At 48.5% G+C, this 71159-nt stretch overlaps 1 protein-coding gene across 2 annotated transcripts; it reads right to left on the reverse strand.

The window, feature by feature from the left end:
* Positions 1 to 8896: 8896 nt before the first annotated feature.
* Positions 8897 to 24111, reverse strand: CLDN18 (claudin 18). 2 transcript variants are annotated; one of them, XM_050328084.1, is made up of 5 exons: positions 23892 to 24111; positions 12102 to 12266; positions 10086 to 10191; positions 9656 to 9766; positions 8897 to 9065 (listed from the first exon to the last, which is right to left on the reverse strand). In XM_050328084.1, the coding sequence occupies exons 1-5, from the start codon at positions 24109 to 24111 to the stop codon at positions 8897 to 8899; spliced, it is 771 nt and encodes a 256-aa protein (XP_050184041.1). The 2 variants fall into 2 exon arrangements, with proteins under 2 accessions (XP_050184041.1, XP_050184040.1); XM_050328083.1 differs by lacking the exon at positions 23892 to 24111 and adding an exon at positions 16186 to 16405.
* Between the last annotated feature and the right edge of the window lie 47048 nt (positions 24112 to 71159).

The following is a 71159-nucleotide window of genomic DNA, read 5'->3' on the forward strand; positions in this document are numbered from 1 at the left end:
CAGAGTTTTGCTCCTTGTTCCCCTCCCAGAACCTCTGCCGGGGTTGAGGGAGTCCCCACGGGGGGTTTGGAGCAAAGGGAATGAAGGTCTAAAATAAAAGCTCAGAGAAACTGCAGAAATGTGGAGAAAGCAGCTCCGTGGGGGTGTGAGGTGGAGGCAGAGAGGGAGAGGAGCTCATGGGCAGCTGAGGAAGAGCAGTCAGGTGTTTGGTCCAGGAGCAAGAGGAAGCCAGAGGAAGGTCTGGAGCTCAAGCAGAGCAACACCAAACACTGGCAAGGTACAGGAGGGAGTTACTGGAGACCCCAGCAGCTGAGGGGTGTGATGGAGCTGCCTGTGTCCATGGGCAATGTAGGGTTTCTCCACAGGCTGCATCCTAGCCCGGAGCATCCCAGGGAGCATCCTGGAGATGCTGCAGGAATGGGGGACACCAGAGTGACCCAGCCCCTCTCTCTGTGCCCAGCTCAGAAGTGATACTGAGGGAAACCCACCCTGTGCCCCCCAGCTCCAAGCAGGAGCCCGTGCTCTCCACAGCCATTCTGGGGAATTTCATGGATTCTGGGGCCCATCTGGACTTGCTGGAGGAAACAGCTGGTTCAGGTACTACCTGTTCTTGTAGGGTGGGTCAGTGAGGTGGTGGGCACGGCCCTGACAATGCCTTAAAATCTATAAATGTCTGAGTTTAACAAGATTACAACTTAGAAATTAGGAAGCTTCAGGGGGAAATGTGGAAAAGGACAAGAACACCTTTGATGATACAAATTTTAGTACAGCACTTTTAGCACTTCTTGTCCATCACCTTTGTACAAGGTTTCTGAAAATGCTGTTTAACATTTTTTATCAGGAATTCCAAGGGATAAAGATTGTAGCAGGTAAAGAACATTTTATCCATAGAAAATACAGAATAACACTCAGAATGTAGAAAATACTCAGAATAAAGACATAACAGGCATACTACTGGATATAACCAAGGCAAAACTACTTGGAAATAGCTCGACTCACAAGTTCAACTCCTTGAAGCTGTTCCAAGGAGGGCAGAGAAGATGATGAAGAGGAGGATGGGGATGAAGGGGTGGTTGTTTTAGGACCACCAACTCAAAGTGGGGAGGTGTGGTGAGGGTGGGGTTGTGGGGCTGGGTTGTAAGCAGTGAACAAATGGTCAGGTATTATAATTAGATGTAATTATAACAATTGTAAAGGCCTATGCTACACCTTTGTGCATCTGAGGCCCCTTAATTAAAGAGCTGTTTTCTACCCTTCTGTACGCAAAATTGACTGATTTTAGGCAATACTGGTGAGCACCATCAGTGTCCCTCGCTCCTAGGGCTGCAGTGGGACAAGTCTTTCCTTGCTGTGCCCACTGATGGCTTTATCCGTGGGCATCCTGAGTGCTTAACCATGCCAGGGGATCTTCCCAGGGCACAGTAAAGCCCCCTGAGCAGGAGGAAGCAGATGAGACCCCAGCTGGGTGTCTTGCCCATCTGTGCCATCCCCATGGCCCAGGGCTCTCGCTTAACCCGCTTTTCCCTGCACAGGGGCAGCACATCCATGATGGGAGAACACCTGGATACAGGGGCACAGAGACCACCCAGTGGGGTGAAACTCTTCCCCGCTGTGAGCTTGGCATGGCTCAAAGCATCCCAGCCCACAGGGAACTCCAGGGATGCTGGGCCAAAGGGCCACAGGGAAGGGTTTAGAGTTAATTTCCATGAAAATAATAAAACCACCAGTTGTGCAGAGCCTTCTCCCCAGATCCTGCCCATCAGCAGGGGCACAGTTTGGGCACAGGGAGTTCAAACCCGAAGCCCTTGGTCCCTCATCCAGCTGCAGACATCTGCCCTTTCCCTAATGTTTGGCCATTCCTCCTCTTTTTTGGGGAGGAAAAAAATCAGTATTCATGCCATTGGGAACAAAACAGTGAGTCTTTTTGCCAGAGAATTGACTGGAGAAAAGGTCTCTGGAACAAATCTAGAGATAATTGGAGTAATGCAATGACATAATGATTGAATTACTAAAGAAGGACTTAAACATAACCTCAATTTATGGGGAAGCTGATGTAATTAAAGTGGTGGCAGTGTCAGAACCAAATTGCTTTTTTTTAATTTTTTTTTTTAATATTTTCACAGGGAAAAAAAATCAACAAAGATTTCACCCAAGGAAGGTCTAGCACAAATACTGGGAATATATTTTTCCTTCTTTTTTTAATTCTTCCCCCCCCTTATTTTTTCCTTATTTCCTTATTATTATTTTATAACTTATTTCCTTATTGTTATTTTATACCTTATTTCCTTCTTTCCAATGAACAGGAAATTCCAGGCCTTCACCTGGCAAAGTGAGAATAAAAGTGAAGCAGGAGGATTTGGGGAGAGCTCGGAAATAGAGAAAGGGTCATCTGTGAGATGTCCTGGAGATCGCGCTGGAGGACCCGGCTGAATCCCTGAGGATGCTCCAGAAATCCGGGAAGGGGACACATGGAGGGGAGAGGGGAGTGTCAATGCTCTGCCAGCAGCCACTGGATGGTGCCACAAGATCAGAAACGGCCAGCAGCTGCTCCACGGAATCCCAGAATCCCAGGATATGCTAAGCTGGGAGGGACCCACAAGGACCATCCAGTCCAACCCTCAGCCCTGCACAGGAACATCCCCAAGAGTCACCCCCTGTGCTCCAGAGGATCATCCAAACCCTCCTGGAGCTCTGGTAGCCTTGGGGCTGTGCCCACTGCCCTGGGGAGCCTGTTCAGTGCCAACCACCCTCTGAGGGAAGAACCTTTTCCTGAGATCCAACCTGACCCTGCCCTGACACAGCTCCAGCCATTCCCTGGGTGCTGTTCCTGGTCCCCACAGAGCAGAGCTCAGGGCCAGAGTCTGACAGTGCCATGAGCTTTTGAAGCCTCAGTAGCTCTCCCTGAACTTTGCATCCCAAAGGCTGGGGCCCAATATCCCCTCTGGACACAGCCTGGCATTTGTGTGTGGCTTTTTTTGCTCTTCAGCAGCCCAGGGAACAGAGCTAGGGAGGAGACCAAGCAGCTTTCCTTCTCCTTGTGTCTCTCTTTGCTCTGGACGGTGATGGAAAAAGTCCCATTTTCTGCTGCAGGAGGAACCTGGTCTGAATGCCATGAACGAGCCCCAGCTCCTGTCTCCTTCCTCCTTTCCTGCTTGAACTGGGGGAAATTCCAACCCAAAGATGACTTTTTGCAGTGTGAACGTGACCCCATCAGCCTGACTCTGCCGATCAGTGAAAATCAAGTTCATTTTCCTAGTTCTCTCTGTATTTCCCACATTTCTAGCAATGCACTTATGAGCTTGTTCCCTTTAAATTATGACATCTTGGACAATGTAACAGGAAAACTGGCACTTCTCAATTTCCCCCCTTTTTTTTTCCAACCCGCTCCTGAATCAGACTTCTACCCATCCCTATTTCCAGCATTTCCGGGCGGGTTTTACTATTAGGAAGCAGGATTAACTTAATTTCTCTGAACAAGAAAAACACCTTCCACAAAACTGTCAACAAAGATGCTGAAAGCACCTTTTCACCTGGAAAAAATTCCAGGTGCAGGGAGCAAAAAGCATTTACTCTTGGGAGAGGAGTGGCAGCATTGGTTTTCCCAGTAGTTTTTATGCCTGAGGTGCTTCAGAGCTTCTTGCTCTCAACACCAAGGCCAGAATGTTCTGGAAAAGTGGGAAAAACTTTCCCCTAAGTTTGGGTGTGGAAGGGATGGAGTTACACGCCGGGGTAGAAGACACAGGGCAGGGCAGAGTGGTATTTTTTAACTCCCAGAGGCTTTTCCTCAAAGTCATAAAATTCCAGGATGGCTTGGGTTGGGAGGGACCTTAAATCTCATCCAGTTCCAACCCCCTGCCATGGGCAGCAACACCTTCCACTCTCCCAGGCAGCTCCAGACCCCTCCAACCTGACCTAAAACAACCCCTGAAGTTTTTAAAGCAAGGGATGATGCAGCCCTCCCATGCTGGTGTGCTATGGAGGAGCAGGGCCTGTCCAAAATCCATGTTTTCCCCATTTTCCCTGTCCTTCAGTCCAGCAGCCCAGCCCTTACCCCTCTGCCCTGCCTGGTGTCCCCCATCCAGCTGTATAACTCCATCCCTTCCATCTCAAACTTCTCTCCCTAAATTCCCCCAGGTTTTCATTTTCTCCTTGTGTTTTAGCCTTGTCCTCAGCTCAGCACTGAGGGTTTTCCAGGGTCTCCACCAACTGCTGACACTTCATTTCTCCTACCAGAAGTGACTCCCTTGGCTTTATCCTCTCTGGGAACAGTAAAACAAGTCCAGAACCAGCAAGCTGAAGAAGAAGCCAATTTAATGAAGGAGAAATCACCCAGAGCAGTGAATTTTTTTTTTTTTTTTTTGGGGGGGGGGGAGTGGAGAAAGGGCCCCTTTGCAGTGCCATGACAAATTGAAAGGTTGGTTTTACTATCCCAGCTGATTCCTGAAGAACCAGCTTCCAAGTGCTGTAACAGAGCCAAAAACATTTAGGACACCCCTGGAGCATGATCCTTTTCCCATGGGACAAAACACTAAAATCACTACTCAGGCCTCTGTTAAGAATTTAATGCCATTGGAGTCCGGAGCTCTTCAAAATAATAAATTTTGTTTTTTTGTTTTTCTCAATGACTTTTTCTTCCTGGGACTCCAGTTCTTGGTAACACTTTTATAAAGTGTGAATATAGTAAATATTCAACCCACAGCACTAAAAAGCTCTGAATGCAGCACAACTCTCCTAAATAATACCAAGCTGGGGGAAAAAATTAAAAAAATAAATAAATAAAGGAAAAGAAAAACCCTATCAAATTTATTCAGCTGGAATATCTCACCCAGAGAGCTATTCTCCCAGAATATTTGGGGCAAGCACAGTGTCATAAATCTTAGTGCTATTAATCCATGGACTCATCCATCTCTGTTCAGCTCCATAAAAGCAATAACCTTGTCACTGTAGGAAGGAAGATTTGGCTTTTAATTGCATATAGATTTCAGGAGAGTTCTTATCTCTTAGTCCAATTTGGAGCTTCAGATACGTGTCTTTGCTTCCCTTGCTCCAAATCCATGCAGATCTGCTCTCACACCCTTGGAAACGGTGCAGAAGCTCAGAAAGAACCTACAGAGGGCTCTGCTGGCAGACAATGCACTCAGGCTTTGCAGCCCTGGCTTTGTTAGACAAGCCTGTGTTTAATCAGCTCCTCTAATGTGTGTTTTTCAGAGGATGATCAAATTTATGGAGACAAAAGAAACACATGAATCACTCATCATGATTTCCCTGACTTGGCTCTACAGGTGTTACCAAAACCATGCTTTGCCCTGAAGTTTGTTATCAAGAAAGATAAAATAACGGGTGGGAGGGGATTGCGTGCCCTCCCTCACCAGTGACAGCAGCAGGAGGCAAAGCTGGGTTTGCTCACAGGGCAGGAGATCTGCAGTCTCTGGCTTCTCTTTCAGCTTTTACTCAGCCAAAAGAATTCCAGAGGCACAAAGCTCATGGTTTGGTCAAACCAGCAAGCCCAGTTCAGCCCAGCCAATGCTGAACTGCTCCTTCCAGCCTGCAGCCATGGGGATGGCTTTGGTGTCCTCCACAACGTGCTGCTCCTTCCATTCCCTGATCACCTGGGCATGGATTCCAGAGCCCAAATCCAGACCTTTTGGGGTGAAAGGTTCCCCTGGAGTGCCCACTGTGGTGGGAGATGTTGTGTTTGGGGTGAGGGGCAGCCCATGGGCCAAGTGTCCCTTTCCCTGTGCACCTTGGGCTGTGCATGTGGTACAGGGGGTTTTGTCCTTTGCATGTGGACACTGGGACAAGCCAGCACTGGGACACGATGAGCTGCCACCATTGGGTCCTCCTGGGGGTGGCTCTGGATCTCCCTTTGTTCTCCAAGTTCAAGGAATAATTAGGGTATCCTCTTTTTTTTTTTTTTTTTTTTTTTTCAGCCTGCAGAGGAAAGCCTGGAAATGGGAACTTTGTCCTCAGTAAAGTCCCAAGATTTCCCCTTGGGCTATTTGGGTCCATGTCCCAAGACGTGGAATCACATGACCACGGAATGATTTGGGTTGGAAGGGGCTTTAAAGCCCATCCAGTCCCAACCCCTGCCATGGGCAGGGACACCTTCCACTAGCCCAGGTTGCTCCCATCCAACCTGGCCTTGGACACTTCCAGGGCTGGGGCAGCTTCTCTGGGCAGCCTGTGCCAAGGTGCCCACATGAGATAAGGCCCTTCACAGACACAGACACAGCAGGAGTGTCACAGCAGAAGTGGTCACACCACAGACAGGCTCAGCAAGAAATGATTCCCCCCTTGGAATGGGATTTTTTTCCCAGGGACATTTGCTGCATTAAAATACTTCATCCTGCAGGTTTGGGGCCGAGGGAAACAAAAAGCGATGGTGGAAGATTAGAAACCTTCTGAGGGCAGGAATTCCTGCATCCAGGTCTGCTTCAGCTCCTGCCCACAATCTTGTCATCCAAGTGTACATCCAAGTGTAGCCCAGGGAGAACCAGCTCAGACAGTTTGCTGGAGAATTTGTGCTGCATAAAAATCAAGTGTAACTTTCCAAGCTGCTTCCTTGGGATGTTTTTCATTCTAACACAGCCCTAAACCTTCATTTCAATTTTTCCTGCCTGTTTTCCCGCCGTTCCCGTCACCCTGTGTACCTTCAGCTCACCACCACTTGTGTGTTTCCTATCTAAATTAAACATTCCTGTGCTTTTCAGCCCCTTTCCAGTGGAGCTGAGAACATACCAGCATTTTTTTTTCCTTGCTAAGAACAATGAAGTATTTAGAAGTGTTTAATCTCTGCCTTGAAACTAAACTCTACTCCTCAGAGAGCTCCCAATAAGGAGCTCTGACTTCATCACCTTATTGACTTGGGGTCCCCTGATGCTTCTTCCACCAGATTTTCTGGTATTTTGTCTCAGCATGTGAATAACAGGAAAAAAACACACCCTAATCTTTTATTTTTATCCTCAATTCCCTGTATTTCTCCATCCTCCTCCCAAGAACCTGCAGGACCCAAAGCTGAGGGGGGTTTAGCTGAGCAGGAAGGTTGTAGATGTTGGTCATGACAAGGAGAGAACAAATGGAAACAGCTGGAAACAGTGATTTTGGTCTTGAATATCCTTCTTTTTTAATATTTGTGTTAAAAAAACAACCAACAAAACAAACAAGCCGAAAACTAAATTCAGCACGCAAAAGAAAAAAAAAAAGGCAGGAAATCTAAGTTGATACTGAGAGTGGAGATAAAACCATGGAAAAGAGTGTCAAGGTTTTTAAGATAGAACAGGATTTACCTCTGCAAAACTGAAGTGTTTTCCTTTAAAAACAGATCCCTAAACCAAGTCCACCAGTAGCAGGAAAGGGAGGGTGAGCCCTGACATCCAGCAGGGAGTTATCCCAGGTGACAGGAGGGGCCAGTGTCCAGCCTGACAGGGACCAAGAGCCCTTCATCCAAGACTTGGATGGAAGCTCTTCCCACCTCTGTCCAACAAGCAGCTCCCAGTGCTGCAACTCCAGGTGTTCCCTGCTTCTCCTGCTGACCTTCCCCAGGGGCAGCATCTTCACACCTCCTGCAGCTGTGCTGGGGATTTGCCTCCGTGTGATGGTGGGGAGCTGGTGGCTGTGGATAGGTGATGGTTATGGAGCAGTGATGGACATGGGGGTGTTGGACCCAGTTTGTGCCCACTGTGAGCACAGCCTGCCCCCTCTACCCCTACAAGCCACCAGGCTGGTGGTAGCTTCACCTGCCAAAGGCCTAGCTCTGAGGAATGTTCAGCTCTGCCTCTGAGCCCTCCAGAACATCAAACCAACACCAGCATTTCATCAAAACAATTTTGCCAATGAGCTCCTTCAGAGAATTGATAACTATGACAAGTGGTGCCAAAATCTCCTGCAGATGTCCACCAAAATGGCCACTTTGGTGGGTTTGGAGCCCTCCTGTCTCCCTAACTTATCCTTTTGCTCTTCTCATGGGCCCTTTGCAGAGCTTTTTTGGGATGTGCTCTGGAGCCAGGTAACAGCACACAGCTCTCCCCTCCCACCTAAGCTCTCACATCCCTTCCTCTGACCCCTTCAAATCAACTTCCACTCGGAGGAATTGATTGGAGGAAGCAACATCTCACCACGGAGTTAATCTTCACATCACTGGGGGAAGAATTAACACAAGAAAGTCCTGTTGTCGGTGTAGAGTTAAACATCTAATGCTCCCTGGGATTTCTGCTCCAAATGTAACTGTAATTAATTCTAAATGAGAAACTCTCCTGGCCTCATTAAAGATGACATCTGCAGGAACACTGGTCACACACAGAGGTTTGGAGCTGTTACAGCAAAGACCTGTTGTAGGAATAACAATGGATTATTCAAATTCCCTGGAGAGAACAGAAGAAATAAATACACTTCGGTATCACAGGTTACAGCAAATGTCTAAGGAACATAAATCAGATTAAATCTCCCAGCAGATCAGTTCAACCAGCAAAGCAAAGGTGTGACTGAGCAGAAACAGTCACCAGGGAGAATTCCATGACTGTGGGGTCTCTTGGCTTTGGGCACATCCAAAGGGGCATGGCTGAATTTACTTCACATACACAGCTATTATTAAATGGGAATTTTCTCTATTTGAATAATTGGCAAAGGGCACAAGGCACCGCTCCTGGACATCAGTTTATATATAAAACAGGAGCAAGATGTTCTACTCTGAGAGCACCAAAAGGCGTTATTTTGTTGTAGACCTCCTCGTGGCAGGCAGTCAAATAAAACTGATGTCCACAACAAACCAGGGTGCAACCTCAGAGTAGAAAACACGACAGAAAGCACAATCCTGTTTACAGACTGCTTTAGTTGCTGCACTTTTTGCTTCTGAGGTTAAAAATACACAACGGAGCAGAAGCTGACCCCAGAAGGTCTGCTAGACATAGTCGTATTTGGAAGGGTAGGAACGTCTTCCATCCTCACTCCGAGGAGCTTCTTCATACCCCGGGCCCTTCCTGGCTTTTGTGTCAGGCTCATACCCCTTGTAGGGCCCCGTTCGGTAGGAGATGTTCCGTCCTGAGGCGTTGTAGGACACGGCTTTGTAACTGCAAGAGACACAGGAGCTCCCATCAGGCACTGGGTGGTCTGTGACTACCCAACCTGGCACCAAGGCTGGGCTGGATGGGTTTTGGAGCAACCTGCTCTAGTGGGAGGTGTCCCACATGGCAGGGGGTTGGAATTAGATAGTCTTTAAGGTCCCTTTCAACCCAAACCACTCTGATTCTACATAAATCATAGGTCACCTGATGCAATCTACACCTTCTAATGATCTGCTGTGCACCTTGCAAATGAAGCTGCAATTAATGGGCCTGTCTTAACCAGCACATTGCAAACTTCAGATTTTAAGGTCTCTCTCCTGCTCTATTTGTCTGCAAGTCACACACACAGGGAAGGCAAATGGTCCCTTTTGACACATAAAGGGCAAATAAATAAACACGTATTGGTGGACTTGATGTTGTGCTGGGTTAATGGTGGCACAGGATGGTCTTTTCCAACCTAAATGATTCCGTGATTCCATCATCACAGTAACTATTGTGATGGGGATCTCACAGACATATCCTGTGCTGGTTGGTTGCTATCCACATAGCCAAGGTTTCCGGCAGCACCTTCACATGTCTCCCACAGCTCAGCTTACCGGGACTCCTCTGGAATAAGCCCTCTGCAAGCCAGGCACATCATGATGCCTCCCACGAGGGCCAGGCCACCGGCCACCCATCCGACGAAGAGGGCTGAGCCAAAGGTGTACCTGCGGGACACAGACGTGCTCAAGGCTGGGACAGGGGCCAGGCTGCTCCCCCTGGAACACACTGAGCATTGTCATCCTCCCCCCAGCCCTGCACAAGTTCCCAGAAGTCCCTCAATGGGCTCCCCACCTCCTTCTTGAGCTGCATGAGCAGAGACATCCCAGCCAACATCTCCAGTGCAGGTAAGACTTTATCTCCTAAGGCACTAAATCTTCCAAGTCCTGCAACCATCCCAACCTACTCCCAGATGTACCTTTGCCCTGGCTGCAGCCCTGAGGGAGATTCCCAGTGTGGAGCACCCTGAGCCAGCTGACCACCCACCTGTTCTGGATGTTCTGCATGCCCTGGTACATGTTGGTGGTGGACATCCAGAAGTTTGTGACCAGCATGTTGGCAAACACAGACACACCGGTGATGGCACACAGGCCTGGATCAGAGAGAAGGACAGACTGAGACCCACACAGTTCAAGAGTCACCTGTGGCCTTGGGGAAGGACCTTCCAGCTCTGGAAAGGTGGGTGAGACACTGCTCTGTGTCCTTCAGCAACACAACATGTTACACTTTCCTGCTGGGATTCCCTTGCATTTAAAATTCCAACAGCAGGAACGCAATGTCACCCTCCACAATCCCAAATCATCCTAGCAGGAATCTTTCTCCTGATGTGTTTTCTCACAGAAAATGAGTTTAACAAACAGATCATTTCAGTAGCTGAAAATATCCAGTAGTTCAGTGTTAAAGATTTGTTTTACAGTGACAAACATGGACAAAAGATTCCCTGCCAGAAGTTATTTATTTTTTTAATGGGAAAACACACTCTCTGCCTCATGGAGATACGTTTGGTTCATTGCCAGGTCTGGAAGCCCAGCCTCAGGAGGTGGGAACTTCTTCCATCCATGTGGTGCCCAGCCCTGGAGAGCCTGGCAGTGATGCCAATCACCTGTTTTCCTTAGCAGGGGGATTCACAGGACACTTGAACATGGAATCCCAGGGTGGTTTGGATCGGAAGGGACCTTAAAGCTCATCTCATTCTACCTCCTGCCATGGGCAGGGACACCTTCCACTGGACCAGGTTGCTCCAAGCCCCGTCCAACCTGGCCTTGGACACTGTGGAAGGAGGAACAAAACAAAACTAAGTGTCATGTGAGGACTTTTTGCCCAAATGTATGGACTCCAGATCTTCTGGGCATCCAAAGTCCTATTTATCATTACTACAACCACCAAGACCTCTGAGTCTTTCCCAAACAATTCTTCACAGCTCTTGGGAGGTCTGAGCAGACCTTTAACACTTCTCCCCCTTGTCTGAAGAAGAAATAACCTCCAGCTCACAGAGGTGTGACCAAGGGCCAGGTCCACCAGGCATATGGGGGCCCAATTCCTCACCAGCTGAGTTTGGGGACCTTGTTTTGAAATGGGTGAAGGCAACCAAGGGATGTCCCATCCCAGGAGCTGATTCCATCTTCAGGAATGCATGAGTGGGATTTTCTAATTGCCCAGATTCTCAGCTCACTGACTCAAGGGAGTAAAACTGAGCAGCCTGGTCCAGTGGAAGATGTCCCTGCCCATGGCAGGGACATTGAATGAGATGGTTTTTAAGGTCCCTTCCGATCCAAACCATTCTGTGATTCCATGATTCTGAAATGACATCTTTAAAGTGCAAAATCAAAGCTGTGTTGCAGGATGCTGATCCTCTTTCCAACCTGTACTTATGAAATACCTTTAACTTGTGTTGTATGTCTCGTATCCCAACGAAAGTTAAGTGTTGGGATTTTAAGGATTTTCAATAGGGACATCCTCCTTCCATTCATTAGGATATGGATTTCATTTGATTACTATCTCAGAAAAAAAGAAAGTAGGACAACCTGTAAATGACGTGTTAAGCATTTAAAATTGTGAGGTAGCTGGGCACACTGGGCATTCCTGCAACCCTCCTGATGACCCAAGGTATTTAAAATCACAAACTAGGATAAAATTATTCCTAAAATTATTCCTAAAATTCTTATGTATAAAGCCTGAAACTCATAAAAAAATACGATATATAAATAAAGCATAAAATAGGACATGACAGCAACATATATATAACAACCTAAGAGGGATGTTTTCCTTTCCGTCTGTGGGCTGTTTTTCCAAGTCTTCCTTGTTCTGCCCATACACACATCTGCTTTCTGGGGTGTTTTTTTTACTAAGCAGAGGTAGAAACCCCTTGACCCCAGGAGGCCAAGCTGGAAGACAAATGCCAATAACTCCATGAGAGCACCAAGGCTTTGGGTGGCTCCAGAGCACCTGCAGGAGGACTTGCCCATCCTCACTTCCATGGAAGATGGGACACCCCCCACTTACCAGCAACGATGAACATGATGCCAGAGGTCAGAGTCATGTTGGCTTTTGCAGAGTCCTCCATGGTCCCGATGCGGATGCATTTCAGGGCAAAGACGCACACGAGGAGGCCGAGGATGCCCAGGACGATGCCCACGACCATGAGGGCCCTCACTGCCTGGAACATGGCTGCAGGATAAAGGGAGACACGGGCAGTGACTGAAAAGAGACTGGTCAGAGCCTGGGAGGATTTTAAAGACTGGTTCTATCTGAAAAGATAAGTATTAAAGAAGATAACCTTGGAAAACGGGCACTGGAGTTGCACTTGAATGTTATCTGGGGTGCCTCTGGAATGGGGCTGTTTGCCCCAACTTCCCAAGGAGTTTGATGGCTTAGACATAATTTTTTATGAATGATCACCAGGAACAGTTCACTCAGCTGAAATTCTTGGAAAAGAGTTAGTGGGGAGCTGGGACAAGCATGAATTGATTCATTAACAAGTTGATTAAGAGAACACTCCTCTTTTTAATCCCCAAGCAGCAATGAAAGCAGACAGCTCCACCCAGCTCTCCGTGATACTTCCAGCTACTGCATGACTGCAAAGGCAGTTCTGGATGTACGTGCTTCACAGGAAAGCACGTGGCATGGGAGAAGAGGAAAAATCATCTTGACAAACATTACACATCAGTACAACTTTGGCGACAACCTCCCTCCTCATATCCCTGGTCTTTGTATCAGTCCTGTACAAAACTGTCCACGTTCATTAAAACAACACACAAATACCCCCATCCTGAATCTGTGCAGCAGCCTGTCATGAGGTGGGAATGCTTGTTTGGAGGCAGGCTGGGAAGCTGGCGGGTTGTTCCCGAGGGAACTGAGGGCTGAAGGCAACAAAAACCCTCAAGACTCCCTAGAAAAGTAAATGGGAAAACCAAAGACAAACTTGCACCTTTAAAAACAGAGAAGTGGAGGGAGAAAGGGGATGTGAATACCAAGGTGATTCTCTAATAAGGTGGCACACATCCCATCTTTCGTGCAATCCAGAGCTGGCCCCAGACACGTCTCCCCCTCCTCTCCCAGGCAGAGACAGGGAGGCGCTGGGAGGGGGGGGCCGAAAGCATTTCGAGGGCTGTTGTGAGTTGGCTGGGACACTTTGCAGCCTCCTCTCGGCCTCCCACGAGCTCTCCCAGCCCTGGGATTGGCTTTGATGCTCCCCACGCATGACTGTCCCTTTTCAGGGAAGGTGAGAAGGGCAGGAGAGCGTTCTGCAGCCCCAGGGACTTCCCTCAGCCTGGCTGTCACCCCTTTGGGTGCCCGGGAAGCGCGGAGCAGACTCTGCTGGCTTTGCATAGGCTGGGAGAAGGGTGGGCAGGAGGGCAGGGTGGGTGCTGGGGTGCCTGTGGGGCACCAGCACCCCGACAGCCCCGCGGCGCTCACAGAAGCAGGCGCCCTGCCACACCACAGGCTGGGAACACATCACTCTCTCCCACTGGCGGTCCCACCGGGGCTGCCTCTTATGACTCAATTTGCCCTTATCGGCTGATAACAAGTGCTAACGAGCCTGGGATTTTCAATCTGCCATTCATCAGCCCCCAGGTGCGAGCTCATTAGCTGTTCTCCATCAGAGAACAAGGAGCTGCGGATACGCCTTATCAGTCCTCAAAGGTTGTTCCGCAGCACCTGATGGGAAGCATAAAAAGCTGCAAAGAGAAGAAAAGCTCAATCTCATTTGGCTTTACAACCACTGAAGTTCCTTTGTAGCTGCCTTTGTTTTAGGACAGGCAGGAGAGGCTGATAATGCAACATAAGAAGAAGCTCCTGGTCCCTAGGCCAGTCCTTCCTTCCTTCCTGGGTTTTTCCTACAGACCTTGTGGTTCCTTGGTGTCATCACTGAGCTGTTTTCAACCCATCACGAAGGGACCCTACGTCAAGATCCCACAGAGAGCTTGCTGATTCCCAGTAGAGGTGTTCCTTGGGAGTCCATGGAATGACACAAGAGGCCAAAGCCAGGAATGTTGCACTTTCGCTGGAGTGCTGAAGTCCAAGTTGGTGAATCTCCATGGAAAAGGAGCTGTTGGGAAGGGGAGGGAGTGGAACCCAGCAGGGCACAAGAGAAAAAAAATGCCAAATAGCCATTCCTGTCTCCATGAGACTGACTGAGGCACCATCTCCACAAAGGGATGGGAAGAAGAGGAAAGCTCTCCCAGGTGTGCTATGGCATAAAGGCTCCTGGGACCTGAAGCTGTTTGGAAAGTGAGCACTGAGGCTTCAAGGGAATTTCCACTGAAAGTCCTCTGATGACAGGTGAATGACCTCCCACGGGAGGAAGGAGTGGGAGGGTTTAGACAAACAAAACAGGAGAATAAGGAGAAGAAATGACCTGAGGAGCAAAGAGCCCTGGAGTTTAAGGCAAGCACAGAAACTACCGGGGTTTGGGATAAACATTTTGCATGAGGGTGTTAACTCTGCTCCATATCTGCACACCTGATTTCTGTACAAAGGAAGGGTGTTCCACAACAAGAGAATAGCAAAAACTCAAGTTTCTTCACCAAAATAAATGCCAGTGGTCAGAAAGCACAGTTTGCATCACTGTGTTTTCCAGATGTAAGGGAAACTGGAGAGTTGTCTTTCTCCCTACAACATGAGAGGTGAGCTAGGTAAAAGAACTTAGTAATTTAAACTGAAAATCACCTGTGTATCTGTTGCTGATACAAAATTTTAAAAAAATGGAAATATGACTTTATGACCACAAATGATTGATGGGATATAGAAAGTTTAGGGGAAAAAAATAAGGTCTTTAAATTAACCCAATTCAAACAGGGGAATTTTTTGCTTATGTTTTAAGGTATTCATCAATTAAATGGACACATAAAGATCCAAACTGACAGAATATCTCTAAGGCACAACAGAAATTGCCTTTGAGTGTTTTGCATATTTGCCATATGACCTAAAAATAACTTAAAATATGAAATCTGGAATAAGATAAACTGACACTAAAAGGTTGGTTCCCATTGTCTCATTGCTCTTTGAAAACCCATCACCCACACACAGCCTTCCAAAGATCTATATAGTGATCGACATTTCTATATATATATATATATAGTTTGATGAATATATTTGTAATTCCCTAAAACAAATGGTGCCATAGGAAAAAGAACTCTAAATATGAGGTTTGCTCTTCCACAGGGGAAAGAAGTGGCCTGAGCAATCCTGAAGAAACACAGAGACACATTTACCCCACCTGACCCCTTGGGCTTCCCTCAGAAAGCAAACCCTGGTCCTCGGCAAAGCTTCCCAGAGGGAAACCATGGTGGCATCCCTGAGGATACAGGGCTGGAACCCACAACATTCTCCAGTCAGAAGGCCTGTGGGCAGCACTTATTACTTGGACCTATTTGCAGTTGGGCACCAAAACCACTCCCAGGGCCACGTTTCCTGCTGGCTGGCACCAGAGCTCCCAGGCTGGCATGGAGGGCCAGGCTGGCTGCCCCTCTGCCATGGGCCAGGAGCACTGGAATACCCTCCCGTGCAGTGGGAGGGGAAAACCAGCTCTTTTGGTAAAACTGGCAAGCCAGCCGGAAAATAACACCCCTCTGCAATCAACTTCTGCAGCACTAACCATCCCCGGGTCATGTGAAGTGACCCAACACACCTTCTTCTGCTCCTGACCCTTCCTGCTCACAGGTGGATTTCTCCAATTCCAGTTTTCCCTTTGGAAAAGCCAATCTTTTTCACTATTCTCTGACAACACACAGTTCCATGCAGCTGTTTTCCTTGGGTTTCCCTTCAAAGGGACAATACCTGGGGTTGAAACACCCTCGCTCCCCTCACATCACCGGAGCTGTGCTGATTTATGCCTGAACCTGTGATGCTCATCCAGAAACCACCCACGAGTTTCTCCAAGTTTCTCCAAGCTGTAACTTCCGCTTAATAGAGGTATCATTTTGGCAATAAATACACTCCCCTTTTTACTCTGAGTAGCCTGCAAATGTTATTCCTCCCCAAGTGCTTTGAGATACCTGCTCCTACTGCTTCAGTTTTGGACGAGAACCGTGCAGAGCTACAGGAAGAGCTCCCAGGTCAAACCTGGAGCGTGGTTAGCTCCTACCTGGCAGCCCAAGGATGGTGAAGTAGGGCCGGCACTCGGTGAAACCGGAGCTCTGCCTCACACAGCTCCTCCACAGCCCCTGGTACTGGAAGACGGCGGTGACGGGGTTGTCATACAGGTCCTGTGTGCTCCACGTGTCCATGGCCGTGGCCGTGATGGTGCCGGCAATGCCCAGAGACGCCACCAGGAAGCCCATCACCTGGCACAGGGTGGTGGACATGGTGTGTCCCCGCAGAGAGCAGTGAGATGGCCCCGGGGGAGCAGCAGCACTAATGGGAGCAGCGAGGTCCTCTCGCCCGAGCCACCAGAAATGCAGCTGCCCTTATCAGATGCTTTCCGTGGAGAGCTGTTTGCTCACAGTGTTTTTGCAAGATAGTCCAGTTTCACTCTGGCTGAGGAGGTTTGTGCTGGCAGGGCTGCAGATATGGGCTTTTGTCCTTTAGAGTGCTTGTCCTTCCCCCTCTGAGCAGCCACGCTCTTCTGAGTGTTGAGTAACCCACTTGGGTCCTGTGCCCGCCCCAAACCGAAACCCTGTGCTGCTCCTCAGGCTCCTCCTGCCTCCCTGGCACAGGGCAGGACCGCGTTCCCAGGGGAATTCAGCCCCTTATGCCACCAGACCAGTATGGGGGATCTCTACACCCCAGCACCCATGGAGGTGTCCCCACAAGAGGCACAATGACCACCAGGGACACCAGTGGTGGCTCTGGGAGAGGGTGTGGGACCACCAGCTCAGCCCAAGGACACGACTGCTCCTTGCAGGCCCCTGGAGCATTGCTGAGGTTGTCTGGGATGCTGATCATGGCCCAACCCAAGGCACCAAGCCAAGAGCCCAGCAGAGCTCCTCCAGCCCAGCTCTCCACCTGCCCACATCCCACCAGCCAACATGTGGCCCCACTGAAACCCACATGGGAGGAAGGAGAGCACAGGGACCATTGGGAAATGGCCTTTTTGAGGTGCTTCTCTGTACTGACTGGAGGGATGGTCCTCTAAAAGGGCTGGGGATATAAAACATAGGAAATTAGTTTCCTCTGCACAAGGGAGAAGTGTTGAGCTTGAGGAGCAACGCATGGAGCACAGTGAGCTACAAGGACCTTCCAGACTTCACACCCATCCCTTCCCATCTAATACTCCTCTCCACTGATTCCCTTCAGCTCTGACCTAGAAATAAATTCCCACTTGAAGCATTCCTGGTCCTGCTCCCTGCCACAGGCACCATCAACACCGTGGGGGTAAAGCCGAGTGGAGGCCACGAGGAGGAGAGGAGAGGCTGTTTCTGTGCATGGAGGAGCTACAACGGGCTTACTGCACCTTGGGTTTTGCTTCTGCCTCCTGGAGAACCACCTCCCAGGACACCCCTTCAGCTTGTGGGGCTGTGCAAGCTGGTGGGCAGCACACAGGGATGTGCTGAACTCTGCTGTAACAGCCAGAGAACGATTCCATGTCTAGTGGCCACAAGTCTCGGCCACCACCGGGCCAGGCACAAGATGTCTTTGCTTCCAGCAGTTTTTTATTCAAATTTCATCATTTCATCATTTTCACCGACTTTGGGAGATTTACGTCAGAGGAAGGGCTGGTTCTGACATATGCAAAGTTGCCAGCAAAAATAATAAGGTGAATTAAGAAGCTCATAGAAGGCAGCCCTTGAGAGCCAGAGGGGGTAGGAACTGCTTATCCTCTGTGAGGGAGAGGGCACATGGCTAACACTACTCACCTTGAATAATGCCTTGTGATGATAAACCAAGGCTGGAGAGGACCTAGAAGCTGGGGGAATAACTAAGGATGGGGAGGACCTGGAAGCCAGGAGGGCAGAAAGGGTTAAAACCAGTAATGTGGCCAGTTCTTCATCCCATCCTCTGTGGTCCCACAGCCAGAATTGTGTCCCAGCCCAGAAAAGATGGTTGTGCCCAAACCCTGATGCTCCTCAGCACCTCTCCAGGATGACTCCACTCCTTCCCAAGCCCCAGGACTCATCTTCTTTCTTCTTGCCGTCTGGTGGGAAGAGACCACATCCCTTTTTCCAGGTTGAACCTCTTCAAACCACGTCAGAGGAACAGATACTCCTCTGGGATACAGCCCCTACCCCAAGGGTGGGGCCATCCTGCATCAGTAGTGGGCAATATTGCACAGAGAATGGTCACTGCTCAAAATAACCCCTAGGGAGGGAGAGGGAAAGGAGAGGGGGAGAATTAAAAAGGCAAACATCTGTTGGTTTTTTTTTTCAGAGTCACCACTCCTTCCTCAAACCCTTTCTGCTGCTTTCAGCTGGATGCAGCTGGAGCAGCTCTTCAAGCCAACCTTTTCTTCTCCTCCTCCGCCATTTCGCATCCCCAGCTCCATTGCTCCCCTCAAGACACCTATTGGAAAGAGGGACATCCCCTGGATGTGCCCTGAGCCAGGGTCTACCACCCAGTCTGTCACCTCACTCACCTTCCCTTGGGGACATAATTTCCTCCTGTTGATGTGAGATGCTGCTTTTCACCAGCCCTCTTACTCAGGGCCATCTAAACCCCAGAGCAACCCAAAAATATCATCAGCAGTGCCCAGGAAAGCCCAGGTGGATGAGCCTGGCTTGGATTTGGAGGGCCAGATTGAACCGTGTCTTTAAAGAAGATAAAGCAGCACGGGGTTGTGTATTCCCCACTGAAGCCTTGTGTTTGCGTCCCCAAAAATGGAGCTGAAAAAGCAGCTCTGGTGATGATGGTCATGCTGCAGCCCTGAGCTAAAAGAGTCAGACAAACACCCAGCCATGCCCAGCTCTCCACATGGTGTCATCTTAGAAGAATTATTGTGGTTGGGGGGGTTCTGTTTGATCATCCCTAAGAATATTGGCTAAGGTGTTATCCAGACATCCCAGCATTTGCTGTTCCACATTTCTCATGCTCTGATCAGCATCACACTTGGAAACATTGGGAAGTCAAAGCTCCCACAAACACCTCCCTCACTGGCTGGTTGAAGCAAAGTTCTGGAGAAAAAACACAAACTTGTTTCCATCCCACCCCTTCCCCAGCACCTCCATTTTTTTTGCCTCTCTCCGATATTCTGATTTTAAGCTTATTTTTAATGGTTGTTTCTGAACCACTCAGGGAAAAATATGTTTCCCTTTGCAAAAACTCATCATCCCATTTTCCCACATAACAGAAGGTCACCTGGGTCACTCTGGCTGTTGGCTCAGAGCACACCCCAAGAGATTCTTGGGTGATGGAAAGCTGTAGGACCTCTTGGTGAGGACACAGCTCTTGCCAAGGCCAAGCTTCCTCTCCAAGGAGCAGACAACAGGACTCACATGACTACTGGGACATCTCCAGTGGTTTACCCAAACCAGGAGACGGAAGGGGACTTTGTGAAAACTCCCCTCTGTCCCCTTTCTTTCAGCTCACACTTGTTTGATCTGCCCAGGCGTTGACTCTCCGTTATCTCAAACCGTTCCTGGGGCCCATGGCAACCCCGGAATGTTATCGCTGCCTCTCCCACAAAAATCACCTACAGCTCATGTTTGCTTTCAAATTTGCAAATATAACTCACACCCTGCCAGTTGTTCACACCATTCCAGCTTGTCCAGACCCAGCCAAAGCAAACCCACCCTCCTCCCCCTGCCCCTCTATTGCTGTGACGACCACAGTGTGACACCAGGAGTGTGAGGTCCACCAGGAGAGGGGTTGAATGGCCCTTTTGGAGCTCAGTGGGGAGAGGGGGTCATGGAAGGACCCCATCTCAGCTCAGATCCACCCCATTGGTCTTCAGGTGGCCCAGAGAGTACTTTGAGGTGGCCCATGAAGCTGCCCTGTGCCCTACATGCCTACAAGCTGTATCCCAGCCCCACATCTCCACAGCCTCTTGGATTTCCCTTGCCTTGCTCCTCTTCTGGACCTCATCCCGGATCCTTTAGGATATTTTTTTCCCTGTCTCTCACCTTTTCACGGTGTAAAAGCACAAAACAGTAAAAATGTGGCACATGAACCCAGCTCACTGCCACCTCTTCCCATCCCAAGTGTCACTGGGGATTGGGGTGCCCAAGACCCCTCTAAGTGCCTCCCATTGGCTCTTCCCCCATTCCAACACCTCCTTCAGCTCCTGCTGGGAATACAAACCCACCACAGCCCCACATGTGCCCTTGGTAGGTTTATGTCAAGCCTCCAGTCCCTCTGGGCCACCTAAATCCTTCTGTGCACAAAACTTGGTCTCCAAAGGCTTCAAGAAGGTTTCGGAAGTTACCTGCAGATATTTCAAAATTCAGAGCTGAACTGACTGGGTTAAAGGATTTTAAGCAGCAAAAAGAACTTGGAAGAGATTTTCCCATGGGCATCACCAGTGGAGGATTATGACAGGTCATTAAAAGCCCCCAGCCTTACAAACTTTGGGCATGAAAGAGTTCCATGGTGCAGAGATGCTGTTTCCTTGGCTGGTGGGATGCCCTGTCTCCAAAAGCAAGGGTTTTGCCACAAAATATGTGTTGGTTGTATGAAATCAGAGAAAACCTTGTCAGAACATCGATATAGAAGGAAGAAAATCCAGGGAAGCCAATGCTGATACTTCCTAGACATGAACTCTCCTAAGGAAGATCCATGCACCTCTGCCACCCTCTCTCACCAGCCAGGTGAGAGCAGTTGTGTTATGGAGAAGTCGTGGTTACATTCCCATGGATTGTTTTCACTCTGACCCCTCTAACATGGACATTTTTACTGGTTGGAGAAGTTTAACAGGCTGCTCTCAGGCTTTCACAGCTTGCTGTTGGAAATGCAAAATTATTCTTCTCTTTCAAGCCACCAGAGCTTTGTTGCCTCAGCCCTTCTGAAAGGGTCAAAAGAGAATAAATTGTCTCCTCAAAAATGGCTGAAGCAATTTCACTAAGCTGAAAAAAAAACACCAAGAACAAACAGGGAAATCACTGCCCTTGTTCTTGCAGTTTAGCAAACTTGGAAGCAACTGGAAAATGCTCCTTTTAGCAGAAAGTGCCTCCTGATTTCCACACGAGGTGAAACCACCACCTTTGCCTGAGCTCAGCTATTGCTATTTGTGCCTTATTTGCGTGTTCTAATTCCAGCTGTGTCCTCCAGACCCTCACACACCAAAGCAAGCAGCAAAAAACAAGAGAAAGCCAAACCAGAGCAAGCAGGTTCAGTTCTCAAGTGACAAATTCCACCAGAGACCAACCGCTTATAGCTGAGCAGCAAAGAACCTGGGTTATTTCTCATTTTCATCTATTATCTTGATTTGCCCCCCATCTATTTGAAATTAAAATTCCCAACCAAACTGAAGATAGATGATGGGCAAGACAGGTTTAATCTTTGCTAGGGGAGCGAGGGATTGAGCAAAAAAAACCCCTGGGAAAGCAAAACTTCCTCCATGTGCTCAGGTCACCTCACTGTTTGTGAGAGTCCTATTATTTTTATTCACCCTGGCACTATTGTTCCCAATATAAATTGCCATTGTCAGAATAATAAATAGGGGTTTATAATGGAAATGCTGACAAACCATTAACTATGGGGTGGGTGAAGAGGGGGGTTTAATGGCGAGCAAGGTGCAGCGAAGTGAAAATAAACATGGGGGTGATGCTCTTAAATAATGTCTTAACAAATGAATGATTGGATTTTTGTTTTAGCCTTATTTTCCCCCCACTCTGGTTGGAATAAAGTTCGCCTTTGCTGGTTGTGGGTGGGAAGAAATGCCTTTAGGAGCAGATGGATTTGGGAGATGGAGCCAATCCATAAAACACAGCAGTGGGGAGAGTGGGTTGGTGGCTTCTCCAGAGACTGGGAAGTGTCAGACAATATATAACAGGAGGGGAAATGGGAGCAGGGAAGGGGGGGACTTCTGAAGAATTCATTAAAAAGAAAGGAAAAAATTCTACCTCATTTTGTAGGGCAGAGCTGATCACACCGGTCACAAAAAGCACATACAGATTCATATTCCCACACAGCAAGGGGAGAGAACAGCTCACTAGCAGCCCTGAGGGTGAAGATGGTAAATTTGGGGGGGTCAGGCACCCACCCACCTTTAGTTTTAGATTTATTTTAAATTTCTGTTCTGGGGTCTCTTAAATTTCTTTCTTGGGGTCTTTTAAATCCCTTTTTATAGGTGGCAGCAGAAACACGGCAAGCACCTGGGAATTCACTGTAAGGTGATGATTTCCCTGGAAATCCTGGAAAATTTAGGATAGGATGCCCATTTATGTTGTGGCTGAGAGGGATCCATGGAGCTTGTGGGATGGAGGTGAGGAATCACAGAATCATGGAATCACAGGATGGTTGGGTTGGAAAGGACCTTAAAGACCGTCTGATTCCAACGCCCTGCCATGGGCAGGGACATGGACAGACTGAACTCCCACAGCCTGTCTCAAACAGTAAAATCCTGCTCATGCAGGAAATCCACCCCTCCCCCCCAACATTTCCATTTTAGAAAACTAACACCTACCCTACAGACACCAGTCTGGATGTTTGGGAATTATCAAAAAATCCCTTTTTTATTTTCTGCTGTAATGCTGAGCTTAGCAACAAAGGTATTTGGAAAGAACAAAACCCCCCAAATCTCAACCAGTCTGGTTTCGTCAAAGATTAAAGAAGTTCCCAGAGCTGAACACTTGAAAAGTTTAATTGCTTCTTCCTTGGAGTCACATTTTTTGTAATTTTAAGCTTTTAGAGCAGCAGAATTGAGGCAGTTCTGCAGCGTGTTGTGGGTGTATCTATGTGCAGGGAGGATTTGGTTTTTAAACTTCAATTTATTCTTCATGTGGCAACTTTAATCTCTTTATAGAACCATAAGGGTTGGAAAAGACTGCTAAGATCATCAAGTCCTACCATTAAACCAGTAATTAGTTGCTGGAGTCAAGTTTTACCAACCTGTCCTGCCCTTTGCTCTATGAGCTTTCCCTTGGGGAAGCTGCTCAGCTTTGCTGACTGTGATGGAACACAAGCCCTGCACAAACACCTTTGTTTGGATGTCCAGGCAGGATCAGGTCCATTTCCTTCTAGGAAAATGCATCCCTGGCACCTGCTCTGGGATATGGCAGCACAAGTGACACCAGACACCAGCCCTTCCCTCCATTCTCGCTGTGTCAAAGCACAGAGGCCAGATGGGTATAACAGTCTAAGTGCCTTTTTTTCTCAGTGTATTAAGGACAGAAAAACCCCTCAGATAATCCTATTGTAACCTAATTGTTTGCACCTTGAGATACTCTGGGCACAAGCAGCCCAGGAACGATTCCTGTGGAAGGAAAAAAACTGGAACCAAAGGAGAATTAGGGGAAAATCCAGCCTGGTGGTGTTAGCCCATCCAGAAATACAGTGAGCTGAACTGTGACATATCCTCTTAGAAAAGGATCTTCTCCAATGACAAGAATATTAGTGGCTTCTGGTGGGAAGCTGGAATTCTCTAGGAGGAATCCACACCACGGCGCAGGGGACAAGTTGCCCCACGGAGCAGCCTCTGGACAACACCTCAGGAACATGGTCCAGGACCAGCTGTGGTCAGTTTTGCTGCACCTCCCCACTCTGGCGAGGACAAAGTTGCTTGGCCATGGGAGGGGGAGGTTGGGTGCAGATCTCTGCAAGGGACCTGTTATCCAAACAGGGAGACCACCTGAGATCCTTTTTGGCTGGAATTCGGGGTTCCCGCTCTGCCCTGAAAATCACCCATTACAGCCACTCCCACGGAGCTTCTGGCAGGTACCCTCCCACCCCTGTGCCCTCTGAGCCACCAGCAGGCCTTACCTGGCAGGCCCAGGATGGTGAAGTACCCGCGGCATTCCGTGAAGCCGGAGCTCTCGCGGACGCAGGTGCGCCACAGGCCCTGGTAGTTGAACACGGCGGTCACCGGGTTGTTGTACAAGTCCTGGGTGCTCCACTGGTCCATACAGGTTGATGCAATGATGCCCCCGATGCCCAGGGCTGACACCACGAAGCCCATGGACTGGCAGATGGTGACGGACATGGTGCCGGGTGCTCTGCAGGCAAGTCCGGGGCGAGCACGAGCCTCTGCCAGCCGGGTGTGGGGCAGGCAGCCAGGGCACAGGGCACTTTTAGCTGGAGGTAGTGCCTACGTCACAGATGGAGTCAGCAGAGGCCTGGTTGGCACCACACAAACCTCCCCTTCCCTTTATCTGTTTCTGGTGAGATAATTTTTCCTCGCCCGGTACCAAGAGCAGTTTGTTACATGAACGCCTCGCTCTCTGTTTACCTTCTCCCTCCACGCAGAGGTGCAGCCAGCACAGGTCCCAGAGGGACCAGCAGATCCCTCTGGAACAACCACCGGAGAGATCCTGCAGGAGCAACTCTGAGCTCCGGGAGAAAAAGCACAGAGGTGCCTAAATCGGATGAAACGGATAAAAACTATGGAGAGCCTAATCCTTCCCTGGCAAGGATGATGCTTCTGAGCCAAGGGGAGAGGGTTAGGTTGGATACTGGGAAAAAATTCTTCATGGAAAGGTTTACTTAATCCCAGAACAGTCTGAGTTGGAAGGGACCCACAAGGATCCTCAGAGTCCAACTCTTAAGTTAAGGGCTCATCCAGGGATTGAACAAGCCCTGGCACAGCTGCCCAGGGCAGTGGGGGAGTCCCCATCCCTGGAGGGATTTAAAACCCTGTGGCTCTAGGGGCCAGGGATTAGTGGTGGGTGGGTTGGCAGTGCTGGGGAATGGTCGGACTTGATGATCTTGGAGGACTTTCCAACCTGGATGATTCCATGGTTTATGACTGTGCCTCTATCTGGGGATGTTTGCTCAACCGAAGCACTTCAGCCAAGCTTAGTGTGTAAAAAAAGATGTCACACAGGAAAGGGCAGGCACTAGTGTTTGGGTGGACCTTGCTGGTGGGGAGGTCAGGCTGGGAGCACGTGGAAAAGGCAGCAGTTGCTGAGGACATAATGGTGGGAACCTGCAGTTTGCTGTGGGAGGACCAAGGGCAATAAATAAATAGAAGAGTCTGTATATCCTCATTCAACTATTACTTTAAACCCCTCATCCAAATATGAGTTGGGACTTGTTTAGATGGACAAAAATGAGGGCAAGGCAGACCTGCTGTAAGACAAGAGCACCCTGAGACCTGGCCTCGGTGCAGATAATCACTGTGTTGGGTAATGACTTTTCTGCTCCATCCCTCAAGACTCCCTTCCTTTCCTGCTTTTCCGGTGGTACCTGCTTGGGCTGGAGAGTAAAGGGGAATATACAGGACAGCTGCTCCCTGTGGGAGGGAGGAGATGGTGAGCCCTGATTCAGCAGTGCCAGACTCACAGCCGCCTTGTGGAGGGTTCAAGAAGGGACATTCAGAAGAAGTGGAGCTCAGTGAGCTGACATTCTGGTGGTGGAATTGGAAAGTCATAAGGGAGCATGAAGAAGTGGCCACTGTCATCTGGCTACACTTCCCCTTGCTCAAGGGTCTCTCCCAGATGCTTGGTCTGAAGTGTCTCCAGGACTTCCTTGTGAAGCTGCTTCTGAAGAAGATCCAGCCTTTTGTGGGAACACCGTGATTGGCTCCTAATTTTGGCTCTGCATCTTTTTTGAGAGAACCAAGCAAGCTGGAAGGGACCTTAGGAAGTCATCCAGTCCATTGCCACACCCAAAGCAGAGCAACACTGTTCCTGAAGCTCTGACCAGTCATCAGAGAGTACCCATGAAGGAGATATCACTCTCACTTAAGATTATTTATCCCAGACCCTCAATTATCAATTCTGAAAATGTTCTGCCTAATACTCAAGTTTGTTACACATCATTCATGAAATTAGTGCCCAAAATTAAACACCAAGCAGGGAAAAGACAACTCCATGTGTGTCACCAACAGTCCTCAGGTTCAAATGTAACATTACCTCCTTTTCCTCATTTTACCCAAAAGAGCAGTGTTGGTGATTCATGTGCTTTCCTAATCCACTCTCCCTCCCCGTGGTTTTTTTTGGGTACAGCGATACCAGTGCTGGTGACACACCTCAACCCGTGTTGGGACTGTTCATTACAGTCGGTATCGGTCAACAGAGCTTAATCACGGAAAGCGTTCCCAGTATCACAGAGCCAAACACAGAGCCCGAGGCCAGAGCACAAACATACTCCCTGTGTTTGTCACAACTCACCTGGAGATGGAAAAGACTCCTGGCAGCCAAGGATTGTGCTCAATAAATTACCTCAAAGGAGAAATTCACCTTGTATTCCGTCAGCTCCATTTGGTGCACGTCGGTCCCACGGTGGGAGGTGCTGCAAAGGGACAGATCTTGTCCAAATCATCAATCCATTTATTTCAAGGACTCTTACCAATTCACAGCAGCCAGAAGAATGTGTGAGTAGCATCATTCCCAGGCAAAAAGTTCCAAACTGTAACCAAAAGGAGAGTTTTTTCTATTGAGAATATCTCACAGTGAAAATAACCAAGGACTGAACTGCTCCGACTAACTTATAACAAGAGCACCTTCTCTTGTCAGTTATCTCCCACAACATTGGACATGGCAAGGGCAAAGCCTTCCCTGCGTGTTCTTGCTAAGGAATGAGACCACAGGCTGCTCCAAGTCACAGAATTCCAGAATATGCAGAGCTGGGAGGGACCTACAGGGATCATCCAGTCTAACCCTCAGCCCTGCACAGGCCCATCCCCAAGAGTCACCCCCTGTGCCCCAGAGGATCATCCAAACCCTCCTGGAGCTCTGGCAGCCTTGGGGCTGTGCCCACTGCCCTGGGAAGCCTGTTGAATGCCCAACCACCCTCTGAGGGAAGAACCTTTTCCTGAGATCCATCCTGACCCTGCCCTGGCACTTCAGGTCCATCAGCTGTGCCCCCCAGCTGTGCCCCTGCCCATCACTGATGCTGTGGCAAATAACAGCTGATAAAAGTCGAGTTTGTGTGGTTCTCTGTGACTTTACTGATTTAGACTGGCTTTACTTGTGCTACTGCCCGAAGGAAGGGGACCCCTCACAACCCCACTGAACTTCCTTCTTCCAGAACAGAGGGGAAGATTCCTCCTGAATACAGGATTTGTCCCTGCCAAGGAGGACACCTCAGCTGCCTAATTATTTTATTCATAAGCCAGCAATGATTTCAAAGACATCTGGGTGACCTATCTAAAGCTAAGTGAATCCCTCACCCCTGAGGAGCCCTGCTCCTCCTGATCCCCCCCGGGAGCCGGGCTTGGGTGGTGGAGGAGCCACCGGGAGACTTCTGAGGAGCTGGACAATGAGCAACACATTGACAAAGTGTTCACATTATTGGCTGACGGGTCTGCATCACTCACTCATTCACCAGCACAAGGTCTAAATTGCAGAACCAATTAACGGCACTAATAGCCCTTGCCTGAATTAATCTTTGAGACAAAAGAGGAGAGAAGTGGAAGAGCTATTAGCAAATCAAGCTGTACCATCCCTGCTTTATTGCGGGAATCTAAGTGTCTGTATTTGGCTATTGTGAACTGACTGCAATTACAGCCCTCATTTAAAATGATTAAGTGGTTATAATTATTTTTCAATTAAAACTTAGATCTTCCATTTATACAACATTGCAGGCTTCAATTAAAGTCCTTTTTCCTCTTTTTTTTTTTTTCGGAGGGAAAAAAAGTACCACTGTGCCAAAAGAATCTTGAATCTCTTCTCCCCATTAACAGCCAAATAACCCACTAATAACACCTTGATTTGGATCCCTCCTTCCCAGCCTTGCTGAACTCCTGGTGGTGAAAGAGATAAAACTTCCAGGCATAGAACCTGCCAAAGGTCAATAAAAACAAGCTTGGAAAGTGGTAGGAGCCTCAAATACCTCTGGAACCAGGTTTGCCCACTTGAAAGGGTGGGATAACCATTTTCAGTGGGTGTTATTTATAAAGCAGTTTGGCTTTGGGGACCTGGGGGCACTTGGCTTGTCTGGGGTTTGTTTTGGAGAGCAAAACCACTGGAAAACAGAGAACTGGAGTGTGGCAGCAGGTGAGCCCAGGAGAGGTTTATGCCAGGCATGGATTTAAAGATCTAGGGAAAGAAAAGCCAAGGTGTTCACATGCAAAATAAACCAACTGGAGATTTTCTCTAGCTTGCATTTCGAAATTACATTTCTGGTTCTAATTTTAGTTACAAAAACAGAAAGAGATTTAAAAAAAGGGAGAGGGAGAGGGAGAGGAGGGAAATTCAGAAGAAATTGGTCCAGCCAAAGTGTATTTTCCTGTGACTTTTGTTTTAGCGACATGCCCCCAACATTTATTTATTCTTTTCATGACCTCCATGAGGTTCAAGAGCTCTGGTGGTGTCACTTGCCCACAGCTTCTCTCCCCATTTGACTCGAGTGTTAGTCACTCCAAAGGAGCCAGGCCACACTAAGGAGTCACTGCTTCCCCCACTGGCTGACCTCTAACATGCAGTGGCGTCGTCAGCTTTGTCCCCTGGGCACACCAGGAGACCTTACAGATGGAGTGTTTTGCAATTCTCCAGGGAGGGCTGGGTGGAGGGGGTGACTCAGAGGAGCAGGGTAGGGTAGGACAGGGTTTGTAGCACAGGCAGAGCCACACCGGGCGTTTCTGGTGTTCCCAACAAGTCACAACAGCACCCACAGCTTCACACTCTCGGGGTCTTCAGAGAGCAACGAGGAGCACCTTCTTTCAACCAGCTCAGCAGCTCAACCACAACATCCCTCTGGACATGCCCAAGCAAGAGGAGCTTCTCAGGAAGGGTGAACTTCACACAACCTCTCAACTTCTGCATTCCTGCCTGTCCCCAGGAGGAGGAAACACAGGGGCAGGAGAACTTTTGGCCACCAAAATTAGCTCAGGAGAAGTCATTAAACAAGTTGTTTCCCTGTTTTGTGTTAAGGAGCAGCCACACAAGTAGTGCTGGAAGATGTAGGGAAAGCCCTGTTGCCACCCAACGTCAATTTACCCTTTTCTACCACTCTTCAGTCTTGAATCTGCCCTGCATTGGAGTGCCCCCAGACAAGGTTCATCCATCAGACAAGTTGACTGACACTTGCCCCTGTTGCAGGGGCTGCAGTGCCCTGGGTTGGCACATGGACACCTCTATGAGTTTAGCTGGCAGGGCTTTTGCTGATATGTCTTCTTGAGACTACAGAATCCTAGAATGGTTTGGGTTGGAAGGGACCTTAAAGCCCATCCAATGCTACCCCCTGCCATGGGTAGAGACACCTTCCACTAGCCTAGGTTGCTCCAAGCCCCGTCCAGTCTGGCCTTGGACACTCCAAGGAATGGGGCAGCCACAGCTTCTCTGGATAACCTGTGCTAGGGTGTGTTGTTATTTGAGAACAGGTTGTTTAAATCAAGTTCCTGGGCCAAGATGACCCAGAGAGCTCAGTCTGGGAGCCCAGGACCAGTGAGCAACCAACGAGCTGCAGACACAGGATCGGGTGTCCCTGACATTGTCACAAGCTGAGCACATGCACAATTAAATACATTCCTGAACAATGGACATCAGAATTACAGAATCACAGAATTCAGGTTGGAAAATACTTCAGAGATCAGGGAGTCCCCCCTGTGCCTGATGCCCACCTTGTCACTGAGTGCCATGGCCAGGCTTTCCTTGGACACCTCCAGGGGTGGGGACTCCAAACCTCCCTGGGCAGCCCCTGCCAAGGCCTGACAACCCTTTCCAGGGAGAAATTCCTCCTGATGTCCAACCTGAGCCTTCCCTGGTGCACCTTGAGGCTGTTCCCTCTCCTCCTGCCCCTTGTTCCCTGGGAGAAGATCCCAACATGCACCTTCCAAAGCCTCCTGGATCAGAGCTCTGCAAGGAAGAATCTGAGGCATGAGCCCAAATTAATGGCTGGTTTTGGCTTCAAATCTTTCCTCCTGTGCTGACAAACCACTGGGCTTCCATGTTGAAGTGCTTCAAAGCCAAGGAAAGCAGAAAGGGAGGTTAAAAGTAGAGGGAAACTGCCATATCTTGTAGGCACCTTCACTAATTTCCATACTGGAAACCAGCCGTGGAAAAGTTTTCTGCTTGGGACAGGTAGACAGAAAGAATGAAATTAAATAAATAAATACTATATTATTGAAATTAAACTACTTTAGTAATTAAACTATATAAAAGAAAGGTTATATAAAATAAAATATATACTATATGAATTAATATATGCTATAGTATGTCAATTAAAATATTAATACTATATAAATTTATATATACTAGACTATATAAATTAAACAATAGAAAGGTTATATGAATTAAAATATATACTATATAAATTAATATATACAATACTATATCAATTAAATATATATACTATATAAGTAATATATGCTAGACTATATAAATTAAACTATAAATATGATATCAATTAAAATACTATATAAATTAATATATACTGGATGACATTAATTAATATATCAATACCATATAAATTAAAATACATAAATTTTATTCACAGCTAAATTTAACTGGCAAATCAGGTGAACTTTAAGCACTGTTTTGGGCCACAGAGCAGGGATTTCTTTTCAGCTTCTCTGTTTTTAAGAAGTCATTAACGGGTTTTTAATACCTGGCTCTGGAAGCTGATGTTGCACTTTGCCTGAACAGGCCCTGAGGCCTCAGGGAGAAAGGGATGGGCACGTTTTGGTTGCCACATCCCAGGCACCAATGGAGATAACACGGAACTTCATCAGGGATGTTCTCATGCCGTGGGTTTGGGATGCCAAACCTCTCCCAGAGGGCCCAGCTCTGTGTGCTGTGGTGCCTGTTGCTCTTTCAAGGAAAGCAGATTTTTTTTTTTTTTTTTTTTTTTTTTTTTTACTAAAAGGTTTGATTTTCTGTTCATGAAATTTTTCAACTCAGTTTTTTAGGAGAACTTTGCTGGAAGGTCAGCCAAAGTGGAACTGGCAGCCCCGTGTCCTGGTGCTCTGCTGTCCTGTGGTTTTGCACCTCTTGGCCACCCCCAGAGAAGCTCCACGTCACCCCCACCTGCCTTCTGTGAGCTCAAACCCACCTGAGCCATCCCAGCACCAAATCCCCCTCTTAAACCTTCTGGGAAAACCCTCTCTATTCCCAAATCCCACCAAAGCAGGAAGTCTGGAGGGCTGGAGAGATCTCTTGGGAGGTGACCCAAGGTGCCTGGAGGGAGCCCCAGAAGAACACCAAGACATCCCAACTCCTGTCTGCAAGAACCCAGGGTGGACCAGCATTCCCTCTGAGCCAACAGCACCCCACGGGAGCAAGGATGGTCCTACAGATCCATCCCACCCCTTGGGATGCTGCAGCCAGTGCCAGGAGGTCCCCAGGCACACGTGGTGACCCATGGACGTACCAGTAGTGCACATGCCAACCACCTCATTCTGCCACAGGAAACCCTGTTGAACCTTCTCCAGCATTTTGGGGGAAGGGAGGAGGGTGATTTTGAACACCTAAAGCCCAAACAGATGGCAAATTCCTGTTTCAGGTTTTTGTGGCCAGAATCTAAAGGCTCAGGCACATCTGTCACAAACACCATTCCCAGGCTTTCTCCTCCAAGCCTTTGTTTCCTTCTCATTGCTTTGACACCAACAGATTCCCTCTGGAAATTCAGGAATTGTGCTTGCAAATAATACAGCCCCAGCTTTCCCAGGACCTAAAGCCTGGCACTGGGGAGAACAATTGTGTTTGTTTGCCTCCAGTTGCTTTGGAAAGACAAAATTTACTCTGGCAGGGCTCTCCTGCTCTGGGGGTGAGAAAAGCCTTGGACACTTATTGAAATTATCCTCTTTTTAATATTATTTTCTTGTGTTTCCTTCTGGCTTCCAAGAAAGCCTGTGTGGACAGACCAGAAGACCTCTCAAGGTGCCTTTCAGCCTTATGTTTTGTGGGGCTCTGCATAGAGAGGAGAAAAACCACCCCAGAACAGGGGCTTTCAGAAGTGATTTTAGGATGAATAAAAGAGGGAAGATGCAGCATGTGAGGAATGAGGGCAGATGTCCCTGCAAGGCTCCAGTAAAGTCCACTGGGGACAAGGGACAAGGAATCAACTCTTCCACCATCCCCTAGTAAGAGTCAGGATTTATTTTCCCTCTCTGGGTCAGCTTTCCACACAGGCCAGGAATTCCAAAGGCATGGCTGTGCCATGCCAGAGACAGAACAGAAGGGAAAGGGCCCTGCAGAGAAAGAAAAGAATTCCCCAGCCCATTAAAGATGTGCCAACAGATCCTTTGCATTGTGTATTTGTATTTTTAAATCGTTATTAATGATTCTTTCCTACTCAAAAGCACCCAAAAAAGTGTAGTTTCACTCTTGAAAAACACATTTTTCCTTATTTGCTCTTGTTCTGTCTGTATCCTTTGCTGCTGACTGTTGCCCTTTCAAGAAAAGCAGATATTCTTCACTCTTTTTTTTTTTTTTTTTTTTTTTGTAATAAAAGGCTCCATTTTCTATTTATAAAATTCTTCAACTCAGTTTTTTAGGTAAACTTAGCTGGAAAATCAGCCGAAGTGGAGCTGACACCTAATTTCAGGATGGAGAGCATAGATAAGCCCGTGTAATGCCAACAGTGTTGAACTGCTTGAACCCCCATTTCAGAGTGTTAGGGTGTCTAATGCACACCCTGGGTTGATTTCCCAGAAGAAAAGAAAAAGAAAAAGACAAGAATGTCAAATAATTGCACTTGGATTGGCCAAACTTCCCTTCTCAGGTGGGGAATTTCAAGTTACTTTTCCCAATTACCTTTCTCTCATCTCCTCCTCTTCATTGGGCAAAACAGGGTGAAAAACTCCAGACTCCCAACCGGGTTTTCCTATTTCTTTTTTTCCCCATTTTCCTCTTTTTCATCTATTTCTTCAAGGAGTCAATCTGCTAAGAACACAGTCATCCAAAGCAATGACAAACTTGGATCCCTCTGAAGAAAAAAAAAGCCTTTAAAATATCATCGCTGGCAATATCCAGAATATTCCCAGGGCTCTGTGTTTGCAAAGCAACCCACAGACATTGGGTAACTAATTCCTACGTGAGGCACAAGCTGAAGGACATCCTGCAGGATGGGGACGGGACATGGCCAGAGCATCTCACTTTGTCCTCGTGTCACTCTGACCTTGCACAGGCAAGAATTGGCTTTAAACTGCTCTGAATAAAAGAGATCTCTTGGCTGTGACCTGAATACCCAAAGATTTATAATTATTTCATCTTGTGAGCTGTACAATCCAAGGAGTTTTCTTCTCAGGAGCAATGGGAAAACACCTCCCCAGCTTGGAAAAAATGGACTTTTTAAGGGCGGAGAAGAGTGCCTAGATCACCCCTGCAGATCTAAACCTAGGGGGGACTTTCACCACAAAATATTTTTGCAAAAAAATCCCGTTGGCAGGGGAAGAGCACCAAGTGTTTGCGTGCACGTGGCAGGAGATGCAGAAGCATCCAAGTGCAGGGGACATGAGGGACATGTGGCCCCCGTGGGTCCTTTCCAGCTCAGGATATTCCACGATTCTATGATCTGTCTCCCCCTTCCTTAACCCAAAAACCCCTTAAAAAAAAGGGAGAGAAGCGGGGCTCGGGCAAAGCAAAGGGGCCCGCGGCCACAGGATGGCAGCAGAAACCTAGCGATCTGGCCTGATTTCTCGCCCTGCTCTCATAGACTCCCTCTGTTAGAGGCAGTAAATTGAATCATTGCATTGTCTGGAGGAGATTTCGGCAGTTTCCCATCCTGAGCTGGTGTTTCAAGGAGATGGGATGCAGATAAAGGTAAAGATAAGAGAGAGATAAAGGCAGGTGGTACCCCCCCCCCAAGGTCCAGTGCCCCTCCAGGGCACAGGGCAAAGGGCTGGGGTTAATTGGTGGGAGAACTTTGCTGCTTCCTCTGAGACATTGTAGAACCACTAAACACTGATTCAAAAAAAACCAAAAAACAAAAACAAAACCAAAACAAACAAGCAAAAAAACATATATAGATATAAAGGCTGTTAGTCCACCTTCATCAATGCTCCCTCCCTCCAGGACGCTGCTTAGCCAACCTTTACAGACTTTTCCAGCCCATTTCAGGTGTGTTGTTGCTCTTCTCCCTCTCCCCTCCCCTTTATTGACCAGTCAGGTTTGCTGTGCCCAGTGGCCTGTGTGTTGGACAGCCCTGAATGCACAGCCGGGCACTTGGAGAGGAAAACCCCCTCTCTCTTCCCCTGCCTCCATCCCTGGGTCACCCTCCAGCTCTCCCCTTGAAGGCAGGGAGCAGTTTTGGCCACATCCATCTGCATTCCCCACGTGTTTCACCCCACAGAACCACTGGGGCTGTGCAGGAAGTGCAGGGATTTCCCACTTCAGGTCCATGCTGCTGCCTCTGCCCTGCCTTTGTACCTGTTCTCTCTGTAAAACAGGACCAAGGTTTGCCTTTAAAAGGCAAATATCAGATGGTTTTGCAGGTCAATAAGATTGGTAACCCTAGACCTGGAATTTTTTTTAGGTTTTTTTTTTAATTTCCCATGTTGTGGAGACCCTGATCAACTGTCAGGGTTCAGACAATGAACTAAGACATAAATTATGCATTTAAATATCCCATGACCATAGAATCATGGAATAGTGTGGGTGGGAAGAGACCTTAAAGCCCATCTCATTCCATCCCCTGCCACGGGCAGGGACACCTTCCACTAGCCCAGGTTGCTCCAGCCTGGCCTTGGACACTTCCAGGGATGGGGCAGCCACAGCTTCTCTGGGATTCAATCTGTGCCTCCCCACCCTCACAGTGAAGAATTTCTTCCTAATCTCTCATCTGAACCTACTCTCTTTCAATTTAAAGCCATAATCAGTCCCTAGACTTATATCCTTATGGAGACCTATTTGTTTGATTATTTATCTCACTTAATTGCTTTGCAGTATTGCCAAAGGCAAGCCATGTGCTTTTCCTGAAGCTAGATTTGGACTTTTTGGTCCAAGACCTTCTCCAGCCCCTCTGGGGCCTCTGATGCTTCACCTGGATACAGAAGGAGACAACAGTCAGTGTCCAGCCCTGCTCTCCTGCTCTCAAAGTCACCCATCTCCCTCCAAGTCTCCAAGGTCCCACTCCCAGACTTTGCAGAACTGCCCAGGGAGCAGCATGGGAATGGGAAAAGAGACCAGTGGAAAGCTGTAAGTCACATTTTACCCAGGGAGGCTCCAGGTTTACCTGCAAAATCCCAGCCATCCCAGTTTCTCATCCCAGTTTTCCATCCTGATAACAGTCCCAGCCCAACTTTGCCTGAATTATTTCAATGGCTGCAGGTGCAGAGGTTGCAAAGGAGATGACATTCAGTATTCAGTAAGTTATTTGGGCATTTCCACACACACACTCCAGCAGAGAACTTCTGCTTCCTCTCCTCCTGGATGAATTGCCCCCCTTTGAACTGTTTTTCCCATTTCCTGGTCAAGTCCTTGGCTCACATGGAGCCTCTCGTTTTAATATTTTGCTACAGGTTTTGTAAAGAGACCAAGGAAACTCCTGCACCAGGAGGACCAAAGTAGTCTGAAGCAGAGCATGGTTCTCCCCAGACCTTTTGAGCAGCACCATGGCCTGGAGACACCACATCTGGGGCTCTGGTGACACCATTACCTCAAACCTCAGGGGCAGGGGCCACAAGTGAGGCTGCAGAAGGGGAATACAGGAGCAAGAGTTGGTGGTTGGTCAGGTAGAGTGGCCAGATGAAAGTCCATTCTCTTCTTCTGACACTCCAAACTATCTTTTATCCAGGGGGTTGAGGAGCCCCAGAGCTGGAGGAGTGATGGGGAAAGCAACTGGGATGTAATTGGGAGGCAGCAGCTTTGCTGTCACCTTCAGAGAGAAGAAATGCCTCAATATTTGATACTTGGGGGGGGAAAGAATGAACCCATGGCAGCTGAAGCTCCACCAGTGAGTCCATTCCAGCCCATGGCAAGGGAGGTGGTTGGTGGATCCAAACCTGCCCCAGACCCCTGTGTTGATGTGAAACAGCATCTCTCATGTCACAAAGGTTCCCACACCCCTGTGAGCTGCTGGTTTTTCCAACTCCCTGTTAAGAAAGTCCATCCACACGTGGTTTCAGGCTGTTTCTGTTTCCCAGGAGCCCATATCTCTCTTTGACCAACATTATCATAAGCAGAAAGACCTCCAGCGGGAAGGATGTAGAGATTCAGCAAACCATGTCCCTGAGAAAAGCAGTCCTGGCATGATCCCTTTGATTTGGCACTAAGAAATCCCATCAAAAGCTGCACTAAATTGCTGGCTCATAGGAAAAGAGGCTTTGGGGGAGATACATCCCCGCTTCGATACAGTATTTAGCGAGTCCACAACTTAATTGTTGTTTTGTAGATGAACGTGATATCTTGCCAATATTTTTGCCAGTGGTGGGTACTTTGAGCTTCTTTTACTTGCAGGATACAAAAACAAGCAACATCATATCACTCCACAGTTACCAAGGTAACTGGAGAGAAAGATAGAAGCGTCTGGGGTTGCACACTTTGTGATCTCCCTTCATTAGCTCATTTCTTTACATCAGTTTGCTTCCCCAGCTCCATTTCCCCCTCTGCCTTCAAACCACACAAGAACTGTGAATCCCTCATGAGGGAGGTGATGGTGCCCAGAGGCAGAAAAACCATTTCGGAGCTGTTTGCCACCAGAGCTTCATCCTGGAGGACATCTGTACACCTCAAAACGGGAATGATGGAGGGGGGAAGTGTGTAGTGAAAAAGGAACTGACAGTGCAGTTGCTTGGTGGCCCAGAAGGTTGGGGTTTGCACTCAGAAGACCAGAGGCCAAGCCCTGACGTCCATCTTCTTCCCATGCCTGGCATTCTTGGGCTTGTGGACCAGCTGGGATGAACTCCTCCAGCTCCCACACAGACCCACCACAGAGCTGCAAAGGGTGTGGGGGGTGCTAATCTTAGTGTCAGAGGGAAAATCAGAGTGGGAATAGACCCCATAAAGGTGCAGGGAGCACAACAACTTCCCAAATGCAGTGTGCAATGAGCACCCAGGGGACTATAATACAACATAAATAAAATGCACTCGGGAGCACATAGGGAGGTTTTTAACAATGCTCTTGATGCCTTCAGTTTACAACTTCAATTCCCACCCAGCACAAAGCTCCATAAGCAGTGTCACACCAGCACCTGGTCACACAGCCAGCCAGTGCTAGAAGGGACAGAAGGGAGAGGAGCACACAGATCCTGATGGAGAACACAGATTTACTGTGAGGGGGGGTCATCAAGGGATGGAGGGGACACTGGCAAAGAGCCCAGAGGAGGATCCTTACCTGGGGACTCCCAGCTGACACCTGAGCTACCACTCAAGTGCCTGAGGCTGCAAGAAGAACAACTCCAGCCTTTGTCATCCATCCAAGTTCAATGATTGGGATCCTGGGGCTTAATTCCTCCTCCTTATCAGCTTCAATTCCACTCCAATCACCTCTTCATCAGGGATATGCTGACTTACGGTGCACCGTAAGCTGGGCAGTGATTTCATGGAGACATTGCTCACACTGAGTCTTTCTTAGAATGGGCTGCTGAGCTGGTGCAGGAGGTGCTGAACCAAAGCCTCTCCTGCCTGGCTCCACACCCCCACCAGACACACAGTGAATGCAAAACTCAACACAGAAAACAGCCAGCTACACACAAATCAAGCCCAAACTGTCTCCCCCTCTCCTTATTTTACTCTCTCTTTCCAATCCCAAAGACATGATACGCTGATAAACCTGGAAAATCTGAGGCAGAGCTCTCAGGGGACAGAATGACCCTTGTACACACTTCCCCTTTACACCAGGTAGTTTCCACCTCCAGCACCTCCTCATACCCTGTGTGTGGTACCAGAGGGTGAATCCCCACCCTGAGGACATCAACCCCCTGCCAGCTTGTTTTCCTTTGAGTTTTCCACTCACTTCAATCACACACCCCACCCTGAGCTGCCTCCTCATCCACACAATGCTTCCAGTGCCCAGGAAGAGTGTCCAGGCCAGCAAGGACCATACCACAGCCATGGGAACATATCCCATGGAAGGAAAGGAGGGACAATATCTACAACCTCCTTGGGGAGGCCCAGCAATGGCACAGGAGGAAGGGGCAGGAACCAATGCCCAGGAAGCTCCACCTGAACAGGAGGAAGAACTTCTTCCCTGGGCAGTGACCAAGCACTGAACACACACCAGACAGGTGTGGAGTCTCCTCCCTGGGGATATTCCAGACCCCTCTGGACACAATCCTGTGCTGTGTGCTCTGGGATGGCCCTGCTGGAGCCAGAGGTGGGACCAGGTGAGCCTCTGTGGTCCCTTCCAGCCTGAGCCATTCTGGGATTCGGTGAATATTTCTGGAATAAGGGGTTGTGTTTGTCCCAACAGCATCTCCTGGGGGTGACAGCAGAGCCCTCATGGATCTCTGGTGGCTTCAGGCTGGGTTTGGTTGCTGCTGCTCTGGCTTGGACACAGCAACAGCAGCATCTCCAGTTCCCTGCCCACCGCCACCCTGCCACACTGCCATGTCCCAAAGACATGCCCAGGGCACAGATCAGTTAATCCAGGGCCCATCTGTCCTGCTCCCTCTGGGACAGGCCCAAGGCACTGGATGTGCTGTGGGGAAGGGGGTGGAAAAGCCGGGAATGGGAGAGTTCTGCACCCAGGCTTGTTCTTACCAAAAATCGGGGTTGTTGCTAAGCTTCCTCCCTGGTATCCCAGACTCCTGGGAAGGAGATGCATTCTGGCCCGCTTTCCAACTTCTTTTTTATTCCTAATGCTGCTTGTTTCCTGGGCTATGCATTCCTGCTTCTCTTCCCATCTTCTCCCTTTGAGGAGGAAAACAAGGACAGGTCACTTGCCTTTTTATATGAGCATCTCTGAGAGAGGGGGAGAGAGCAAAGGGAACCAAACACACGAAAAAAAGTGAGGGAACATTTTTAATTGGAAATGTTTTGCTTTCTCCCAGATTTTAACTTTGGAGGAAGTCTCACAAATACTCTCTCAGGTTCCACTGTGAGGGGCTTTATTCTGCCACGGGCTCCTTTCATGGTGCAGCACAATAGCTTTTGTTTCAGAAGCACAGGGCAATGAGGACCTTGAATGCCAGAGGTCTGTATTATATCCATAACTGCAGATTTGGATGGTGGAACGGAGGTTGGGGGGAAGGTGAGAATGAAAAATTTCTCCATTGTGTAGATGGAGTCCTTCCAGCAAACATTGGCACAATAGGAAGCACATTCTTAAGAGCTGAAGCAGAGTCTGGATAAAGACTCACTCATTTTGTACATAATGGTCCCTGTGCTTTAACCTTGTACAGCTGCTATGACACCTGCTTTTCAAAGCCATTGTGGAAGAACGAGCAGAGCTTTGTCTGCTGTACACATTCTGCACCACACATGTTAACATTTCTCTTTTTGTATTTACTTTTGTTTCCCCCACCTTCTCTCTCTCTCTCTTTTTGTTTTTCTTTTTTTTTTTTTTTTTTTTAAACATAACAGTTATGAATGAATGGCTGAAAACTAATTTCAGCCTTGTATCCTGCATCGTGTCCAGTCTGAGAGTCTCACTATTTTGTAATGCAGGATAAAAGGCAGATATTAGACTGGGAGTACAGTGTTCCCTTTCTAGCAAACCTTCAGCCTTCTTCCTCTTTGCCCCCCATTTCCCTCCCTTTCCATCTCTCTGGTTTGAAAGGATGAGCAGAACCCATCCCCTCATCTCCCCTCCAGCAGAAATAGCTGCAGAACCTCGTGGCACTGGTTCCCTCACCCCTGGGGCTCCTTGGGGTGTGTCTGGGATGGAGGTGAGAGATCCAGGTCATGGTTCTCCTGATGAGACGGGAAAGGTTTGGGGCACCAGAGTCCTCAAATGGTCTTTTCTTGGGCAGGGATCCAACTGAAGAGCAAAGCAAGCCTGGAGCACGTGGATCTCTGTGATCCTCCTCACCTGCAGTGGGAGGAGGGCAAAGACATCACATCCCAGTGGGAATAGCTGAACAGGTGCTGGCTACAGGGGGCAATGGGAGAAAGACAGGCTGCTGCTGATCTCTCAAGGAGTAAAGGAATGGTGTGTCTGGCCAATGGAGCAGCTGAAATCCAGACCCTGAGGAGCATAAATGATAAGGTTATTGCTGATGGCCATTCTATGGAAATCCCTCAAGTAATGAGTGACCTCCCAATGTCAAATGACCCTGTGTCATGGAGCAGATAATCTCTGTGATGACCTGAGCAACCTGCTCTAGTGGAAGGTGTCCCTGCCCATGGCAGGGGATTGGAATGAGATGACCCTGCAGGTCTCTTCCCACCCAAACCACTCTGGGATTCCCTGATCTCTACAGGAATGAGATGCTCCCTGATTTCCCTCAGCAGGCAGGATCAGGACTGACAGCAGCCACCACCAGTCTGGGGCTGCTGCTTCTCTGCCCAACCCAGGTTTCAGCTTTGGCAGAGAATTAAAGCTTGGTGATGCTCTTCCAACTTTCCTCTTTTATGAACACAACAGGAACATCAGAGCAGGAGCCAGAGCAGGAGAGAGTGAGCTCCTCTGTAGGGTTGGTTATTCCAAGCAGGTTGCCCTGCCCTTGAGCACTGCAAGTTAATAGGGCCAAGATGCAGCAAAACCCTTAATAACCAACCCCATTAAAATTGTCTGGGCTTTATTATTGCATTTGTTTTTGTGGCTTGGGAGGTTTCCTTTGGTTTGTGGCTACAAACGCAGCTCTGCTCAAAGGCAGGTTTTGAGGGCTACAGGGAAATGCAGCTAACCCTGCCCAGAGCACAGGACTCCTGGGGAAGGGCTCGGAGGATCCCAAGTGCGTAGATTCCATCAGATCCAGCCCCTTACCAACACTGGTATTACTGTGGCGTGAGAAGAGACATCAGTGGCAGTGAGAAACCTGGGGTGGGAGAGGTTCCCAGCTCTTAGACATCAGACTTAGGTTTTCCTTTTTTCAAATTAAAGAAGAGGCCAAAATATGAAATAAAAGGCAGGAGACTAGCTTCTGAAATTCCAACTTGAGCTTCAGTTTTCCATGGGAATAACCCAGCCTTATTTATTTCATGCTTGCTTTCATTTCTAATTATTGCTGGGAAGTGCCAGCCACATTCACTTGATCTTTAGCGTGTTCAGACTTGTTGCAGAAAGGAGAAATCCATGGATATATCCACAAGACATCCACTACCTGCAGAATGTGAGCAGCTGGCAGCAGAGCAAGGGCTGGCTGGAGTAGGGCTGAACACTGAGCTTGCACTGGGCACAAATCTTGGATGCCGGGAGAAAAACCGGCACAAAACCTACCTTAGGCCTGAGTTCATCAGAGCTGCTCCCAAAATGGGAAACTCTCACGAGGTCAGTGTTACTCCTGACACATCACATCCTTCACTGACCTGAACGTGGGAAATAATGAGGCATCGTTCCCTCTGCAGAGGTGTTGCTCATTAAACTGGTTGGGTGTGCAGCTTGGACATGGGAAGCTTTCAAGTGCAGACACCAGGAGCTGAAGGAGGCAGAGCTGAAGGAGGAGGAATTAGAACGACACTGTTAAAAACAAGTCTCGAGGTTTTCACGCCAACCTCATGAATGAAACAGTTCTGAGCAAGGGATTCATGGACCTGCTGTGCTGCACAAATCCCTCCTGCTGCCTTGGGAAGTGTGCATTTTGTGGGATCTGTGGAAGTAGGAATGTTTCTCTGTTTTAAAAAAAAAAAAAAAAAAAAAAAGAGGGGAAAAAAGCCAGAGTGGGTGCAACTTCCACATTCAATCCCTTGCATGTCAGACCCCACCACGCTTAGCTCACGCCTCTGTATCTTGTCTTTAATAGAGCAGGAGACAACTAAGGCTCTGAGCCACCCCAGCATAATTCTGCCAATTTGAAAGCACAAAAAGGCACTTGATAGCAGCAAGTGTCAATAGCCACTCCCCTATTGACAGAACACCCCTTCCCTCCTCCATAAACTCCTGCTGGCAAAGCAAATAAACAAAGGTGACAGGAAATGTAACCCCAGCATGGCTGTAAAAGATGCTTCATAAAAAACAAAAAAACACCCAAAACAACAACAACAAAGCAAAACAAAATAACAAAATAACAAAACAAACAAACAAACAAAACAAAGCCAAAAACAAAAAAACACCACACACACACAAAAAAAACCAAAACCAAACAACCTAACCTGCAAAACAAAGGTGATGTTTGCATCTTTGCATCCCCAGGTAGCTGGAAGATCTGGAAAGGACCATGGATCAGAGATGTGCTGCCAGAGGGATTTGGAAAGGAACCAAAAGCCAACTTGCTGCAGACAAGTCCGCTCAGATGGGACTCAGGTGATGCTCAGCCCTCTCAATGTACCTGTCACTTCCCACCCCCTCTCCCATGGGTGAAGGCAGAGCTTCCTGCAACGCTCTGTCACATAAAAGCACCAAAACACCTCAGCATCTCTTCCAAAATTCCCTGCAGTCCCACCAAGGCATTCCAGGTCCGTGCTTTTCCTGAGGTGCGAGGCAGAGGGGAGATCTGAAGTCACCTAAGGAGGGATTAAGGAAGAATTTAGGCCCCTGCCTCAAGAAACACAGACCACAAAAGCTTCTCCTGACAGCTGAGGGCCTGTCAGCATCTGAATCTCTGCTAGAACACACCAGCAAGCTGTGGATGCTCCATCCCTGGAAGTGTCCAAGGCCAGGCTGGACGGGGCTTGGAGCAGCCAGGGACAGTGTCCCAGGAAGGTGTCCCTGCCCATGGCAGGGGGTGGAATGAGATGAGATTTAAAGCCCCTCCCAACCCAAACCATCCTGTGATTCTCTGGTCCTGCACAAGGGCTGGCGACTCAGGTTGCCACATGTTCTCCAAGGTACAGAGTCCAGGAGAAACACCTGGACCAGTTCCTGGGAGTGTCTCAGGAGAAGTTCTAACCTGCTGGGAAGAGGAGGGTGGACACCCCTTCCCAGTCCCATCAAAGTAGTCTGAAAAGGAGTGTTCCAGCATCAGGGCCAAGACATGAACACCAGCAGGTCCTTAATCTGTGCTACAAGAAAACTCCCTCACCAGAGACTCACCATTTCTCTGGTCCCAGCTTAAGTGTTTCCTAGGCTTACCCTACTGCCACTTAACTCCCTGCAGGCTGCAGGGACCCTCTTGGCTATCAGCCATCCCACTCTACCCACACTGAGAGAGCTCTAATCTGCTTAAACTGAGCTCAGGAAACTCACTTGAGATCCCGTCAAACCTGTGCCCTCTTCTGTATCTGGGGCTGGGATTCCAGACAAGGGTTTCCAAAAACTTCCAAACCTTTCCAAGAGTCCTTGCAGGACTCCCTCCTATCCATCCTCCTGGGCTCCTGCAAGTTTTCCAGAAGGGTCTCTCCCCAGGAAATGGTGTTGGGGCGGGGGGGCTTCTGGTACCCAGAGACCAACAGAAAATCCTGAAAGAAAAAGCACCAAAAAAGTAAATTCCTGTAAAACTGCAAAAGGCACCTTGGCTGTCCTGCTGGAGCACAAGGATGTACTTCACTTGCATGGAAGCAACCAGAAGATGTAAAGAGGGGCCTTCAGAGGCCAGAGACGGGGTGAAGCAGCAGGGCCTTGGCCCAGTCCTGTTTTTGCAATGGGTAAAATGAAAAGATGATTTGCCAAAAAAAAAAAAAAAAAAAAAAAAAAAAACGAAAGGGTGACCCTGATTGGTTAATTAACATCTCTCAATTTACAACAGCAAAATGCTGGGTACCATCAAATGCAACCCAAAGTTAAAGCTATGACTGCTTTAATAATCAATGACTGCAGAGTATTTAAAAAAAAACAGCAAAGCTTTCAGGGACTTAAGACTTATTGCTTGCATTTTCTCAGCTTTCTTAAAGAAAAAAGGGGTGTTGTAGAAAATGGTCAAATTTATCATTTATAGCAAAATATTAATGTAGCAGCAGGAGACTTGATGTAGTCATCTATCTACAAGCATTCAGACTTCAAAGGAAGCATAAACACGAAATTAATGGTTTGTCTAGTGTAAAGGAAAAATAAATGCAAATGTAGCCTCATTAATACCAAGTGGGTGACTTCTTGGTTTATGGGGTTTGGATTGATTTTGTCAAAGGCCAATAGATTTATTAAAAATGTCTTTTAAATTTAGCATCTGTAGACCCATTAGTTGAAAGGAATAAAATTCTCAGCAATTGCCACCACCTCTCCTCCTCCTCTCCCTCCCCCACCTTTCCCTAGATGTTGTTTTACCTAAATAAAGTTCTTACATTAGGACTCACTTTCCCCTGAAATATGTCCCTTGTAGGAGCTGCTATAAACGTCAGCATTTTGCTCGGCGCTGCTTTATGGGCAGAGTGAATTTTAATGGCATCGTAATCTCGCTGCAATCAATTGTGGGTCGTGGGAGGGGAAACCTCAGGGAGTGGCCATTAACCACAGCTCTGCATCACTCCAGGGCTCGGCAGCTTCCAAAGGGGGCTGCCAGGATTGGGGTTTTTTCACTTTTCTTTTCAAAATACCTGTTCCCAAAATGTTTGGGGTTGGCTGTTCCATCCCGTTTCCCAAAGTGGGCTGAGACTCCTTGTCTCAGGATGAGTTTTCTGCCTGCGACTTCTCCCGTCCTCCCCCAACCCACCAGACCAGGATGGGATGTTTTCCAGGCATCCCAGAGATAATCTGGTGGCTGCATAATATGGTGCACAGCCTGCTTTGTGGGTTTGCCAATTTAACCAGTTGGCCTGGGCTGATTTAACCCCTTAAACATATCCTGTCCAACACACACCATCTCCTGAAACACTTGCCAAAAAACAGAGGTCAGGAAGATGGGCTTGTGCATCTCAGGACCTACCAGAGCAGAGTACAGGAAAGAGGATGTGGGAGAACGTATCCCAAACATCTGGGACCCACCAGGCAAAGGAAGAACCTGAACTTGCCCTATTAAGAACCTTTTTCCTCTGCCTTTTGGCCCATTGAAGCTGAAAATATTCTGTACTAGGCTTCCAGCATTGAAGTCATGGAGCAAAGCTGTGGGATCACAGCCTTTCCAAGACAAAGGCCTAACCTAACAGTTAGATGGTGCAGAGTGTGGGGTTTTCATTAGAAAAATAGAAGAATACAACCTCATAGTCCCATATCAGGCATTTTTGGGTGGCTGCAGAGCTCAAAGTCACAACTCCCTGCTCCAACAATCACTGGGGAGTTGTCCTGAAACACAATTCTTTGGTTAAAGTTGAATTGTTCAGGCCATTTTGAGAAAGAAATTGCAGAGATATTGCTGTGTTCCCAAATCTGTATGGAAAAATGGGATCATGTCATGGGAGAGAAAGGTATGGAGAGAAACAACAGATGTGGGCCCAAGGATGTGCTTGGTGAATAAAAGCTGAGATGAAGGAGGCCCAGGTGACAGAGAGAACAGATCCAAACTCAGAAAAAGCCTGGAAATGAGGAGTTTGAAATCTCTGTTAATAGAGGGGATGTAATGCAAGGGAGACAGAATCCCAGATCCCAGACGGGTCAGGCTGAAAGGGACCAGAAGCAGGAATGCATAGCCCAGGAAACAAGCAGCATTAGGAATAAAAAAGAAGTTGGAAAGCGGGCCAGAATGCATCTCCTTCCCAGGAGTCTGGGATACCAGGGAGGAAGCTTAGCAACAACCCCGATTTTTGGTAAGAACAAGCCTGGGTGCAGAACTCTCCCATTCCCGGCTTTTCCACCCCCTTCCCCACAGCACATCCAGTGCCTTGGGCCTGTCCCAGAGGGAGCAGGACAGATGGGCCCTGGATTAACTGATCTGTGCCCTGGGCATGTCTTTGGGACATGGCAGTGTGGCAGGGTGGCGGTGGGCAGGGAACTGGAGATGCTGCTGTTGCTGTGTCCAAGCCAGAGCAGCAGCAACCAAACCCAGCCTGAAGCCACCAGAGATCCATGAGGGCTCTGCTGTCACCCCCAGGAGATACTGTTGGGACAAACACAACCCCTTATTCCAGAAATATTCACCGAATCCCAGAATGGCTCAGGCTGGAAGGGACCACAGAGGCTCACCTGGTCCCACCTCTGGCTCCAGCAGGGCCATCCCAGAGCACACAGCACAGGATTGTGTCCAGAGGGGTCTGGAATATCCCCAGGGAGGAGACTCCACACCTGTCTGGTGTGTGTTCAGTGCTTGGTCACTGCCCAGGGAAGAAGTTCTTCCTCCTGTTTAGGTGGAGCTTCCTGGGCATTGGTTCCTGCCCCTTCCTCCTGTGCCATTGCTGGGCCCCCCCAAGCAGAGCCTGGTCCATCCTCTGCCCCCTCCCTGCAGCCCCTGGCTCTCACTGGGGAGGGCCCCTCTCAGGGTCTGCTCTGGAAGCTGAACAGCCCCAGCTTCCTCAGCCCTTCCTGCTCCCAGAGATGCTCCATCCCTGAATCATCTTTGTCACCCTCCTCTGAACCTGCTCCAACCACAGTTGCACGAGGAGCCTCCTTTCCCTTACCCAGGTTATTTTATTTCTTCAACTCTGATCCAATTCCTTGTTTAAGCAGACTGCAAAAATTCTCCTTTGATTCATCACATTCACCACACAACAACCATAATGTGATTTCTATCGTCCTGAAGAAAAAAATAATAATAAAAATGAAGGCATTGGATTTCCTAGGAATTGCAGCTTTCCATATTCCTGCACACTGGTAAAGATTGCCTGGGGATCCACCTCCTACTCCAGAACAAGATGCCACTTGTGTGCAGTGACTGGAATTCTTGGCAACTCCAGATTTGCACATTTTCGTCCCTCCAGAAAACAAGAAAACACCAGGATATGAGTAGATGTGTTGCTATTGAGTCCTATAGGTCTGTATTGTAGGAAGTAAATATATATTTGGAGTATGGATGGAGATCCCTTGAACCCTGTTCCTAGTTCAGGAGCAGCTACATCCACCATGGAAGCACATAGGCAGACACAGATGGTGGCAATAATGGGACAATTCTCACAAAAATTATAAAAATAATTAAAAAATACAGAAATGCAATCATTCCAAGAAAAATAATGAAAATTGACAAGCGGAAGCCTTGATAAAACCAGGAATATTTTCAGTCCAGGAGTCCCTGAGTGTCCCCAGTCTAAGAGGGAAAAGCCCCCGTGCCTTTCACTGCCTGGTGGGTGAATTCCTATTAAAAGTGACCCCATCTGCTGTCACTATCAGTGCATAAATCTCTGGGCTGACAGCGATTAGCACAAGACAAATGGTCAAAAAACTGTAACACTCTCCTTGACCTAGAAATCATCAATTCAGGAAAGCAGCTGAGAACACCCTGGAACACGCCAGCAGAGCTGGGAGGGGAGCAAGTCTCCCGACTCATTTAAATCTTTTAGATGCAAAATGTTTGTCCTCCACGGGTCGAAATCAACCCCAAAATAAGAGCAGAAAACTCAGCACAAACCCACGCAGGTGCTTTGTTTTTCTCCAGCTGGAGACAAAGTATTTCCATCCAAAGAAAGCTGAGGAGGTTCTTCATTGGCATCCACATCCAAATGCAAGTGCAGCTTCAGGGGGAAAAGGGGGTGTTTTAAACTGCAAATGCCAATTCAGCCCATACAGGGAGATTCCCAAGTCACTGAAATGAGCCTTTCCACAGAAATCTTCATGGCTGGGGTTTTCTGAGCCCACAAAAGAGCCTGAGAAGGAATTGAACCCATTGCCAAAATGCTTGTTGTGGCTCTTACGGTGCCAGTTCACCTTACAGAGAGAGGAGGAGGCCTGGCTGAGCCCACACTGTCGGGAGCAGGTGTCTCCAGTCCTCTCTGGGACTTGGCAAGTGGATTTTTGGCATGGCTGGAACGGTTTCCAAAACGTTCCGAGCTCCTGATGCTTGTGAATCTCCAGCTTGGATCTGCAGCTCAGTATGGCAAGCAGGAGGCAGAGCAGAGACTGTGGAGAGACAGGCAAGGTGGAGAGGACAAGAATTAAAATAAAGAGCCAAACAACACAAAAAAAACCACAAAGAAAGTGGCTAAATAAAAGCTGGGCCAACCCTCCTCCCCCTCCACTGCATCCATGTTGCTCCTTATGAGGAGAGCGGGAGAATTAGGGTGTCTGATGGAGGAAGAACTCAATTGCAAGGCAAATCTGAGTGCACAGGGCCATGCCAAATCCCCTGGGGGGAGCCCAGCCAATTAGCAGGGATGTGTGGTAATGAAGAATTAGGTGGAACAATCCCTTATCCCATGTCAGCTGCTGCCCAGGAAGTGTGTCTGATGGGAACACTGGCCATGGCTCAGTGCTGGGGGTTCTGCAGCAGAGGAGCCTTTCCAGTCCCAACCATCCCATGCCCTTGGCACCCAACTCACACCTCCCACTTCACACTGAAGGAAAAAATATTACATTTCAGGAGCTGAGGGCACAGCACCCTCTGGACATAGAGATAAGGATTAGGAGAAGGGAGAGGTCACAGAATCACAGAATATGCTGAGCTGGAAGGGACTCACAAGGATCATCCATCCAATCCACCCTCAGCCTTGCACAGGAACATCCCTAAGAGTCACACCCTGTGCCCCAGAGGATCATCCAAACACTCCTGGAGCTCTGGCAGCCTTGGGGCTGTGTCCACTGCCCTGGGGAGCCTGTTCAGTGCCAACCACCCTCTGGGGGAAGAACCTTTTCCTGAGATCCAACCTGACCCTGCCCTGACACAGCTCCAGCCATTCCCTGGGTGCTGTCCCTGGTTACCCCAGAGCAGAGCTCAGGGCCTGCTCCTCCTCTGCCCCTGCCCGGGAGGTTGGAGACTTTAATAGCCTTTCCTTGCTTAGCTGTGTTGGAATTGCTCCTGGTGGAGTGGATCTGTCTCCCCTGCCTTTGAGCAGAGCAAAATCGTGGTTCTTATCCAACAGCAAGTCCCAAATCCATCCTACAGACTCAGTAGAGGCTCAGCATTCAATTAGCCATGTTGTAACCACAGATTAAGCCAAGTAAGGTGAAGTCTGGCTTTCAACAATTCCCTGCAACACCCCAATACACAAAGGGAACGTTTTCTCCCTTCCATGTCAACCAAGAGGCCGAGGTTGGAGGTTTCCCTCCCTTGCACACACATGTCCCTGCTCAGGTGGTTGCAGACCTTTCTGCCTGATCCCAGTTGTCCCAAGGGTCCCTCCACACTTCCTGCCCCAGCTGCTTACGAAAGCAGGTCTTCATCCTCCGTGTACCAACATGAGCCTCAGATAATAAATGGGGGCCCAGAAGAAGAGAGAAATCATCAGGGCTGTTAATTTGACACCAACTCTTTTGATCTCCTCTTCAGATCATAAGGAAAGGGTAAGTGTGCTTCCTTTTAATCTTCACTCCCACACTTTAAAGGCCTCAATAATGTTCCCACCAACCAGATCATTTTCATTTGCAACTCTAATTAATCTGTGAATAAATATGCTTCGGAGAGGTGGATTGATTTAAATGAGGGCTGTCTTTTCACCTTTAATCTATAATACTGCATTTCTCTCTCTTGAGAAAATAGCTTGCACTCTCTGCCTTTCTCCCCAAGTTCATGCAAGGCTCTTTCTCCTCTTTTTTATTATTATAAAATAATGGCTTCAGCAGGTGAATAAAAGGTTAGGCAAGTTTGACAAAAATGGGAAGCTATTCACCCTTGCTACCTTTAATCTACTGCATTCTCCTCCTAATGAGTGTAAATTACCCAAGCCATTTCACAGAGTCTTTATATGGCATAATACCAGCAGCAGCCCATTCTCAGAAGGGCAGTTTTATATTATTAGTATCAGTATTATCTTTAATCTTTTGTGGTGTGAAGAATGAGGACAACAGGAGGAGCCACACAAGGCAGCAGGAGCCCTGCCAAGGGGAGCATGGGCAGGGCCCTGTGAAGGAATGGGGTCTCCAGCAGAAGGATCTGGAAGGCAAGTGGCATCTCCACAGCATGGAAACCCACCCGAGGAATTCGGCCTCACTGGCTTTACAAAGCTTGGACTGAGTGTTCTACAGCAGCCACTGGTGGCTTCAGGGAGGGTTGGGAGAGGAGGAGGCCCCAAAAACCAGACACCTCCATAGCACAGAGGTCCAGGCAAATCCCATCTCTGATGTGAACAGTTTGCAGATTTTGGGAAGGGGAGATAGCTGGGAGGTGGTGGAGCCAACCCACTCATGGGGATATTGGGTGGTGACTCTGTGCACCCACAGCAGCATTAAGGGAGCCTCCTACAATCATGGAATCATTTAGGTTGGAAGAGACCTCTAAGAACATCGAGTGCCACCAGGCCCATCACTAAACCACACTCCCAAGGGCCACATGTACACATTTTTTGGACACTTCCAAGGTCAAACTGCAAGCTCTCAGAACAGGAGGGATGAAGGAAAAGCAGAAGTAAAATACCCCTTAGAGCCTCTGACAAACCAAAATGAGGGGAAATCCAGGAGATCTTGCAGTGTTTTCAATCTCCAACTGGCCAATGCCACCAACACAAAGAAGGAGCTCTGATTACTGAGAAGAAAATAAATGAGAGTTACAAGCAGAGGAGAACTTCAGAAGCGAGTCTCATATCTTCACTGATGACCTGCAGAAGGCATTGAAGACATCTCTCCTAGAAATCTGCAGCAAACATGAACTGCAGTTACCAAGGGACCACAGCACATGGGACCAGGACAGGAAAAGCACAAGGTATCTCAGTGTTGGGGTTAAATACCCTGCAGCCCTCGTGCCCAATGTGAGGAGCAGCCTGGGAAGCTGCAGTGGGGGCAGGGACTTGGCCTTCAGGTGAGCACCGTGTTGAACCTGCACTTGCAGTGGAATAAGAAAACAAGAAGAAGACAATCCAGAAGAAAGCAAGAAAAGGGTGATCCACAAGAAAGATAAAAAAAACAAACCAAGAACCAGACACTGCACAAGTGGTCCAACTGGCTTAAGGAACTGCCAGCACTCCTCTGAGATGCTGCCCCAGACAGCAGTGTGAGAGCACTCAGTGTCCCACACTGATGGGCAGCAGCACCTCTGGGGAGTGCTGGGTACAAACCAAGAGTGTCGTCACCTCTTGGGGGGAGCCTTCAGACCCACTGACCCTGCCAGACCCATGGAGCCCAGTGAAAAGCATGAGGCCACATGCCTCACCACCAAGCCCTGATGCCACCCCACAGCATCAGTGCCATCCCCTGCCAGCTGGGATGCAGGGGCAGGGCTAGGCATGGCTGGAGAGCACAACCAAGCTGGGAAATTCCCTCCCTTCCGAATTCAGCCCAATTTGGTCTGAGGAAGAACTGCAACTTACACATAAGCAAAGATAATAAACCCTCAATAAAACCCTCCTGGAGCAGCAAGAAGAATCTTGGTTTTGCTACAAGCAGTAGCTGGGCCACTGACAAGCTCAACCCCCTCTCATCCCATGTTGGATCGGGTCCCCCGTACTTCTGTTGCATTATATGTCCTCCTTTTTTTTTTCCTACATTTGCCACTTGTGATTATTATTCTGCAGCCTAAGAACGCCTCATCCTCAGAGCCCCCTTTGTTTCACTCTCATTATGCACACCATATATGTTCAAGGTCGCCTGTTAGTCTATTATTCAAGTGGGCACTTTTTTCCCCCCCTGTTTTATCCCCCCCTTCCCCAAAGAGGCTCAGTTCAAGGTCTCGCATTCTCCGCTTTCTCCCTGAAGTTTTACCATTTCTTTTTCTTATAAAAACATTTTCCCTTGCCTCCCATTCTCCAGGAGCTTCCATTCAATTGAGTCCCTGCTAATATATATATCCAAAAGCAGCCCAGGGCAGACCCCACGTCAGCTGCTGCTGCTGTTTTAAAAGAATCAAAGCGAGCTCTTTATTTTCTTCGACTCTCCAGCAATTTCTTGAGTTGCAAACTGATACACAAAGCCTTCTTAGTGGTGGCCAGGAGATTTCCAGAGCATTTGCAGAAGAACTGACTAAATATCAGGCTGCTCCGTAGGGCTTTGGGTGATAAACACAATGGAACATGCTCAGTCCCAGACATTAGACAGGAATTTTGGCTGCACTGTTGTTTTCTTGCTTGGAACAAGGAGTAAAATAGCAAGGGATTGCCCAGCAGGCTGATGTTTAATTTGGGATGAACAATGGAAATACAATTTTAGCCCACTACAAACCTACTTGTTTGTCAAGTGATGCCCTCCTTAACAAATTCACCTGTATTATCAGTCATCTCTCGGTATCCAGGTGTATTTATGGACATTGCCTGTGCAGGAAAAAAACCATGGAAATGCTTTCTGAGCTCTCCAAGGAGGAGACTCACAGCACCCACTCCTGTGAGTGTGTTCACAGCATTCCACTTTAAAGCAGTCATCAAAATGAGGAAATTCAGGCTGATCCACTTGAAATGGGAGGAACTGGAGCAGCCTGGGAGGTACAGGAGGAGCAAACTGCACTTTTATATGCAGGATAAAGCTGCTGCCCAAGAAGAGGAGCTGGTTTGAGGAGGAGATGCCTTCCCCAGACACTGGAGCCTGCTGGGGCTCAGTGCTGCTCCTTCAACGGCAGTGCTTGGTGGGAATCACAGAAACATCCTGAGCAGCTCCAAAGGAAAGCTGTCAGGAAATAGAGATGTGAGCAAAGCATTAAGATGATCCAATCATCAGCAACCATGGAACAGGTTGGATTGGAAGGGACCTTATAGACCATCCAGTCCCACCCCCTGCCATGGGCAGGGACACCCTCCACTAGCCCAGGTTGCTCCAAGCGCCATCCAACCTGACCTTGGACACTTCCAGGGATCCAGGGGCAGCCACAGCTTCCCTGGGCAACCTGTGCCAGGGCCTTCCTGCCCTCTTAGGGAAGGATTCCTTCCCAATATCCCATCTGAACCTACTCTTTTTCAGTTTAGAGCCACTCTCCCTTGTCCTCTCACTCCAGGCCCTTGGGAATAGTCTCTCTCCATCCTTGTAGCTCCTTCAGGTCCTGGAAGGCCACAATCAGATCACCCCAAAGCTTCTCTCCAGCCTTTCCTCCCAGCAGAGCTGCTCCATCCCTCTGATCCTCCTGGTACCTCCTCTGGACTCTCTCCAGCAGCTCCATGTCCTTGCTGTGCTGTTCCCCAGGGCTGGAGGCAGCTCTGCAGGGGGGTCTCCCCTGAGGGGGCAGAGGGGCACAACATCCCCCTGCCCTGCTGCCCACCCTGGGGGGATACCCTGGAATTTGGGCATGGGAAAGATCCCAGACCCTGGGATGGAGGCACAGGAAAGCTGTGCAGAGGACACTGTATTTGTTAAGGTCTCTCTACAGCATTTCCTGTCCTTGGGCTCAGCCCTGCAGACCAGGGTGTCACCTTTGTGACACACTCCCTGGAGAGTCAACATTGACTTGTCTCACCAGCAGGACTTTACCAATCACTTTGGTGACTTCACTGAAGTCATGGAGGTCCAAGTGGAAGCCTTCTCTGCACTTGACTTCACCTGACACACAAGCAGGCCCATGCAAGGAGATGTTCTGCCTTCTCTTATGCACCTGAATGGTTTTTTTCCCCTTAAGAGCTCACCTCCTATCCTTTACACCACAACATTTCTCAAGGCCCTCCTGCCCCAAGTCACCATCACCACAAGGAACAGCAGTTGTTTTATTTTTAATCTGCTCTGCCCCCTCCTCCTCCTCTCATTTTTCTGCTTTTTTTTTTTTAAATATACTTTATTTTTTTGTTTGCCAGGCGCAGTCGCAGCACAAGGACATGGGGAAAGACATTCTTTCAATTCTTCAGGCATTGTGGCTGAGTGAAATGGGAAACAAGACAAAGCCAGAGAAGAAAAGCTTATTATGGGCAGCCTAGTTGGAAGAAAATGAATCACCCAAACAGATAGGTTTCAATGATCTCAGGTGAACTCCGCTCTTTATTCCACACACCAGAGTCTAATTGTCCAAGAAAATGTTCATCTGCTTCATAATGACAGTCATAATGGGAGTTATGTGGAATAAGTAAAAAAGTTTATTCAAGGGTCTGCTTCTGAAAGTGCAGCTATAATGCACTTTCTTGTGGGGATTTAATAGAATTTCCTCTCAGAGAAATTGGACAGATAACAAGTAATTTTTTTTTAATTTGGAAGATAAGTGAGTTAGAAGTGTTTCCTACCAGAAGATGGAACTTGTGGGGTAAAGGAACGGGGCAGTGGTTGTTATTAAGAGAGGACAGGGTGGGAAAACACAACAACCCCTCGTGCTCTACCCAGTTTATGTGGTGGGATAAAAAAACTGCTCCTGTTTGTCTTCAGGATCTAAAATCAGAGCACTTAAGTCCAAATCCCTCTCCAAGAAACAACACAGCTTCAACACTCTCCTCATTTGCTGAAAGGTGCTATGAGCAGGACACATTTGTGACTTCCCTGGGCAGAAAAAGCAGGAGGAATTCAGGCTGTGGGAATTACATGGACAGGCTGGAGCAGACACCTCAATCAGGACAAGAAGGAACAACAGGAGAAAGCCAGTGTCTGCAAGGAACAGGACAAAGGAGCTCCATGGGCTCCCAAGAAGATTCTCAAGACCTACAGTGCAGTAATATGGAGAGGTAACATTTCCCTTGGAAACTTAAAAGCACAGAGGAGGGAACATCACAGAGCGTATGGATTTGGGTTTACACTCCAGTGAAAACCGCTTGGTCCACCAAGTTTCTCAGGTGCTGATGGTGCAGAAGGCAATGCTGGCTACTTCTGGCACTGCTGGGCCAGAAAATCCTGGAATGGTTTGAGTTGGAAGGGACCTCATAGACCATCAAGTGCCATCTCCTACCATGGGCAGGGACAACTTCCACTAGCCTAGGTTTTTCCAAGCCCCGTCCAACATGGCCTTGGACACTTCCAGGGATGGGGCAGCCACAGCTTCTCTGGGTAACCTGTGCCAGGGCCTCCCCACCCTCATTGTAAAAACCCTCCTCTTTATATCTAATCTAAATCTAATCTTTTAGTCCCGAACCATCACCCCTTGTCACTGTGGGCTCTGCTTATCGGCTTTAAGACACAAAGTGTCTCTGACTTGAATCAAAATCAAGGCCCTCTCAGCTCTGCCTCTAATCCCTTTCCAAGGCTGGAAATACAGATTTAGCCCAATTTAGGCATGCAGAGACATTTCCTGCAGCTGGGCAGCAAGAGGGTTAACATGGCTTTGAGCAAACACTTTTTTAAACTAAAGAGATCTGAAACTGTTCCCTGCATGAGATGTCGCGAAGCACCCGGCATGTCCCCAGCAAACAAAGCCCCGCTGCCACTTCTGAAGCAGAACATTTTGACATGAACTTGGGCAGGAGGCAGGTTTGGAAGGCAGGATGGCTCCAACTCCACATCCTGGAGCTGGAGGGAAGGAAAGTCTCCATTCAGTTTGGCAGGACCCTGAAGGACGTGACCAACTTTGGAACCCATGAGTCATCCAGCGGAAGCCAGGCAGGGGAAGAACTCCTGCAATTCCAGCTATGCTCAAGGACTTGAAGGAGCTGAGGCCTGAGAAAACAGATTGGCAGTTGCAATTTCCACTCTGGAGAAATGATAAACCTCCTTTTATGTATTTATTTATTGGAAGGGAAAGAAAGATTTTTATTTTTTTTCTTTTTACTCTAGAAGTTTTTCCTCTAAAGGACTCCCTCGGCTGGTCCTTGTCCTGATGTCAGGGGCAGTCCATAAGAAGACAGAGGATCTGAAGCAGTAGGAATCTGCAGAATTTGAGGGATCCTAAAGGAGCCCAGGAAGCCAGAAAACTAATCTTTCAGCAGGACTTCCCAGCCCAGGAGCACAAGGTGGCTCGGGGTGGTGACCCACCTGCACCCCTGGACCTCCCTGAACATACCTGCTCCCAAACCTCCCACAGGGCCTGTTTCAGTTTAGGTGTCTGGGTGTCTCAGCAAAGATGAGCCCAGTTGATGATGGCAGGAGGCTGGTTCATGCTGGAGAAGCAATGGGAAGGACCCACCTCTCCTTGCATTACAGAAGCCATTGTTTGTCCAGTTTTTTTGTCTGGGAGCACATCTCTCTCTGTTCTGTGTTTCCACTCACAGCCCTTTTGAAGGAGACACAATAAAGTTCCTTGGGAAAGCTCCAGCTGGGAAGCTGTTGAGAAATATCTGATGTTTATGTTTAAAGTTATAATAATTTGAGTTTTATGAAAATAAAAACCTGGGGTTTCCCAGAGAACTAATTGTTCAACTTCCAACGAAAGTCAGGGAAAAAAAAGCTCCTGATTACTAACAGCTTTGACAAATAAGCAAAGCAAAAACATTTTTCCCCCACACTCCCATGATGCAGAATAATCAAAAAAGATGTCTGTTGTCTAATTAGAAACCTTTTAATTGGTGGCTAGCACTGCTGGACAGTCTATCTTGGAGCAGGTCTCTGTGCCAGAGACCAGAAACCTGGAAGGTCTCATCAGCAAAACTGTCATCTGAGGACAGACACTTCCCAGAGCAGCACCAAGGTCTGAGGAGCCTTTTTATGTCAGTGGAAATTTAAGAAAGGGTTTAACCCCCTTTTTAATTTTACTCACAGGGCAAAATCACAAGGAAACACTTGCACAGCCACTTTCCCTCTCAGCTCTGCTTCTGGAACAATTTGTGCACAAGGAGGGGAACTCTGCTGATGGATTTGGAGCCTTGGGGAGATGGAAGGAGGGAAGGAAGGAATTCAAATGTCCCAGGCCCTGTGGAAACCCTCAGACCTCCCTCAGCTCCTCAAAGAACTACAAATGTGTTCCAGAGCTCCATGACATATTAGCAATTAAGCAATCCCAGGGCAATTAACTGAACTTGTAAACGTGTTATCACCAGTGAGGGCTTGGAATTGCCACCAGGATCTCCGGGTGCTGAGGACACTATGAGTCGAGAATTTGGGGCTGGAAAGAGCTTTTTGTAATCTAAAAGCTCTTGATAAGGAATCCACAGAGTGAATCCCAGCACATGTGAGTGCCAGGAAGGAGCTGCTCCTTGAGTTGGAAGTCACTTGAGTGGGGAAAAGAGCAGGGAAGAAGCAACATGTACGTGTGTCCATCATCAGGGCAGTAGAACCATTTAAGACCTGTAACCAGCCCCTGTGCAAAACAGCTCTTCTACCCCTTCCCACTTGAAACCCCATCCCAAGTCCTCAGGGATATGAAAATAGGATACAAAACATAAAGGAACTTCTCCCTCTCAGGGCGCACAGCAGAGACCACTTTACCTTCAGGAAGGGTCCACCCAGCACTAACAACATTTGCAGACTTCTGGAGACCCTTTTTTAAGCCCATCAGGCTCTTGGTAAACTCCCTCCACCTATGCCAAGTAGGAGCACCTGCACCCTGCATCCCCCAGCACACCCTTTGCTCAGGTCACCTCCTGTTTACTCAAAGGGGATCTACAAAATAGTTGGAGAGGGACTTTGGAAAAGGGTCTGCAGTGCCAGGACAAGGGGAATGGCTTCCTACTGCCAGAGGGCAGGGTTAGATGGGATATTGGGAAGGATTTCTTCCCTGTGAGGGTGGGGAGGCCCTGGCACAGATTGCCCAGAGAAGCTGTGGCTGCCCCTAGATCCCTGCAAGTGTCCAAGGCCAGGTTGGACGGGGCTTGGAAAAACCTAGGCTAGCGGAAGTTGTCCCTGCCCATGGCAAGGTGTGGGAATGGGATGAGATTTGAGGTCCCTTTCAACCCAGATCACTGATAATTCAGTGATTCAGTGTAATACAAAGGTTTATTTCCTCCTAAGATACAACACACATGTTTCCAAAGGGTCTGGATGTGGAGAGAATGGGTGAGGTGCTCATGAATCCATCCCAAGCCTACAGCTATTCCTAAAGGATGTTGAGTGTTGCATGAAATCTCTTGCTGAACTGGGGCTTGGATTTGACTTCTTTAGACCATCCAGATCTTTGAGCTCTGATTTCTTTAAACAGCTTTGACACCCTCTGGACCAGGTCCTGGTGGCTGCATGGACCCCACAGTGCCCCAGGGGCAGGTCCCAGGGTCTCCCTGTGCCCACAGTCACCACAGCTCCACCCCTCCTCTCCCCAGTCCACAGGAGTTATGGAAAGCCTTTCCAGGTGACCCCCTAACTCTTGCTTTGTTTCTCCCCACCTCCTGTCCCCAGTGGAGGTGTTCAGGGCTGTTTTTGATGGAGGTGACTCCCATTGTTCCTTCCCCTGCCTTCCCCCCGAGTGCCTGGAAGGTCAGGGAGAAATAAAGCTGCTTTTATCTGCCATCTCCCACTAGCCTTAAGCTGGGTCCCCTTTTTCACACTGAGGCCTAGCCAAGCATGAAGGAAAATAATTTTACCCAATCTCTCTGCTGTAATGCTCAGCAACCCCCCGCCCTCCTTTTTTTCCACAACCCCGCACCAATCTAAAGGGGAAAGAATTAAAAAAAAAAAGCCCTTTCCACAATGAAAGCACAGCCAGATAGAAATCTTGGTGAGGCACCACTTTAAATGGGACTGCAGCTTTCAGCTCATCCTCACTCAAATATCTCCAGCCCCACTGTTTGGCCTCCTGCTATGAAAATAATAATAATACTAATAAAAAGTAGTAACCTACTAACAGCAAAGTGATTCCTCGTGCTCTGTATAGTTGCAACAGGCAAAGGAGAGAGGATTGATTAATTTGCCTTGTGAATTATGCATTATTTCCCCTGTCTCCTTCCTCCCCCCTCCCCAAGCCCAGCTCCCAAGCACACTTGTCCCAAGCTTTATTATGTATGTTCCTGGAACATTGTCACCTGTCCTCCCTGTGCCAGGGGAGCTGCTGTCAGTGGGTATCAGTGTTTAATCCTCTGTGAACACTCAGCACAGGTTCTGGGTTTGTTTACCACGAGTAAGGAGGGAAAACCCACCCAGCCAACTCTGAGAGCTGCCCCCTGTAATTCCCCAGGACCAGCTGTGGGATTTAGGGAGCCAGACGAAGCTAACTCCCACAAATGAAAGCAAGACACTGCAGGCACAACAAACAAGCTGCTCCTCGGATTTGAAAATCACAAGTGGAGGAGCTCCTTCAGCTTAGCAAAATACTGGGATGTGGGCTTGTGTTTCATGGAATGTGCTGAACTGGAAGGGACCCACAAGGACCATCCAGTCCAACCCTCAGCCCTGCACAGGCCCAGCCCCAAGAGTCACCCCTGTGCCCCAAAGGATCATCCAAACCCTCCTGGAGCTCTGGCAGCCTTGGGGCTGTGCCCACTGCCCTGGGGAGCCTGTTCAGTGCCAACCACCCTCTGGGGGAAGAACCTTTTCCTGAGATCCAACCTGACCCTGCCCTGACACAGCTCCAGCCATTCCCTGGGTGCTGTTCCTGGTCCCTCCAGAGCAGAGCTCAGTCCTGCCCCTCCTCTGCCCCTCATGAGGAAGTTTCAGGTCCATGGGACCATCCCTGTGCTGGAGTTACCAGGCCACGAGCCTGCTGCCCCTTGAGGAGGGGGGTTTTACTCCCATCAGGGCATAAGGAACTTCATAATGTTAAAAATATGAGCAGATGTGGCACTTGGCAATGTGGTTTGGAATGGTGGTACTTGGTCAATGTTTGGACTTGATGATCTGGAGGTATTTTACAGCCTGAATGACTCTGTGATTAGCCAAGTGTTTGAGGTGCCTCTGTGTCAGAGTAAACACAGTTTAAACTGGTAGCACTCACATCCCTACCTGGATGTACCTCTTTGGTTTGGTGGTGAAGGACATGGAATGCTTGGAGAAAGTCCTGAGATGAGCCATGAAGTTGATAAGGGGACTGGAGCACCTCCCCTGTGGAGACTGGCTGGGAAAGCTGGGGATGTTCAGCCTGGTCAAGAGAAGGGTGTGTGGAGACCTCACAGCACCTTCCAGGATCTGAAGGGACTACAGGGAAGCTGGAGAGGAACTGTCCATCAGGAACTGGAGTGACTGGACAAGAGGAATGGCTTCAGACTGAAAGAGATCAGGTTTAGATTGGACATTGGGAAGAAATTCTTCCCTGTGAGGGTGAGGAGGGCCTGGCACAGGTAGCCCAGAGAAGCTGTGGCTGCCCCTGGATCCCTGGAAGTGTCCAAGGCCAGGTTGGACGGGGCTTGGAGCAACCTGGGCTAGTGGAAGGTGTCCCTGCCCATGGCGGGGAGTGGGACTGGATGGTCTGTGAGGTCCCTTCCAACCCAAACCATCCTGTAATTCTCTGATTCTGTGCAGACCAAGTGGCAAGAGGGGTCTGGAGAAAGAACATCATCACCTTGGAGATGCATCAGTGCACCAGGCACCAGTGCTTTGCCTGTCAGTTGACCACATGGATATTCCACCCATGGCACCTTCATCTGTGCTCAGTCCATCACTTAAGGCCCTGAGACAGCAAAGTGTTTAAACACATCCTTCCTTCCCTGCTTCTGCACAGCTGCTCACGGGCCCCAGAGTGAAGATGGGATTTCAGGATTTCATGACCCAGTCAGTCCCAATGAGATATCGGACCCCTCCTGGAGTCCCTCAGCCAGCAGAAACACAGCACATCTGGCAGCACCAGCTCTTAAATCTCCTGGGACACCATCTCCTGCCACCTGAGTGCTAGGGCTCCCAGAGAAGAGGGATTCAGCCTCCAGGGGGGCATTCAATAGGAAAAGCTGGTGTGCCCCTGGTTTTAATCCCCAGGGTTACCCACAGAACTACATGACAGAGATTTGCTGGGGCAAAATCTGCTCCCTCCCCAAAAATCCCACAGCTGCAGACCCCAGTAACCCCTTTACCAGCACTCAGGGGACAGTGGTGTTTCCTGCAGATCTCCCTGTTCCTCCTGAGGAAAGACTGGAGGGACAAGGCAAGGAAACTGCAGAAAGTGTAAGTGAACCCCCCACCAGATCTTCCTAAGGAGATTTTGGAAGAGATCACCTGCTAAGGAGAGGATGGATAGACATTTTCAGGGCCTAAAAGCTGATTAAAAGCTCAGATAAGGCCAGATTTTCCAAAAAGCTACTTTTGAAAAGCCCTCTGGTTCTCTCTGTTTCTTCCACACCGTTCAAAATCCCCCTCTGCGCTCCTGAAGGTGAAAAGAGCTGAACCAGGGATGCCACCGAGGGGTGGCAGCCAGGGAGCTCCCTGTGCTTCTGCATTTGTTGCCGCTGTTTTTTGTCTGGATATTGGCAGTGCAGCCCAGACGATGGGCATTCAATGCCCCAGGCCCTGGGGATGTCACTAACCTTGTGCTGCCATCAGGTGCATACAAAGCCAGGAGCCCTTGGGCAGGAGGAGAGCTAGGAAGGCGATTAGCATATTCCAGGGGGAACTTTTTTGCTTAAAATGAGAATAAACAGAACGGGAAGGATTACAAAACCAAACATGGAACATTACATGGAGCCATAATTGCCTCCTATTATTTCCCTGCACTCACCAAAACAGCTATTTAGACAAACAAAAGGGCAAAGAAAGGCAGAGACCAGTGCTGAAAGTTGTTTTATCTCTGCTAATCCCCACTGCTTTGATAAGTCTGTAATAGGATCATTTGGCATCTCTGAAGTGCGGAGTGGAAGGAAATTCCTCAGTGCAGGCAGGTTGTGCTCAGGTGTCATTGCCAGCTCCCAGGGATGGGGCCATGCAGTGACTGTCAGGCTCTGGACACAGGGAGAGGGACATCAAACCCCCCTGTATTTTGCATTCCAGGACTCAGGAATTTTTTGCTCCTTCTTTTGCTGAGATTGCTTCCAAATATTATTTTATTGTTGTTTTATTAGTCCCTCATGTTTTGTGGACAGGCTGCCAGGGAAGTGGTGGAGTCGCCTCCCTGAAATTGTTCAAAGGTGTGTGGATGTGGCACTCGGGGACATGGGTTAGTGATGAACATTGGCAGTGCTGGGGAATGGCTGGACTTAATGGTCCTAAAGGTTTTTCCAACCTTAATGATCCCATGATTCTGTGGTATTATTAGTTTAGTTAATGTGAATGATTTTTGGTCCACTTTGGATGTCTTTGCTCACATAGGTCTATCAAGGTCTATCCTAAGCCTGTAGGAAGCTCTTCTCAGTGGTTTGATATTTTCAGCACCCACAATGTCCTTTTCCCTCTCCAGATTTCTTGTTTCATGCCCAAGACACTCACACAGACCATTTTCATGTGCTGGTCCCCAGCTCCTGCTCTTTCCCAGTCTCATCCCAGCAAGGAATGAGATTCGCTGGGGCAAAATCTGCTCCCTCCCAAAAAAAAACTGTAGCTGCAGACCCCAGTAGCCCCTTTACCAGCACTCAGGGGACAGTGGTGTTTCCTGGAGATCTCCTTGTTCCTCCTGAGGAAAGGCTGGAGACACAAGGTGAGGAAACAGAGGAAAGGACCATATTGTTGTCACTGGTGGCTGTGGCCCCAACCCACATGGCACAAGCAAAAAAACCTTAATTTTCCTCCAAAACAGGTTTTTTTGCCAAAGATGCAACACAACAGAGACACAAAGGTGTGTGTGGCAACCTCCCAGGTAAAGCTGTGACCTGAACTGGTGAGCACATCAGGCCCTGGCTTTGCTTACACCCTTGAGCAAAGAGGAGAAATCCATCAAGGCCACTCCATGTCATTTTTGTCCAGCTTTACCCCAAAATCAGCTTTACTAATATACAGTGCCAGAAATTCACCTTTGCCTGGTATTTATCCACACCCTCCCATTTTTTTTCTTTGTTGACTAATACTTGTCTTTAAAAGAAAAACATGAGGTGCTTGCACAACATGGGCAGAGATGGATCCCTGGAGTCGATTTGGTGGAGGGGGGGGGGGGTTGGGTGCTTTTTTTTTTCAATGTTGGATTTAAGATCAATTTTAGCCATTATTTGCTGTATCAAAGTTTATGAGGTGTGCACAGAAACTTAATTGCATCAGATTTTGCTGTCAGGAGCTATGCTTTGCTGTAAGATAAAATCTTACAACAAAGAATGGTTCATGCACTGCTGCTGGCACATGAGAATTCATGAGCAGCTGCTGGGGAATAACATTTTCACCATGAGCTGCTGAACTTTTTACCTGCACAGAGCGGGGCTGCCACAAGAGTAGGGCAGAAAACTCCTGGAAACAACACCAAAAAGATTTTCTTACACAGAAGAACAGGTTGTGGTGTAACCATGCTCAGTCTTAGCTAATTCCACCAAAAAAAAAGAGGTGAAAATAAGCTTCTCACAGTCTTATACATCACTGGTGCTCCCCTGCTGAGGTGGTACCATCACACAGTTGCTTTGTCCCTTATAAAGGGGAAAAACATCCACATTATGTCCTTTCCCCTTGGACACAAGGAACTTTTGCCCTAAATAAATGAAAATATAGGTAGAACAAAGGGGAAATAAAGGTAATATTGAGGGCAGAAAGCTGTTGGTGATGGGAAGATGTTTGGTGTAGGAGATGAGCTGAGCTGGGATGTGCTTCTCTGCAAAACAGCTGAACATGCACCGTGCACACAGGCAGAAAAGTTGTATTTATTGGGATCATTGTGAGCTTTCCTTGGTAGCAGGAATGAGGAAATTCCCTTCCCTGAGGAAGGAAGGGGATGTGCCACTGGAAGGGGTGTTGTCCTGCCCAGAGCAGTGGTGGAGTCTCCACCCCTGGAGGGATTTAAAAGCCACACTTGGGGCCATGGGTGAGTGCTGGAGAATGGTTGGACTCTATGATCCTAAAAGTCTAGGATCACAGACCAACCTAAACCATTCCCTGATTCCATAGGAATGGTTGGTATTACTCCATCCCCAGAGCAAGAGGGACAGACCTTCACCCCAGGCACTGCACATCCCAAATATCAGTTCTTGCCCCAAAGATCTTCCAGCCTCACCTCCCAGGGCTGGAAAAGAGGCACTTCCAGGCTCTGGTTTGTATTTACAGGGCTGTTCCCAAGAGTGTATTCCCGTGGGTGTCTCAGAAGATATTTGCTGGTGACTGTTCCTATTCAGAACCATAATATGAACTGAAATGAAGTATCAGCCACCCATCTCATTCAGCATATCTCTATTTCAAATCTGTATTTTGTAAAGAATATTGAAAGCATAATACAGCCCCTTCAGTAACCTGCTCTGCTTTATTACACAAACCACACAAGTTTTCCATTTTTTATTGAATTGATCACTCAGTCGTACTAAACATGGCAGAAAAAGAACAGGAAATAAAAAGGAACCAATAAATAAAAGCAGGGTTTCCAGAGCTCTTCTTGCTGAAAGGAAAGCTGGAGAGTTCTTCAGAGTTTATCCAGGAGAAAACCACCTTGGCTCAAAGAAAACTGTGCAGTGGAACAGAAAATAAGATGTTACTGCAAATGAAATTTATTCTTTGGGAGCAAAAATTAAAGATGTCCTAGGAGATAGGATAGGGCTGTGCCCACCTCACCCAGCTGGGGACGATGACAGCACAGAAATGCCTGACAGGGCAAACCCACCCATGGGTTGTCCTTTTTGCACTTACCCTTCTCTGCTCAGCCCAGAGCTCTTTAGTATGTCCTGGAAGTGAAGATGTTTAGTTTGCCGTGACATCTTATTTTCTGTTCTGCTGCACAGTGTTATTTTAACCAGAGCAGCCTGCTCCCAGATAAACCCAGAGGAGCCTAATACCTGCAGAAAATGCTGCATTCAGATGTGGGGGCATGGGGGCTGTGTGCTGGGGACACTGGGGAGGGCTGGGACCTCAGAGGTGCTGCCCTGCACAGGGCACCCCTGTGAGGAGTGTTGTACTTGAGCAACAAAACTCATCTCTTAGTTAAACCAAGAGGTTTGTAAGGCTCTAAGCAGTCTGGAAGGAGGGTTCTTTGGTGTAAATCTCTACAAGATCTCTCCCTCCTTGGAACAGGCAGCAAATATCCTTTTGCTCCCACCCGAGTGCACTCCTCAGGCAAATCAGGGTGGATTGGAAAGGTGCTGTTCGAGCACCAATGGCCACTTTGCCTCTGAATGCAGCACCCTGTCCAAAAACCAGCTTGGGCAGGTGATGCAAGATGCCCTCCCTCTCCAAACCTTGATTCTTGGTGTGATATTTAAGGTCTCCAGCATTCAGAGATCAGAATATGGCCGTGAATTTGTGTTCACCTTTGCATTTCAGATCAGTTATTGTCACCAGCCCTGACAGCTCTCGGTGTGCACTTTGGATCCCTCCCAGATCTTGCTCCATTCTTGGCCTCAGGATCTCCCTGTGCAAAGGATTTCCTTGTTTCAACACCCACTGTGTAAAATCTGTTTTCTTTGATTCTCTGAAGCTCTCACATTTCATTGATCCTCCAGTAGTTCTCATAGTAATTCTTTCAGGACATTTTTCCTGACTGTCTGCTCATCATTAAACAGCTTTTTTTCCAGGATAGTGGGACAACATCTGCCCACTGCATTTGGTGGGGGGGAGGAAAGCTCAGCATGTGATTGTCACAAAAATATCAAGCCCTCCTTCACACCAGGAGTGAAATGGTTGTTAATTAACACTCACTGTAATTAGTTTCATAATCTCTAGTTTCATAAGTAGGAAATGCTCAGTCTTGAAGCAGCAACCAATGTCCCTCCCTCAGCTTCATCCCCCCGAGTGTTTAGGTTTGGTAGGATGGCCACAAGCAGCAGCCTGGAGCCCTCCCTGGCCAGCTCTGGACCTTGGAGCACCAAACCTGGAGAAGTCCACGGTCCATCTTCTCCAGTACCCAAGGGGCAAGGGTTCAGGCCTTCCTGAAGGTGGTTGTCCAGGTTTCACATGGCACCTGAGGAGCCCTCCAGCTCAGAGGCCAGACCTCTGTTCAGTCCCAGCCTGGATGGGGAACATTTCACTCACTCTCACTGTCCAAATCAGGTAGATTTGAATTTTGGTTCTGTGCCTGGGAAGCGCAGTCCTCACAGACTGATAACATGGCACAGGTCAGAGCAGGGTCTCCCACCTTTCTTTAAATAAATGGTGACAAAGATAGAGGCACAAAGAGATAACTGGGTATGGAGATGGTGGGATCTTAAAGTCAGATGGGATTCATCTTTCTAGGAAGAAGAAGAGGACTGTAGCCCATAAGTTAGCGAGGCTGATCAGAAGGGCTTTAAACTGGGTTTGAAGGGGGAAGGGGTTGAAACCGGGCTCTCCAGTGATCAGCCTAAGGATGGAAAGCCTGAGTTAAGAATTAAATCAACAGCCCACCTGAAGTGCATGTACACTAATGCACGCAGTATGGGCAACAAACAAGAGGAGCTGGAAGCTACTGTGCAGCAGGAAGGCTATGATGTAGTCACCGTCACAGAAACATGGTGGGATGACTCGCATGACTGGAGTGCTGCTATGGAAGGCTACAAGATCTTCAGAAAGAACAGGTAGGGTAGGAGAGGTGGAGGGGTGACTTTATATGTTAGAGAGTCTCTTGACTCTGTTGAACTTGAGGTCAGCAACGATAAGGTTGAGTGCCTGTGGACCAGAATCAGGGGGAAGACCAACAAGGCTGACATCATCATGGGTGTCTGTTACAGACCGCCCTACCAGGATGACGAAGGGGATGAATTATTCTACAAGCAGCTGGCGGATGTCTCAAAATTGTCAGCCCTTGTCCTTGTGACTTTAACCTGCCGGATATCTGCTGGGAGCTCAATACTGCAGAGAAGAGGCAGTCTAGGAATTTCCTGGAGTGTATAGAGGACAATTTCCTTCATCAACTGGTAAATGAACCTACCAGGGGTAAGGCCCCACTAGACCTGCTGTTTACAAACAGAGAGGAACTGATGGGAGATGTAGTGGTTGAAGGCCACCTAGGAAATAGTGACCATGAAATAATAGAATTTTCAATACTCAGAGATTCAAGGAGAAACAACAATAAAACCTCTACGCTGGACTTCCGGAGGGCAGATTTTGACCTATTCAGAAGTCTAGTCCAGAGCATACCCTGGGAAACAACCCTTGAAAACAAGGGGGTCCAGGACGGATGGATGTGCTTCAAGCAGGAAGTTTTGAGTGCACAGGAACAGGCCGTACCGGTATGCCAAAAGGCAAGCTGGCGGGGAAGACAACCAGCTTGGTTAAACAGGGAGATTCTGAAGGAAATCAGGGATAAAAAGAGAGTTTACCGACTATGGAAGAAAGGATTGGCTGCTTATGAAGAATTCAGGAAGACAACTAGATCACACAGAAAGAAAATCAGGGATACAAAAGCACAATTTGAAGTTAAATTGGCCACTTCTGTTAGGGATAACAAAAAGTCCTTCTATAAATACATTAATAACAAAAGGAGGGGCAAAGAAAACCTCCATTCTTTGATGGACTCGGAGGGAAACATAGTAAATAGAGATGAGGAGAAGGCTGAGGTACTTAACACCTACTTTGCCTCAGTTTTTACCAGTAAGACAGGTGGCCCTCAAGGCAACTGGCCTCTGGAGCTGGTAGACAGAGATAGGAAACCAAATAGCCCCCTTGTATTCCAGGAGGAAATAGTTAGTGACTTACTGAGCCATCTGGATCCTCACAAGTCTATGGGACCAGACGGGATCCATCCTAGTGTAATGAGGGAGCTGGCAGAAGAGCTTGCCAAGCTGCTCTCCATCATCTTGCAACAGTCCTGGCTCACTGGGGAGGTCCCATATGATTGGAAGTTGGCAAATATCACCCCAATCCATAAAAAAGGCTGCAAGGCTGACCCTGGTAACTACAGGCCTGTCAGCCTGACCTCGGTGCCTGGCAGAGTTATGGAGCAGATCATCCTGAGTGCAATCACACAGCAGCTACAGGATGGACAAGGGATCCGACCCAGCCAGCACGGGTTTAGGAGAGGCAGATCCTGTTTGACCAACCTGATCTCCTTTTACGATCAGGTGACTCACCTGGTGGATGAGAGGAAGGCTGTGGATGTGGTCTATCTGGACTTCAGCAAAGCCTTTGACACTGTCTCCCATAATATACTCCTGGAAAAGCTGGCAGCCCATGGCTTGGACAGGGGCACTCTGTGCTGGGTTAAGAACTGGCTGGAGGGCCGGGCCCAGAGAGTGCTGGTGAACGGGGCTGCCTCCAGCTGGCGGCCGGTCACCAGTGGTGTCCCCCAGGGATCAGTGCTGGACCCAGTCCTGTTTAACATCTTTATCGATGACCTAGATGAGGGGATTGAGTCCATCATCAGCAAATTTGCTGATGACACCAAGTTGGGAGGGAGTGTCAACCTACCAGAAGGCAGGAGGGCTCTGCAGAGGGACCTGGATAGACTGGAGAGCTGGGCTGACTCCAATGGGATGAAGTTCAACAAGGCCAAGTGCCGGGTCCTGCACTTTGGCCACAACAACCCCCTGCAGCGCTACAGGCTGGGGACAGAGTGGTTGGAGAATAACCAGGCAGAAAGGGACCTAGGGGTGCTGATCGACAGGAGGCTGAACATGAGCCAGCAGTGTGCCCAGGTGGCCAAGAAGGCCAATGGCATCCTGGCCTGCATCAAGAACAGTGTGGCCAGCAGGAGCAGGGAAGTGATCCTTCCCCTGTACTCTGCGTTGGTGAGGCCGCACCTTGAGTATTGTGTTCAGCTCTGGGCCCCTCAGTTCAGGAAGGATATTGAGGTGCTGGAGCGGGTCCAGAGAAGAGCAACCAGGCTGGTGAAGGGACTGGAGCACAAGTCCTATGAGGAGAGGCTGAGGGAGCTGGGGTTGTTTAGTCTAGAGAAGAGGAGGCTTAGAGGTGACCTCATCACTCTCTTCAACTACCTGAAGGGAAGTTATAGCCAGGTGGGGATTGGTCTCTTCTCCCAGGCAACCAACAGCAGGACAAGAGGACATGGGCTCAAGCTCTGCCAGGGGAAGTTTAGGTTAGATGTTAGGAAGAAATTCTTTACAGAGAGGGTGATCAGGCATTGGAACGGCCTGCCCAGAGAGGTGGTGGATTCACCATCCCTGGAAGTTTTTAAAAAGAGATTGGACATGGCCCTTAGTGCCATGATATAGTAATTGGAGTTGGATCAGGGGTTGGACTTGATGATCTTGGAGGTCTTTTCCAACCCAATCTATTCTATGATTCTATGATTCTATGATTTGCTTCCAGCCCCCAAGTCAAGGTCTCCAGACCCTGTACCTTCAGCAGCTGCCTTGGTTCCATCCATTCAATCAATGCCTGCAGATTAAAAGCTTTGTTAAAACAAACATTCACCCAAGCACCAGAGTCTTGTCTGGGACAATGACAGAACAAATAGTCCCCTCCAGGCAGGCTTTGAAGCCTTACTTTGGATCTTCCTCAAAGTCCCCAACCAGATGGATAAACCTTTCTGGAACAGCCTTTCTTAGTTGATATAACATAAGTGACTGAGATACCACCTCCATCCCAGCCCATTTCCAGGCTCTGCACGTAGCAGAAAACACTTCTTTTGAGTTTAACTTGGATTTCTTTTGGCCAGTTCCAAACAGGGAATGTTCTGTATTCCTGCAGGGAGGATGTCTGTTTGCCTGTCAGACTTTCCCATTAACAGGGACAGGTTTTCTTCCCTTCTGTTGGTGATTCCTTTTAGGTTTCACTTGATCCTCACTCAGTGTTTGCAATGCAAATGGGAAACTTTTCATTCCAAAAGACCAAAAGGAAGCATTGACTTTTCCTGGGTGTTTCCTCCCAGACCTTTTTAGAAACACCAGTGCAAGTCTACAAGTATTGCTGGTCAACTCAACGACAAAGAAATGCTGATTCCTTTCACCACCCATAGCCATTTAAGACCAAGGTGCCTCATCCAGCCATGTCATCTGCACTCCTTCCTTGAGCAGCAGGGAATACTGGCTCCACCACAGGGTGGTTTGTCCTCTCCAAAAAACCAGTGCCCAGGAGTGTGAAGCTGAAGCTCTTGCTGCTCTTCAGTGAAGTTCTGAAGAAGTGCAGCTGTAGAAAAATCATCCCTCCATCAGGCTCCCCTTCTCTTTTGATCAGCCAACCCACAGACACTGTAAATCCACCCCCAGTTGCGTGAGCAGCACAAACCAGCACTGTTGGAAAGAAGGTGGATGTGGCCTCCAGACAGGGAGCTGTATCTTTGGACAGGCAGAAATGCACCATAGAAACCACAGATACACACAAAGGTGATTGAGCTCTTTGGGAATGGAGGAAAACTCTTTGCAAGGTGCCTTTTTGCATGGCCTGGCCAGCTGTGGCAGGAGAAGACCTGGTACTGTGGCTTCACATGGGATCTCCTGAGTTACCAGGGGATCCTTCACGGCACTGGGACAAGAGCAGCAGGCAATCCAGCTGCTACCTGTGTGCTCATACCTCTGCGTGATAATCCTGATGGCTTTCAGGAGACTCCTGCTTTCCCCTCCCATCCCAGGAGCTATGGGGTGGCTTGTGAATTGAGGGTAAGGTGTCTCACAGGCTCCCTTTCACTTGGGTCTCATGGACACCCCTTTGTTCCTCTCTGGGCTCCGTTGCAGGAGGAAGCTCAGCCTTTTCAGAACAACTTCTGGGCAGTATTTGTGTCTCCCCAATGGCAAACACTGCCGAGACAGTGAACATGTGGCAGATCTTTGTGACTGTCCCTCAAAAGCCACAATTAATATTAATGGCAAATCAAACACCATCAATGAGAATCACTCTGGTGTGACAGGCTCAATTTCCAGCCTGTGCCACCTTCCCTTTCAGCACGTTAATACCAAGCTGACCTTTCCACCCATCTCCATGGATGAGATCAGCCCAGCTGGATGAATAATGGAACAATCTGAGGGTCACCCACTTGTCTGCACTGTCGACCTCGGAGAAGGTCTGGCCGTGGGTGGTGGAGGTGACACCGCCTGGCTGGGTCCCTTCAGCTCCTCATGGAGCACAGGTGGAGCAGGAGCCCTTCCTGGCTCTGGCACAGGGAGCAGCCTCCTCTCCAGCTCTCTGCTCCTCTGCACATCCTGGCAGCTCAGAGCAGCACAAGGAGCTTGTCCTGAGTCCCAGGAACTACCACAGAGGGCAGGGCAGCCATGAGGAGGTCACTAGGGCTTCTCCAAAGGTCCTGTTGGGGTTCTCTTCCCTGTAGTGACCAGGAACAGCACCCAGGGAATGGCTGGAGCTGTGTCAAGGCAGGGTCAGGTTGGATCTCAGGACAAGGTTCTTCCCCCAGAGGGTGGTTGGCACTGAACAGGCTCCCCAGGGCAGTGGGCACAGCCCCAAGGCTGCCAAAGCTCCAGGAGGATTTGGATGATCCTCTGGGGCACAGGGGGTGACTCTTGGGGATGAGTCTGTGCAGGGCTGAGGGTTGGACTGGGTGATCCTTGGGGGTCCTTACAGCTCAGCACAGTCTGGGATCTCATAGTGCCTGGGAAATGCCCTGGATGACATGCAAGCCAATGTAAAACTGTCAACACAATTACACACAGCAACAAATCCCTGGGCCAAGGTGTGTCCACAAATGCCCAGGAATGGTGGTGCAGGAAGGAACAGGGATGCTCCCCAGGCTCAGTC

This window comes from Myiozetetes cayanensis, unplaced genomic scaffold (assembly GCF_022539395.1).
Source record: "Myiozetetes cayanensis isolate MyiCay16 unplaced genomic scaffold, myiCay2020 scf36, whole genome shotgun sequence".
NCBI lineage: Eukaryota > Metazoa > Chordata > Aves > Passeriformes > Tyrannidae > Myiozetetes > Myiozetetes cayanensis.

What these genes read in the sequence shown, in the direction of transcription:
- CLDN18 (XM_050328084.1), bottom strand. Translation starts at nt 24,111, where the DNA reads ATGTCCGTCACCATCTGCCAGTCCATGGGCTTCGTGGTGTCAGCCCTG. An exon ending in CACCATCCTGGGCCTGCCAG is followed by an intron (nt 12,267 to 23,891) that starts GTAAGGCCTGCT and finishes TTTATCCTGCAG; the next exon opens with CCATGTTCCAGGCAGTGAGG. An exon ending in CTTATTCCAGAGGAGTCCCG is followed by an intron (nt 9,066 to 9,655) that starts GTAAGCTGAGCT and finishes TGTCTCTTGCAG; the next exon opens with TTACAAAGCCGTGTCCTACA.